General features: G+C 39.7%; 1 protein-coding gene across 2 annotated transcripts; it reads right to left on the reverse strand.

Moving 5' to 3' along the window:
• Nucleotides 1-15,989: 15,989 nt before the first annotated feature.
• LOC122651273 (peroxisome biogenesis protein 5) lies at nucleotides 15,990-54,673 on the reverse strand. 2 transcript variants are annotated; one of them, XM_043844599.1, is made up of 16 exons: nucleotides 54,443-54,673; nucleotides 50,677-50,811; nucleotides 50,510-50,600; nucleotides 50,417-50,458; nucleotides 49,794-49,987; nucleotides 49,005-49,259; nucleotides 45,761-45,883; nucleotides 45,226-45,396; nucleotides 44,737-44,930; nucleotides 25,922-26,168; nucleotides 22,112-22,196; nucleotides 21,248-21,357; nucleotides 20,835-21,059; nucleotides 19,244-19,309; nucleotides 16,252-16,346; nucleotides 15,990-16,158 (listed from the first exon to the last, which is right to left on the reverse strand). In XM_043844599.1, exons 1-16 carry the CDS (start codon nucleotides 54,560-54,562, stop codon nucleotides 16,080-16,082), a joined length of 2,232 nt encoding a protein of 743 aa, XP_043700534.1. In that variant the 5' UTR covers nucleotides 54,563-54,673; the 3' UTR covers nucleotides 15,990-16,079. The 2 variants fall into 2 exon arrangements, with proteins under 2 accessions (XP_043700534.1, XP_043700533.1); XM_043844598.1 differs by having other exon boundaries at nucleotides 50,417-50,600.
• Between the last annotated feature and the right edge of the window lie 17,416 nt (nucleotides 54,674-72,089).

The raw sequence follows: 72,089 nt of genomic DNA on the forward strand, positions 1-72,089 counted from the left end.
CATAATTAATCAACATTAATTAAAAGTGATTATGGGTTGGTGGCATTTTTATCAGAAGCAATTAAAAAACCCTCCCAATAAAAATAAAACTAATAACTTTGGATGCATTTATCATGCCATGGATGCCACACCTCGATCATCTCCTCCGCCCGATCACATCTTCAAAGTAGGTGATTTGCATCTCCATAAGCTTTGAGCGCCACATGTGGATCACCATCAACATGCCCTGGGAGTCCTAATTCCTCTAAAATTACAATGAAAACCTAAGAAAAATTCTATACACTTTCATTTCCATAATAATAAAGAAACCCTGCATGGAGAAACCAACCCACCATTTGGGCTGCCCATGGGGTGGAGTACATTTGTTTATAAAAAAGAAAGGGGGAGAGAGAGAAAGAGAGAGAGAAGCATCGCATCCACCCATAACCCCATGTATCACATACATAAACAATCCATCCATTTATTAGAATGTCATTCCCATAATCACATCATAATATAATTTCATGCATGGGCATTAAAGCAAGTAAACCATTAAAAAATAACATGGATTCCTTCAATTATTGAACCACCACATCACATGTGATAACATGTATCTAAGCCCATAAAATTAAAATCGCATTTTAATTATAAGTGGGTAACGGGGGGAATCCCTTCACCCATCTTCATCCTCCAAAAACAAAACAAAATAAATTAAAAAAAAATTCTGTTTTGAAAAAATTCCCTTTTTTTTTTTTTTTTTTTTTAATAAAACTGGAGGGAAATTCAAGGGGAGTGAATGCAATCAATTAGGGGAGGCCGCAAGCACTCCCTGCGCAGCCCAAGGACCCAAGGCCCATGGGCAGCAGCCCATGGCTGAGCCCGCAGGCCTGCTGCCCATAGGCTACTGCCCACGGATAGTAGCCTGTAGGTTGCAGCCCGCAGGCAGCAGCCCTAGCTTGTGCACATAGGCAGGAAAAGGGGGAGGGTGTGCGCATGTGCATGGCAGCGTGCGTCCCCCCCCATATACCATGATAAAAAAAAATTTAAATAAAAATTTAATAATATCATGCATGGATACATGTTACAATAATTGGAAATAACAAACAAACCAAATCCATCATCACATGGGTAGGTTGTTACACTAACAACCTTGTAACTACCCATGTGCACATGGGAAGGTTGTTACAACAATCATAATTTTAACCACCCATGTGCAACTTGCATCCCACTCATGATAATCATATTAAACCATTAATTATCTAATATTCATGGGTGGGAAAGGTGGCTCTGATACTACATTGTTGGTCAAACAACGGTCCAGGGATAAAACCATGGTTCCCTAGGGAAACCAATAACAAAATAATTAGGGTTTTGCACACCTTGGGTTATCCCATGGTGTCCCATGGGTGCCCCCTAATAAATTTTAGGGTTTCCCATGGTCGCCCATGGGAACCCTGGTGCATCCCTATTAGGGTTTCTCCTTCCCTATTGCATCTCATAAAATTAATTATCACAATAGGGATGGAGAAATTCATCTCTAGTCCATCACATGGCAAGAGGGATCCATCCCATACTCGAATGCGCAGTGGAAATTAATCCATTCGAGTTTCTTTCACATTCTATAAATGTTAATAATCAATAAACTGAAGGAATTAATAAAGAACTGCTAACATGGTAGGCCTCAAGTGTTGCTCCTCCAATAGACAGTGGTTCTTCCTCCAGTGAGCGCTCCAAGCAAACAGATCTGAACCTCCAATGGTGCTACCAAGGTTCTTCAAGCCAATCCCAGATTCTCTCAAACTCTTCAATACAGATCTAGGGTTTCTCAAACCCTAACTCTCAAACACAGATGAGAGAAGCAAGAAGAAGAAGAGAGATCACAAGAGGGAGAGAGAGAAAACCAAAAAAAACACAGGAGAGAGGGGGCCAGGCCAAAAACGTGGAGCACTACCCCCCTCCTGCGTTTTCTGATCCTTTTATCGATCTAGGGTTTTTAATTAAACCCTGGATGGATTACTTTAATCCCAGTGAGAGTTTGTCTCTCTCTCTCTCTCTCAGTTTGGCAGTTCTGTTTAAACTCAAAGTGCTTCTAAAAGGGGAAGAAGCAGAATCTAATAGGGAAAGTATTAATTAGCTACTTCATTTAATTATTAATGGATAATTACAATTAGCACCAATTCCATTAATTAAATAAAGAGCCAATTAAATTAGCAAATTCCAAATAACTCCCTATATGATAACTACTATCATATACAACCCCCCCCACTAATCAACACCATCATTATGGAATCTAGGGCACGCACACATGTACTGCCAAACCCCAATCCATAATACAAGTCCATATACGAGCGTCTGTGCATCTGATTAGGTCCCGCAAAACTCGATAGAATACTTTGTTCAAATAATTATAAATAATGTATCATTTTATGTAAAATAGATTTTTGCAAAACCATTTCCAAAACGGCACTGGATCCAGCTTCTGATCCGACCATGCACAGACAGTCTCTATCTTGGTGTTCCCCAATCGGGCAGTAGTGACCGTGTTGGATGACTCCTTCACTCACAAGGTGTTCACGCATTCCCAGAACACCGACTTTGACTCATTTAAGTCTCAGTCATTGATGAACTAAAGAATGCGATCACACTTTGCAGCGACAGGGTTCTCTCAGGTACAGGGTGTCGGTGACACATGTTTATCCCTTCCTACATCTGGCAGTAATACATGAGGGAATCAACAAAGTAGATTCTTCTCCAATGCACACATCAACCATGTGAGCACTCACATTCGTACCCTGACATCATATGTCTAGGCATACCCAATGCGACGACCATATGATAAGGGTGCCCAGCCTAAACCCTAGTCGTGACTACCATTTTAAGTAAAACTTATGGACACATAATGCTCAAAAATTTTATATCGCATGTGACAATATCAAACTAAAATGTATAAATGTTCAATACAAAGGTGAACCGGGTTGAACTGGACCGAACCGGGTTTGATGGACACATACTTGTCCAACAAGATGGACCTTGCATTATATAGAATTCAATGTGATTTACAAGAGAGTGGAGAATCCTATTGAAATGGAAATTCAAGAAATTATATCAAGATTATGGAAACTAGAATACTGGAAAACATGGTAACCGAATATCATGATTCCTTCTAGGTTGGGAATGTGATCTTCGGTTCATACACCCCCTTAAGTTGGAGAGTTGTGGCAGTGAAGTTTTAACTTGTCACAAATCCATTGAAAAGCGGTAGTACAAAATCCTTTGGTGAAAATGTCCGCGAGTTGATCTTTTGTTGAAATGAACTGAACTTGGAGTTCGCGCTTAGCAACCTTATCGTGAACAAAATGAAAGTTAATTTTCACGTGTTTGATATGAACGTGGAAGGCAGGATTTGCAGACATATAACACCAATATTATTGCCCCAGGGGATTGGTGCCTGGGGAAGTGAGATTCGTCATAAACTAACTTTGTAAATTATCTGCTAGAACTCTTGTTGAATTGGTACACCTTATCTAACATAGCATGCCTACAAAACAGAAGCTCAGATTGTACCTAAGAAAAAATGACATTTTATGTTAGTGTAAGGTTAGCCACCAGGACGTTCTTATTTGAACCACCTTGTTTTGTTTAGTCTTTTACATAAGAGCCATCGAACGATGAAGGATTTATGGAATGATTACGTCAATCACATCTTAAACGATGTGGGATATTGACCTCTCTAACGAGGGGAGTTGTTCCGAATTCAATACGGATCTCGATATCCCTTGATACTAGACAATGAAAGTCATACCATCAATTACTTGAGGAAGGTGGATCAAAGGTGAACAACGTATTGACACGTGAACTAACTTTGTCTATATATATCCATGGAAAGATCAAAATGGAAAAAAAAATCATAATAAATCAATCCTTTTGTGCCTTGAAATAAAGTCCCTCTTGCTTATGTAAGGCAAAATTCCGCATCAAGAAAATTTCCCACTACCTATGTGGACCTATCACGGCAATAGTTTAATCCAAGTTGATTATATCCCGTATCAATCCCCTACATACCTGCTAAACCTCAGGACCCCTCTCTTACCCAATTTGATGAGTCTGAACCCGATAGAGCACCCTTCTCATAGAGGCAACATGGACGCACCAAATAGTGATTGTCCAGATCCTCACGAAAGTCAGCGTATGGACCAGTTATAGGTAGAGATGGTCAAAATGAAACAAATGATGGCACAATTACTATAAGCAGTGTAAGCCCAAAAGAGGACTGCAACTGTGCCTACTTTCGGTGACCCTGAGCATGTCCCATCGACAACTCCTAGAGCAGCTCTAGCAACCTCTAGAGTCCCTGCCAGAATGGTCATAGAAGAAGACGAGGATGTCATGGCTAATGCCCATCAAGAATATCCGAAGACTGAAAGAGAGTGAAGGATGAAGGATAAAGTAGAGAAGCTAGAAGCCGTCGTTCGTAGCGGGAAAAGCCAAGACATTTTCGAAGATGATAGTATAAGATTTTTCTGGAATCCACAGTATCGCAAGACTTTAAATGGAAGCTCGACAAATTTGACGAAATCGGCGACTCCAAATCTCACTTAAAGATCTTTACGAGTGTTGCTCGTCCACACACAAAAATAGGCATGGTCAAATGTCATGAAAGCCTTCACCAAGCAGTATTCATACAATATTGAAGCAAATATCGCACAACGCAAGTTGGAAACATTGAACCAAGGGCCAAATGAAGGTTTCTCATGGTTCATAATGAGATTCCGTGAAAAGGCTGCCAAGATGTGGAATCGCCCCTCTGAGGCTAAATAAGTGGAAATGGTACTGGAGAATCTCTATGGGGAATATCATGAACTTCTTTACAACCAACATATTAAGACCTTCGAAGCGGCTATGATCACAAGAAAGTGTATTGAAGACAAGTTGCACAAGGAAGCACAAAGCCAAGGTACCTTTCATGATTCCTCTGGAACACAATCCGAGAGGAATGGGATGATGAACAAAGAAAAGAATCTAGAAGTAAATGTGGTGGAGACAAGCCAGTAGCCAAACAGGTGAGTAACGACTCTGACCTCTCCTTAGATTATAATCCAGTTAAGTCTTCTAATGCCCCAAGCATCCAAAAGGAACGTTTTAGATTTTGGGTGTGTGACTTTGATCGTACTGTTCATAAAGTTGAAAAAGGAGGGAATAATGAGCACCATTTCCTCTCAACCAGTTGATATGGCACATCTACCATCATGGTACAAACTGGACCTATATTGTTATTATCATATGACCAAAAGGGTCATCAGATCGATAAATACATACACCTGAAGCATGTCATTCAAGACCTGATCGATGCAGCGAAGATTGAGCTCATGACAAAGTAGCAGCCAAATGTAACCACTAACTCCCTTCTAGCTCATGGGGTTAACATGTTGCGATTATATCTTCAAGAGATTAATCCCACTACTTAACTCCCCCGAAGGTGTTAAACTACAATCATTAACTTGATGATCATTAGTCTTGTTGGCTGACCTAAAATAGATCTAGCACCCACCTCTGGTTAGAAAGGTAGTTTTTTGGGGTACAAATTACACAGTCTACTAACGAAGCAGCAATAGTACTTAACTCTTGTGTAGACGAGATTGTGTTGAAGACATCATTGGGTCCGCATCCCTAAGGTTTTTAGGTGTTTGGGTTTTTGTTTTGTCAAATTTCTTTTTGTAATCTCACTCGAAGTATTTTTTCCATTGGTTATCAATGAATATATCACTTTTTCATACATCCAATCTCTTTCCCGTTGTCTTCATCCAAATAGCATTTTGTGATGATTCTGTAATTGCTTATCCAAAAAAAAAAACACACACACACACACACACACACACATACACAAAAACTTGGTCGGTTTAGAATGACCACTTCGAAAAAATCATTTGTCCTTTTTCTGATGTTAAAGTCTTGATAGTCAAAGATCTTGAGTTTTCCATAAATTTGATTCCCTTTCAACGAGCTTGAAGGTTAGAGATTTATCTTATGAAACCCATTAAGGGAGGCCATCTTTGATCGCCAGTAATCCCAAATGTAAGATAGCATAATCTACTAGTATCCCTGTTGTGCCTTAGCCTTTTCTTTGAAAAGCTCATCTTGGCCCACCTGCAACCCATTATTCAAATGTCATCCTGCTTGTTGCATGTCCCACAAGATTCTAGGGTCTAACCAGGAGAAATATCCATATTGAAACCTAATGTCACAAGGGTAATAAGGTTCCCAAGAATGAAAAAGAAAAAAAAAATCCATTTCCAAAGCCTAACATGGGGCAATCTCAAAAGAGAAAGTTTAAGAAAAAATTGAGATGAATTAGATCAATTGCCCTAAGATCTCACAAGCATTTGGGAGCAATCATCAAAGTGACAATTAAGCCATGGAGGTAAAATTTCCAATCGTTTCAATTTTAGGATGGGATTATCAAAATTTTTTATCCAGTCTTCGTGGAGTAGAATTGCCAAAAGTCTTTAGTTGAAACAAGAGGGCAGAATTGCCAAATTTCTCAGTTAAACCTCTAGGGGAAAAATTATCAAATTTTTAGTGAATCTTTGAGAACACAATCACCAAATTCTCAGTTGAATATTGGGGGCAAAAGTGACAAGTCATGGTTGAACCCTAAGGGCATGTTTAAGCCTTTACCATCCTTTGGAATATAGTCCTAAGCCCCATTACAACCTAGTGAAGTCCTCCTGGGCTAAATGTTGATGAGATTCTCATCAACAACTTCAAGTTCACCCAGCTACGACAAAACTTAATTATCAAGGCTTTGACATTGAGTCATCTTCTCCTGAACTACGTTTGATCTGATCCCTATGTAGGGTACGTAGGCAACTTGATGAAGTAACAATCGAGTTCTGTTCATCCACATATACAATTTTCCATTTGTTTACATCATGTCTATCACATTTTTGCTTTCCCTGTTGCCTATCATTGTCTCTCTCTTCGTCGGTCTTTGATGTGATCTAGTGATGTAAAGAAAGAACAGACAGAAGCCCGTCTGAGATTTACAAATGAACATAATAGTTGTGAATGTCATTGGCATGAGTTTTACTCTTCTAACCACCAGCAGAATCAGTTTGCCACTGAGGCAATTTCTATACAAGATGAAGAGAATAAAGGAGAATGATATGGAAGATTTGTTGCCTCTGGGGCAATCTATTGAGATAGGGGCATGTGAAATTGAAGAGGCAAGGGATTGGTTCCTGATCAATGGAAAGTCTCGACTTTAGAGACTAAGTAGTCTTACAAAAAGGATGATACTGTCTAGGGGCAAATGCCATGGGTGTCCTTTCAGCATATCCATGAGGGAAAGAAAGAATGACTCATGTACTTATCTTGTTTATAGTCATTCTCCAAATTCGTTCACCCACCACTTCGTCAAGTTTACCCAACACTCATTCAATCTTGGCCTATTGAAGATGTCTATCAAGTCTACGTGTGTAACAAGAATGTAAATATTATGTTGTAGCTACTGAATTTTGTCACCCCCGGTGATGCTGACAATAGGACACGGACAGACATCGGTATCTCTCTCAAGAAGAACTCCTGCCCCTGCACCCAAGCCATATCATCCTCATATCGCTAAAAATGATTTGAAATACCCTTTTACCAAATGCTGAAGGAGGTACTGCGCACCTTCCTTGACCACGGTGGTCCTACTGGTCAAAAGGGAAAAAACCCTTCTCGAGGCATGTCCTAACTGCGGCGTTGCAACAAGTAACAAAACGCCGCGATGATGGAGGGCCATGGAGGGCCATCTGCGGTGCTGCAAATGACCAAATTAGCCCTATAAATGGGGGTGACCCCCACCCTCATTTTTCAAGCTAGAAATCCCTAAGGACGGGTCCTACCCCCATTTTGCTCCTTTTGAGCCTTGCCACATCCCTTTTAGCCACCATTTGTTAGCTTTGATCATCCTTCCTATGGGTAGATCCTTCAATTACCCTACCTAAAAGTCGTTTTGGTCCGAAGTCTCACTTTTCCCCAATCCTTGACCCATATTTACTCCATGTACAATCTTTGTTCTGTTCATATACAAGTAGCGAAACCCCATATACAGCCATTACTTTACCCGAAGTTTGAGTAACGAAATCCATCTCACATAGCCCTTAAACTGTCCGACAAAAGAGGGACAAACCGATCATCCGTTTCCACCTAAGCCATGGGAACACCTTATATTTCCCATCTTTTATATTTTCTTTACTTTGATTAATTTCGTTCGCAAGCATACATCTCTACTTTTCCCTTTATTTTGGACACAATGTAGATCATTAAAGTAAATTACTTTATTGTACATAGTAAATGAATTTTCTTATATTTCTTTCTTATGTTTGATGCATCATAATCTAGCCTTGCATGTTGGTATAAGATGTGTTATTATCGTAGAATCTTCTAAATCTAGCATGTAGTAGAAAGACTAGTCTAGTCGGACGAGATGAGGTGCTAATACATTCTCACGCTCATAACCTGACCACTTACCCAGAATCTCTAATCAGACCATATGGAATCATGTAGCCCTTCCCGTTTACCTTAGACGGGGCTACACCCATTGGGTCCTAAGCCCGAATCCTAGGTGGCGACTCCATTTATCTTAATTTATAAAGCATGCATGATTCCAAGCCCTTATATTGATACATCGAAATGCGATGCCATCCATAATCCTCATTGCCAAGGGGCCATGGAAACCCAACGGATCCTGTTCGCAAGGCAGAGAAACCTGCGTTCGGAGGCCGCGGTACCTACATATGCGTGTGTGGAATTGTGCATTACCAATTCAAGATGTGAGTAAACATAAGTTTTCAAAATAAAGGATTTTTAAAATAGAATGTTTTTTTTCTTCAAAAAACCAAGGATGAGTCACAATCACATAAAATGTTTAAATGACACCCAGATAGTCTCCACAGTGAGAGGTGATGCCATCACATATAATTGCATACTAACCATTTGTGGAGCAGGTATTGCGCAGTGTAGATTAAGAAAATGGAGAATCTCTGGGAAGCATCATCATTTGTCTATTGTTGATTAGGATTGTGTTTTCCTTTGCATAAAAAAAAAAAAAAAAAATCCATTTGCATGAGATTATGTTCCCTTTTGCATAGGATTGTGTTTCCCTTTGCACCTCAAAAAAAAATCATTTGCCTAATACTGTAAACCTTTTAAGCATTTTTTTTCGTCATACTATATGATTTTCTGCTTTAACACTTTTTAAGTTGGAGCTCTTGTTCTTCAGCCCTTTCTCAAGATGATGTAACTCTTAAGCACAATAAAAAAATAGTAACAACTTCTCAAGATGATGTAGACAATGAAGTTCACATAGCCCTTCAAGATTATCACAAATTATTTCGCGCACTTACTGTTTGCTCTGTATATATTGATTGATTGACATCAAATGACACCATCCTTTCATATACAAATGAACTAGCCATTAGAGTCAAGCTATGCTTCTCCTTATCCTCAATATCGGTGAAGCTGCTTAAGAGTTCTACTCAAGTGGTCATTAATGATAAGTAAATGACCTCTTAACTTCTTAACCACATAGCAATTATTACTGTTGCACGGAATATTGCATGAAAATCATGAAAGATCAGGCCGCAGGGACTCAAGACTGTCACTCTCGGACATGGACGGAAGCTAGTCATGGAAGAGCACAAGATCGTTCGTCTAGAAGACTTAGTCTCAATCACTATCGAACATGTATGGAAGATCGCACGGAGGATTGTGATGGTCATCCGCGGACACAAACCTTTAAACCTCAGTTGTTTGTAAGTTCTGACTTAGAATACTTTTAATCTATCAATTAAGATCGGTCGGTCATCTGTCCCTATTCACAGAAGATTGTGGACAACAGACTTTGACATCTTTCTAAGTCAAACCACCTAGTTTCTCATTTTTTTCATTTAGGTCCTTTATATCTACCAATAATAATCAAATTCTAATGACGTCCCTTGAAAGAATATTTTAATTTGATGTAGCTTTCACCTCCTTGATCTTTCAAGTCACAGAAGACCATTTTCACCAGTTCTTCATTCAATTAACATGTCTTGTTCTTCCTTCAACTATACGTCTTCAATAAATTGGATATTGCCAATCTCTTAGCATATTAGTACACATATTAATACACCCAAACACACATCACACAATGGTTTTTATATCCAAAACACACACACACACACACAATCAATCCTTGAACCTCGGTAGAGGTTCCGGGTAAGGAATCCTTGAACCATGGAGTGTTCTGTGTGCTCAATTCAAAGGACTGTGATTGATAGGTGTAAGGCTTGATTCCTGCCATTTGGAAAGTGATCGTTGATAGTAGAAGAAATCTTCGTCTGTATGACTCGTGTAGTGACCATGGAGTGTTCTGGCTGCTCAATTCAAAGGACTGTGATTGAAAGGTGTAAGGCTTGATTCCTGCCATTTGGAAAGTGATCGTTGATAGTAGAAGAAATCTTCGTCTGTATGACTCGTGTAGTGGATGTAGGATCAATTGGATCTAGACCACTCTAAATCGGTTGTGAACTCATTGTCTCTATCTCTAGCTCTCTCTTGCACTCTATACACTTTTCTTTGATAGTACCTATCCCAACAATCTTACAAACTGCATCATTCTCCATTAGAACAAACCCACCACTATATGATTGGTTTATATCAAACCAATTATTGTGCGGACACATGTAATACAAACAACCAAAATCTAAAATCCAAGAATCAAAGAGTTGATTCTAATAATGATATAGAGAGTCCATCTCCACCATCCCTTTCCGAGCTATCAGGCACTGGCTTCCTCAGATGCCTTATCTACACCCTTCTTCTTCAAGTCCCCCTTCCTCTTCAAATAGTCTCTCTTCAGATGGTCTTCCTTCTTACAATAGTAACTAGACAACTTTGTTTTCTACTTTTATTTTGATCGACCTCTACTGCCAAATCCCTTCTAAAATGATCTCCCTCTTTCCTGCTCCTTGACTTTTCCAAAGAGACCTTCCTTGAGGTTTCACATTGTTGGCCTTCTTTGTTGTTCCATTAGATATAAGTGTTGTTGTAACTTCATCCATCTCAAGGTTCTCCTTCTCTTAAAGAGTCATTATCAAGTAATCATATGATGCTACAAGCGATGCTAGCAACAATAGGGTTGTGTCTTCATCCTCAATCAAAACTCTCAGGCTTGCAAGTTGGCTTATGATACGATTGAACGTGTTGAGATGTGTTAACATATCTGTACCTTCTTCTATCTATAGAGTATACAACTGTTTCTTTATGAAAAACTTGTTCGCCAGGGACTTCGTTATGTAGATACTTTCAAGTTTTGCTCTACTTCCAGTGCAGATTTAAGATCTACCAAATATTGTACAGTGCCATCTGAAAGATTCAATCAGATGGTGCTCACCGCCTTCTCCTCCATCTCTTCTCAGTCTTCATCACTCAATTTTTTTTGGGTTCTTAGACTTTCCCAACAGAGTCTTCGCCAAACTCTGTTATATCAAAAGATCCTTTATCCTTCGCCGCCAAAGGGTGAAATTGTTCTTCGGTTCTTCCCTTTGGACTACTTGATCTCGTACTTGACGATTGATCCATTTCTTGTTATCATGATAGCAAACCCCAGAAAACGAAAAAAATCTAGAGGCTCTGTTACCAGTTTGTAGAAAATCAAGAACCTAAAATGATAAGAAAAGAATAGAAATCATGAACAATCACACAATGCACCACAAGAAGATTTACATGGTTTGCCAAAATTGCCTACGTCCACGGTGAGATGAAATTTGCTTCCTTATCAATGGAGAATAGAGTTATAGTTGCTCACCCTCAAACCTCTCAGATTGATTATAGAGGAAAAAAAATTCTCACTACAAATTTATAGTGAAACCCCATATAGGTAATTTATTGAAATACCCATACAGCCTTAAAAAAAAATCTCATCTCGTATTTTGTATGCATGTAAAGATGTGCTAAGCGGGAAGAACTGATGATGGTGGCCTCTATTCTATAGATCCTATTATTTTTTCCCTACAGATCGAGAAGATGCATTTCTTGGATGGTTGGAGGGAGAGAGTTTCTCTACCTCAACCCTTTGATTTATGTACATTTTTTCATCTCCTTGATGAGAGAGAGAGAGAGAGAGAGAGAGAGAGGTATACATATCGACTTTTTATAGATGATTTTTTTTAATGAAAACAATATGTAGATGTTAATAACAAGAGAAGGGCTGCGGATGGAAAGGAGGAATGACTACCGTCTAGTGCATGGTTTGTGGTATTGGTATTGGATTGCCTGTATTGGGTGATCCGTATTGATATCAATGGTGATTGGAACCCGATCAAATACCACCACCACCACCATCACCACCGGCTTCCCAGGCCTAGTTGCCCCCATCCTTGTCACCACATTTTACCACCGCCCTTCCCAAAGAAATATATTGAATCTATTATCATAATTTGAATTATCAAATGATTTTTTTATTTTTAAAATATTTCATATTGATACAACTAAAACAATTTTAATTTTTTTTTTTGGACTAATTTTTAAAATCAATCCAACATTATAATAGAAATCATATCAAATCTGGCGTAACACCATGGTCTAGCGATGAATAGGAGATAGGGAGAGAGAGAAGGGATAGCGCCACATACATTGTGGGACTAGTGAGACGTGACAACTGATTGATTGCTGTCTCCGTGTTTCTATTATTGTTTTGTTTATTTGTTTGTTTCACGTCACTTGCACGGTTGTATGTACACATGTCCCATTTCTTAATTCCATTCCTCCTTCGTAATAATAAAATAAATTTTAAAAAAATTCCTCCATGCTGATAATAAAAGAAAAAAAAGATCTATATAGGAGAAAACTGCAACAAAGATGAATCCTAGCTAATTGTTTCCAGGTTAGAGATATAAATGGATACCATAAAATCCGATGCATCCCTAATCGTTTAGGGACATCTGTATCCGATTAGGGACATTCGTGGACTTGGATCCTATCAATTCGGACAGCGTGTAGCACTTGTGTAGCTCCTAGGATTGACAGGGCACTTTTACCGCCTTATCCCTGTTCGGGTAGGGCGTTGGGCAGGGGGTAAGGCCGTAAAAGCATCCTGTCAATCCCAGGCGTTGCACATTGTTGCACCCTGCCTGGATTGACAGGATCTTTATCGTATTCGTTTAAAGATATCTAGAAAAAAAAATCCGAATACTCCAATAAAAATCTATTAAAAAAAAAATCCGAATACTTAATAATAAAAAATTAAATAAATAATGATCTTGAGGGTTTTTTAAAATTTAACAAGTTTGAGAAAAGTCCAGATTACACAAGGAAGAGATGTAAACGGATGATCGAAAATCCAAAATCATTTAAAAGTATCTGTATTTGACCAAGGTATATCCGAATCCATTCACATCCGATCCGTATCCAAATCCAATCCGACCGGGTTACATCCCTATTCTAAGTACATTTTTATGTATTAGGGGGAAAGCGGATTATTATAAATAAATTTTAATGTTTTTTTGTTTTTTTAATTGTTGTAAGGTGAGGAGCGAGCGAGCGAGCGAGGGAGGATTGCCATGATACGTTCCGACCCGCCCACCACCATACTCCCTAAACCCCTAACAAAGTCCCTGGAAGCCCGGGAATCCTCCTTCGCTAATCGCTACAGTGGAACTCTTCTTCTTTACCCAAGACCAACACACCGACACAACAAAAGACAAACACACGCACCCACACAAACACACTCAATATCTATTCTCCATGGCTGGGATCTCGTCATTTAAATTAAAAAAAATAAAATAAAAAAAATTCTATATACTATGGAAAGCACAAGTCAATTAATTCTCATAGAATATTTTCTAAGGAATGGTTTTTTGGAATTTGGATGACACTATCATAGGGGGAATTTTCTAGATCACATCCATCAATCGAGGTGTAGGAAACAATAACATATGTAAGAGGCCATGGAAAAGCATCTCCACATTGACAGCTTTTTTCTTTTTTATGAGAATCCTCATAGAATGTTATTTCCTCAGCCTATGTTTAGATGTCAAGAAAAGAAAAAGAGATAGACACATAAATTATTGCATCATCATGATTTTTATCTATTATAGTTTTTTTTTTTTTCTTTTCTTGGCATCCAAACATAGCCTCAGACCTATATCTTATATTACAATGAAGATTCCATATATATAGAATAGAAAAAATGATGTACATACCTTGCTCTCGTAGCTCAATTGGCATCAGCACCTCAAATTTATGAGATCATGAGTTCAACTCTCCTTCGGCCTTGTCTATTAAAAAAGAAAAAAAAAAATTTGAGGGTCATGAAATCCAATGAGTGGTCCCCAGTAATTCAATAAGTGGGATCCTCTTCATCAAGAGACATTCCTTGAAGGATCAACAGTTTAGCAAAATCCTATAAATTCCACATTTTGTGTGTAGCCCCTGCACCATAGTGGGGAGGCCAATGAGTTCACTTGGAGGAGCATCAATATGGATAGAATTTTAAATTTCATAAGGGGTGGGATGGTAATTTCGTGCGCTTCTATGTTTGAGCGCAAGAACCATACGACCAAGTAACATTTTATTTTTCCAAAATATAAATATAAATTTTAATAATCATATTAATGTATAAACTAATAACCAACATTCTGATCTTATATAATATATGACTTGTAGATCAGGCCTCATAGTTTTCACAACAGGCCTACGGGTAAAATGCCTTATTGTTGACAATGGAGACCTAGATAAAGTCTTGCCTCACATTGGGGAGGGAGTGTTTTGTTTCTAAAGATATTAATGGTTGTGTTCATTCCCTAACCCGAAAGATATCATCTATGGTACGTAAGACAAGACCATATTCCACTCCTTGGGTTCTAAACCTAGATGTTTGTAAAACCTAGTGTAATACGTCTTCTATCTAAATTGAATTTATTTTTAACCAAAAAAAAAAAAAAAATTTATTTCAATGATGTGTCTGGTTCATTTTGAACCCTCTTCTCACTCGCGTTGCTCACATTGAGGATCAACATCTATGACCGTTCACGAAGAGATGGTTCTAACGCACCCTCCAATTTGAGAAAGAGAGGGTGAGAGGTAATGGTGCACCCTCGCTCCCAAGCAGAAAACATCATCCCTTATTATATATGGTAAGGATGTTTTATAGGTTAATTTGCAAAAGTTTCTTTTCCCCCTTTTTTAAACCAATTTCAATTACATTCCTTTCGTTCCTTTTTCTCGCAACAGCCATAAGAAAATAAACCCTAGAAGCTGTAAAATCATCCATCAACTCAAGGAAAGGACGGGAGGGGAGGGGACCAACTCTACAAAATCCCCTATCAAAACCCTAACCACAATATGCAACTCAATAAGCTAAAGAGAGAATATTTAATAAGGGATGATGTTAGCCTTAATTCAAAAACACAAATGTTCTATATATCATTCACCGGCACTACATACATCAGAAAATTGAGAAACGTTAGTAAAATTGGTAGTATCTGGAAGAGAGCACATTTAACAAATGCATTGTAAATCTTACTCTTCCTGAAGTTTAATAGTTGTCAGACAGTAAATACATAATGCTTATCAACTTTATTTTGGCCACTTAACAATCTCCAGAGTTTCCATCAGACTTCGCCTTCAACACCAAATACACACCCACCCCTCTACCCCCCCAAACCCCCCCCACAAAAAAAAAAAAACCCTCCAACTCTTTCCTAATTTTCTTTTCAATTTCCTGTCTTCTAATATATATCAACACCTTCCCATCAACATCTCCACTGCCATCCTACTGGTCCACCTGAATTCAACACTTGGGCTGTACAGAGCTGAAGTTCAAGAAAATATCATTTGTACCCCAACCCAGATGCAACAAAAAACCATGTATGAATTTACAGTTCTTATGTGGTTGTACCAATGCTGGGAGGTGCTGCATAATATGATTACTCGCATTATTACAAAGACTGTATACCCAGGAACTTGTATTACATATATTTCTTGAATATGAAATTACCGAAGCAGGTCCCCGGAACCTGAACCTTATTCAATGCCAAGCATCATCTGATGCTCCATCCAAAGATAAAAGAATGTTAGAGGGGAAACTCCTTCTGAAGAACATCAAGATTTCTGGAGTCACAAGCTTCCAGCATGTCATCTCGAGAAGCACAGCTGCAGCAAAGAAGAAATGAAGAATAAATAAACCTGGACCATGATTTTTCATCCACATTCTCCAATAATGAACAATCAATTTCACCCATATACCTGAGTGAAATCCTCAAATATTGCCAGGCATTATCGGCCTTGGGATTCATAGAGAGTGCACGCACATAGTATCTAATAGACTCCCCATATAGACCCTGTCCAATAGCCAAGTGCATCAGAAACAAAATTGGGCTGGGATGAAGTTATCAAAGGGTAATGGAGAAAACATTATTTTGCAAATGTGATGGAAATGTCCCCCATGTTGGAAGAAAAATCAAACATGTTGCTTAGCATATCAGACAGGCATATGTCAAGTTACGGAAAATTACTTAAACCAACTTATGAGAATGGATGAAAAATATGAAGAAAAAAATTAAAAATAAAGGAACACTTAAACCTAATGGTCTAGGGTTTAAAGTAAACTTTGTCAAATATCCATTTTCCTCTTCATTTACTGGATTCAGTATCCTAGTCATCATGTATCAATGCAACACAGATTAGGTGTCATAATCATGGTGAAATCTACACAATGCATGCAGAAACCTTTCCCCCATATTGTAAATGCACTCTCTTTTCTCAAAGGGATGAGAACAGTTTGTTACAGCCTGCCACCAAGGCCCATGGGCCAAGCTTACTAGCCCATGGACAGACACCTGGGCTAAGGAGAATCCATAGTCTAGAACTTTCCACACTTGTGTAGGGAGTCTACACATTCTAGATAAACCTCTAGAAGCCAAGAAGGTTCTAGAGATATCTTGTATATATAGCTAAAGATGTAGAACGTTTCTGGAATCCTCCACAAAGGAGGTGGGAAGATTCTAGTCTCGAAAGCTAGAATGTTCCTAGCCATTGGATGGGGGACACATGTACAAATCGGAAGCATTCTTTGGGACCTTGGTTGCCCATAAATAGAAGTGACCTCATTTGGCCAAGGCACTGAGCAAGCAAGCAATTGAGTTATAGACAAGCTTTCAAGAGCAATCTATCTTTTATTCTCTTAAACTGTCAAAGTGCTCTTTCTAGCTAGTGTTAGAAGTCTAAGTGATAGTGAGAGTGCAAATAGCCGGCACAGTTTGCTTAGCAAGACTAAGAGCGTGACAAGTTGCTACTTGCTTGTATCTAAAGAAATTCCAGTGGTCAAGGAGCAGGGAACAACCCCCCCCCCCCTTTAACTTCATGATTTGTACTTACTGTATGTGGTTCGAAGCCTCCTGACCATGACACTTGGAGGTTTCATGGCTCCTCTCTAACCAATGGTCAAATTGCCAAATCTTCATAGAAAAGCTAAACTAACAAGGGGAGAAAATCTGATAGATACTGGGTCATTCCATTGATATGGATGGTTACAAAGAGGGGGGGGATATTTTTAAAATCCAATCTAACTTAACACAATGCTTGAATCAGACTTGAAACAGATCACGGACCAAGTGACAATTGACTAGTAAACCCAGCCCCACCAAGAAAATATTCCTGGCTCCACCCCTGCCTGTGGTATCATTTTCTCTTTAACCCCTTTCTTCAAATCCCCTTACTAGGCCACTTCTTTTTTTTTTTTTTTCTTTTTTTTTGGGTTGGGGGGGGGGGGGGGAGGGTTGTAATGAAGGGGGACATTCAGTTGATACTTCACAAGCATGACACATTCCCGTACCAAAGCGACAGAAACCCACATAAATGGAATAACTCAGTCATTGATATGTCTAATCTCTCGGCCAAAAGCGTAGTGCATAAGCAAGAATGCAATATTATCTCAACTCAACAAAGCCAGACCCCAACTAATCGAGGTGGGTGAATGGCGCTCTAGTGCAAAAGCAAGAGCACGGGCAGGAAGATTAAGTCTTAATTAATTTGGGGCAGGAACAAAAGGACTGAGTGCCAAAGTGAAGTATACAGTCTAAGGTCGAGAACATCCCATAGTCTATCCATGCATGTACATACATATTTTTTTAGTGCGTAGGAAATCAAAGATGAATAACAGGTAGAGCATCTCTAAGTCTGGTCCGGTATGATTTTTAGCTTGGAGATGTTTACCTAAATCAAATGTCACCTTCAAACACTCACATAAACCATGTATTGGCTTCTCCCAAAGTACATTCTTCAGCATTTGAGTTTGAAGTTCAAACACTATGGAGAGCACCGATCATGGAGAATAGATTCAAAATCTGGGAACGAGAGTGCTAACCCCATGGAAGCATTAGCCATTAGAGCATGTAGTGTTAAAACAGCAGAACCTTTAATGGCGTTCAGAAAAAAAATATATTGCCTAAAGGAAAAGGCATGCAGAATTTGTGTGTTTGTGTGTGTGTGTGTGTGTGTGAGAGAGAGAGAGAGAGAGAGAGAGAGAGAGGAATTATTTCAATTAACAAATTTCCGAAAATAGACATGGTGCTTGGTCGTTGTCACCAGAAGGGGTTCACAGTCATGCCACCACGTCACTACCTGTATTTATAAGTATTATGGCGAACTTGTAACCTTCTCTGCAGATCTAAGTTTTAATTTGCATGACTTTTAGGCCGAAGAAAAGACCTTGCAAAAAGAAAATTTTCTGGTAAATCAGTATATAAAAGTAAGATTTTACCTGAAAATTTTCTTCTACAAGGTTTTTGCCTGCAATAAATGGAGCCTTGACTAATTTCTAATCCATTCACTTCAAAACATCTTTCTGACAACTACATATCAGAACTAGTGAATTATTGTTGAACTTTTACCTCATTTTATTAGAATTCCAGAAATTATTTAAAGTTAAAAGAGAAAAGGTACCATCACAAGGCTATGTGAACTCTGTTTTTGCCACAACACACCCTCGCCAAATGGCAGACTTGGATGGGCATCATATCCTACCGAAGTTTCAGAATGAAACAAGTGCCAGGAAGCGGCTAAAAATTGATTTAAAGACTTTACTAAGTTAAAGAATACATTTCACTCAAATGAAATCAGATAGCATTTGTTATTTTCCGTGACTCATAAGTTTAAAGCATACATGAAACACCAATTTGAGTTCTTTATCCACTGAATGCCAAAACAATAACGGAAAAAGAGATGCATAGGAACAAACCTGGTTGGCAAAACTTATACCCATATTTGCCCATGCACGAACATAATTCGGCTTCAAATCTAGTGCCTGGGACACCACAGACAAAACAGAACAAAAACTAAGAATGCTGTGTAAGAGATCTCAGGCAAAACACTTAAAAATGGAAATATAGGATTCCAATGCATGTTTTGTCGCTAGATGTAAGTTGATCTGGGTCTGGGCAGAGCATACTCTGTGTAATGCTAAGGAGCACTCTCATCTTATATGCCAAACACAAGCAAGACAAAAGTCCATGAGATGTGAAGTACTTAACGAGTGATTGAGTTGATTATGGATTTGTGTTAGGGGTTTGATGCATAATTTAAGCCATGCCAACAGAAAAAGATGAAGAAAAGCCTATGGCTCCAGATTCTGCCCCAAGATCCAGATTCCTGATCACTTCAGGAAACAGATGACTGGTCCATCATGCGTCCTGTTTGGATTATTTTATTATTATCTATTTTCTAGTAATTAGCTGCAATAGGAGTTAATTAATTCAAATCCTTGTTTGAGTTGTTTTTCTTCAGTATAGGACTCCCCATCACAGTCTGAGATCAGGGAGTTTTAGTCAATATTTGATTCTTTTTTTTTTCCCATTGCTTTTGTGTCCAGGAATTAAGTAGTGTTTCCTTATTGGAGTCTGACTCAGTTACACAAGGGCACAATCCCCTCCCTCGATTTTCTAGAGAAATAAAGGCTTGTTGTTTGCTAGTTCTATGCATCCAAACCTTTACTCTGTGGATTCAGAGGTAGTACTCAGTGGATTCAGAGTGGAGATTGCTGTGAAGGTTAAAATTTTCAGATTTCAGGGATTTCATACCCTGCCGAAACCAAAATTTGGTCAAGTTCGGTGAAAATACAGAAATGGCCATTTCAGTGCCGAAAAAATGAAATTTGGCACTGAAACTTCAAAGGGTGCTCATTTAAGCATGATTACACATGTTTGAATCATTATATTGGGGGGGGGGGGGGGGAACCTAAAGTGGTAGTTTGGCTTTGGACCCTAGGTTACTAATAAATAGCATAGCCTATTGTATCCTTTCCCTTATATAACCTATTCTACATAAAATTTAGTTGTAGAACACACAACATTCAATAAAAATAATTGAAATAATGACCCATTTTTTCCAAAAATTTGTTTCAAGTAAATCAATTTTTAAATCAGAAAATTATAACTAATTTAAAAAATCAAAATCGATTCCATGAAATGGTAGATCGGCCTACATGTCTAACATTTCATAAAATGAAAACCAGCCAATATAAATTTACCTTTTTTTTTTTTTTTGTTTTGTAAAAATTCATTTCAAGAAAAGAGGTTTATCTTCAAATTCAAAATTTGCCCAAACGTTGCTCAAAACCACCAAAAGATTGCAGTAGATGCTCTTAAGTCGACCACCAAGCCTTGATCCAACAGCTAACCAAAGGATTTTGGCAAACATCCAGGTTTCCAAGTGTTTCTAGACCTTCCAAGCAAAATGGGAACAAGACTCGACAGAAGCCTATTGCCCAATTAAATTCCCTGATGTTTGATGCCGCCATACACCATAAAACACATGGGAATAGGAATAAGTACCTGTTGATAAGCCAAAATTGCGTCTGCACTCTGAACACTGTTAGCTTGTGTTGCACCAAGTTTGTTCCAGAGAGAATAATCACGTGGCTTGAGTTTCAATGCAGTCTGAAAGGAAGCAATAGCCCTGTCATATTCTCTCGTTAGGTTGTGGAGGACACCAAGTACAATATGGACATCAGCATCATCTGGTGACATCTGAGCAGCTTCACTGAATAACCTAACAACCTGCAGACCAGAAAAACTAAAGTTGCAGCATTTTGATGTTCTATTTTGGTTTTTTCCAACTCTACTATACAAGATAACCTAAGAAGTGGCTAAAAGTGCATCTGCTACAAATAATCCTTTTATATTGAGAACGACAACAAGAGAATAAAAATCCATATACTAGCATAACATATAAAGAGAAGTCTCACATCAGCATAATACAGAGAATCCGACTGCTCCGAGGGGGCGAGCATTCCATACTTAGGGTGATGTTGAAGCCATCTATATAGGAATTTCAGTGCTGCTGCCTGCTCCAACTCTGCAATTTGGGAATATAACTAATTGCTTTGCTTGCATTCATAAAACTCACATTTGAAAAAAATTCTTCCCCTAAAACTGTAAAATGCAAAAATTCTTTAAAAACGCGAAAGATGGTCAACATAGGAGCCCATGGAATTAGTATGATGTCAACAAGCAAATTTAGAGACATTATGATATTTATATACCCAGATTGATGATATCCATTATTTTGGTCCAACCATAGAGCATATTACTCAAAGGAATTAGAGCTCTTCCAAGGTGCTGTCGGATTACCATTCTATCATAAAGGGTAAATTTTGTAAGACATCTACAATGCCAGCAATGTTATATGGAGCGGAATGTTAAACAATAAATAAACAACATAAAAATAAAAAAATGAAGCTGAGACGATGATGTTGTGACGGATCAATGGCAACATTATGAAGGATAGAATTAAAAACAAATGCACCCAAAGGAATTTAGGAGCCCAGTAGAGACTAGAGACAAACGAGAGAGTCAATTGAGATGGCTCATCCATGAGAAACAACAAACGAAAGCACTAGTGAAAAGGAGCAATAAATGACCAGGGTTGAAGTGGTGACGAAAGACATGAGTCTAGCGAGTTAACAGCAGATATGGCCTTAATTAGTGCAATTGAGGAAAAGGACTTGTGTAGTTGATTCCATTAGCTGTTAGAGGTTTATTCAATTGTGTTGAGTGAAGTTGAGGTATAATACTGCACTTTGAAAAAGATGAAGAGATGGGTCACCTACCGTTAGTATGACTCACACCGAGAGCAAGAAGCACTTCCAAGTTTGTTGGGTCCACCTCCTGTGCACGCATCATGGATGCGATAGCCTGCAACAATGTAAAATATCTTAGGAGACTTTAGAATAACAGTTAAAACAGAGTTTGTACAGCCACAATCAAGCCCAACATAGAAAAATACACCACTGTCCATACTATTTAAGTGCTGGGGAGATACTATACAAGAAAACTCAAAATCTCAAGTATTCAAGTTTACTAAAGGAGAATCACTGAAATCACTACTTCATCCTGAAAAGACTCTTTCCCATTTTTGGCTAACCCCAAATTCTTTGTCCATCACACAAATTAAGTAATGAGCTTTTATTAAATTTTTTATTCTCCCACTTGCATTGAATAGCACATTCACTTATTACGCAACTTGAAGAGAGTTCAGACAAGTAACAGAACGACAATATTGAAAAATATGGAGGATTTAAGTGCTTTAACAATCCCATAAACTTAGGCTTTTTCCAAGGGGACAGCCACTAAGGGCGGTGTGAGAGTTGACGATTCATCATAGTTGTTAAGAAGTTGCCTAGGCGCCTCCTCGGTGACAAGGCATTTTTTCAAGACCTGGGCATGTGCAAGCCTTTTTGTCGGCACAAAAGGCACCCACCTTGGCACCTTGGCTGGGATTGTGACCTACACAAACACCTTTTAAGGAACTTTATACACACACGCACAAAATTGATGCCTTTTCTAACATTTTGTTTGGTTCGTGTACATTGTTTAAATACACTGTCAAGCATGTTTATGTAAGGCGGGAAAAAACAAAAGAGAAGGCTGAAGAGGTGAAAGTGCAGAACAGCCAACTGTGACTGAGGAACCGAATCCTTCTACTGCTTTTCTTCCAGTGACTGCACGGTCGCCTTGCCTTCTTTGCCTAGTTGACTGCCTAGGTGACAAGGCCCCTAGGTACCTGGCCATTGCTTTGGGTCACCTTGTCGCCGTGACAACAATGCAATTCACTCATCAATCAAGCAAAAGTAAAATATCGAAATGCATATTACCACCACTGTATCCTAAACATCTAAGAACATACTTCGGTTACAGATATGCAGACATGAGGTTGAATCATGTTTCAAGAGATCACTAATACAAGTAAAAACTACGAAAAATGTCAAGAAATATTAAAAGGAAAAAGTTTCAAAAGATTAATAATGCAAGTATACAACCACAAACAAGAGATTGAAGTTTTTATTTTAATAAAGAGGAATTTTTTAAGAATGGACCATAAAAATAAAGGAATCGAAATTGGTCACATTTGGTTCAGTTTTTACGACTACATTGGTTTAACCTTTTGTATTGAAAATAAAAATGATGCAGAAACTTCTTTACAAAATCATACATTTCCCAAAAATAAAACACATTTAATATTTTTGAAAATCCAAGCTTAGAAAGACATGAATGTCACAGATATAAAACGAAAAGCTTATTTCCCATACTTTTTGTAATTTCAAAAAAAAATCAGATAATTATAATTCCTAAAAGTCTAAAACTAAATATAAAATTATTCTTCTCATGCATCTGATAGATCAGCCAATAGCCATGGATCTATCAGATGTAATCAATAACAAGAAAAATTTCCATTTTCTAGATATTATTTTTAAAAAATGACCAACAAATTTATTGAAAAAACAAGAGAGATAGAATACAACATACGGTACAACAACAACAACAACGAAGGCTGAAGGCCAGCACATCAGAAGGGAACTCCATCACAGGATAACAACCCTTACACGGAAACTGTCCACCCACTCCACTCGTAGCCAAATCATTTGCAATCAGGTTTGCGGACCTCATTCTCCAAGAGAACAAGAAATTCCTTGCACCTCAAGAGCCCTAGGCCTCTCGATAAGAAACAGATAGCTCCAAGGTCCCACCACGAGGGACTGGAGCCAGCGCATAACAACTGAGGAATCTGTTTCCATTATCATCCTTGTCCAGCTATTAGTCAAAGCTATCTCCAAACCCTAGATGACTGCCTTCAATTCCCCTGTTATGGAGTCTCTGCTATCCAAGTAGAGCCTGGGAAGGCCATCATGACCACACTCATGGTTCCTAATCACACCTCCAATACCAACCACACCAGATTACCAATGGAGCTGCCATCTTTTTCAGTTTAAGGATATTTACAGAAAAATTCTTGACTTTTTAAAAAAATTACAATCCATACTGAATTTAACAAATATAGAGAGCACAAATAATACAACAATATTGGGGGAAACCACAAATAATTAAATAACCAAGTATTATTCCCATGGTCTGTAATAAAAAGATTGGGGAAAACATGTAAAATCCATGACACCTTATGTCAAACATAGAACTGCCACAAAAAATTAAAACAACTCTATTAGTCAAAATTATTAGAATTTTTGAGAAACTCAGCATTACACAACATCAACAGGAATATATAATAAATCATTACATTTTTTATTTTTTCCTTTACTATACAATCTTACAAGTTTCTTATCAATTAATTTTGACAACCACATCAACAACTTCTCAAAAGGATAAATCAGTTTGGGCTGGCCTTAAACCCTACATATACTACTGTCTCCCCCCCCCCCCTCTCTAGGAGGGGAGACCTTGTCTTATTCTTCTTATTCTTTCTGACCTTGTGGAAAATCTGAGGGCATCTGATATCAATAATATTAACCACTTCAATAAGCGAATAGAAATATCCGCATTTTAAGATCTGATTGAGATTAAAACGAACAGATTCCAAGTTGATTGAAAAGCCCAAAATCTAAAATAAGAATCAGAAATAAAATAAAATAACAGAAACAGATAAACAAATCTCAAAGAAGAAGGATGTCTATAAAATAGAATTGCAAAATCCAAAAGATTATAAGAAAATTGACTATTCACCACAAAGAACACACTGTAGAGGTTGACTAATCAACCCAAGTGAAAAGGATCCATTCCCTCAAAAAGGGAATTCCATCCCATAAAAAATCTGATTACAACAATATACATAAGTGCACAAATCAAACCATATGCAAGAACCTTTGTAAATAATAAATACATAAAATCCCACAAATCAAACCTCTCACTTAAAAGCTTATCCCATTTGACCCAATGCACAGTAGTGCAATAAGTCCATGTGCAAAAGTATATTGAGAGTAAATCATTCGATAAATCATAAGAATCTTTAATGAGTATCAGGAGTAATAAGTCGTTCCAAAGTTTAGTGCACAATAGGTTGCAGGAGAAATTACAAATTCCTGAAACTAGAATTATTTTTTCACATCAGCAAATTCATCTTGCAACATAGCACATTTTGGGTTGAGGAGAAAATCAAAATACCCTTGAATTTATTGGGAGTTTTGGATGTAAAGTATCAAAAAAAAAACAAAAAAGTATAACCAAGCGATCATGCATCATATTGACAAGCATATCTAAAATTAACACATCCAAGCAGTAATGCAAGTTTAATCATAAATACATTTTAATGCAGAAATAGATAGTCAGAAACCACAACCAAGTGGTATACATCATTGTTAGCTGACTGCAATATAAGATTTCTCATGCACAAGTATTCTGATTCCTAATATTGCTGAAGTGAAGTCAGAATATTCATGACTACTTTCTCCCTGACTCTGCGCAGATGTCTATGTGCATGTGCATGTAAAAAGAATGCATATTCAACAGGAAGACCCTTACTAGAATCATAAGGTAATAAGATATGGAGAAAAAATAAATAAGTCAATGGATAAGTAGGTGTAGGTCTGAAACTAGTTTATACAATGATATAATAAATTGCATATTATAACCTGTTGATCATCATCATTCTCCGCATGAGTTATTCCAAGTAACCTCCAACCTTCAGCATTATCAGGGTTCTTCAGAACTTCAGCCTCTAAAGCAAGAACAGCTTCACTCAGTAGCCCTTTACGAAACAGCTCCTGCCCCTCTTTCAAGGGATTGGGATGACCAACATAAGGGTTCAAATCAGAAAAGACGTATACCCCTCGTGATGTATCTGACCGTTGTGTGACAGCTATTTGCTCATTTAGGAACCTATTTATGGACGAGGGATATATATATATTCAAAAGAAAATACAACAAAAATAATGGTCAAATGGTGTATGCAAAGTATGCAAAACTCAGAGTTTAGACACTACACAATAAATTTAAAATTCTTTAAAAAAAGGCCATTATTTGAAAGATGAAATCGTGATGGTTTATGGGGTTAGTTGGAATCATTACAATCATATCAGGATGAATAATGAAAAAAGTATGCTGATAACAAAAAGAAGAAATATCATTCAATAAGCAAATTATATCAACCTGGGGAAGAAAGAAAATTTTGAATAAAAAAAATGACTTGTATTTTGTACCAAAAGAAAGCTGTCAGCCTGTTACATTTCACAAGTCAATATAAAAGAAAAAAGAGGAAGCTATGCACATAGCAATGTCTTTTCCCATGTGATTCCAATGTTCCATCTCTTTAATTTTGGGTCAATCATCCATATCATATTATTATCATTGTTTCTCATTGCCTGTAACTTCTTCCAATGCACTCATGCCATCTTTTTTTGCATTAAAGAGGTATCCTAAGGATTATCAAATGGTTCTATTTGTTTGCAGGTTTAGACAGTTAAAGAGGTAGTTTCACCATTAAATGGTGCAAGATTGACAAATAAATGGTGATTTCAATGATAGAAATTGGGAATCAGATTAGTAACAATGTGGGGGGAGAGAGAGAGAGAGAGGAAAAAGAATTTCACGTTCTTCCTTTCGGAAGGGAGGCTTGTCGACCCTTTGATTGCAGCTTTCTCCAGATCTCCGGAAAAAGCATTAAAAAAAGGCTCGTATTGTACAATCCCTCCGTCACCCCAGAATGAAAGGGGTGATCTCGTAGTTCGCCCAGCTCAATGAGGGTACTACCATGAAAAGGTTAAAACCTCGGGTACAAGGACGTACTTATCTGATAAAAAGACCTACCTGCCATATAACTATTGCATTGAAAGATATATCCATAGATGAAAAATATCTCAACAACAAGTATACAGATAGGATATATCATGATAAATATGTTATAGTGGGGTAGTATGGGTCAAAAAATAAATCCACTCGGTTTCAGACTTGGTACAACCCAAGATCATCATTCCCTTTGGTTTGCACAACCAAAATACATGTAGTAATAGTCTATTGCCATGAAGAATGTCGGGGTGGTTCAAACTCATACCTGGAAGGGTGTTCAGGAATAGGAGCGACTAGGATGATGTTGTGCACCAAGATGAACAGTTTTCATTTTTTAGTGACATTTCATGAATCTGAGTATAAATCCTTGCAATAGATGTACTTCGATGCTATGATTTACAAATTTTTACCTATACCCTTGGATTTATAGCAAAAAAAAAAAAAAGGGGTCTACAAACCATGATTTAACCAAAAAAATCAAGTTCTAGGAAAACCTACCTTTTCTGAGAACTTCTGCTTCAATCTCTGATTTCAGCCACTTGAATGATCGAAAGAAGTGTTTGTTGGTTGAATCTGAGTCGTATTTAATGCTTGAATATAAACTCCAAGTCAAAAAATTTGAAACAAAAAGAGGTTGAGAGCTAGGATTTGGAGTCTCGAGTGGGTATTTCCGCCTTCAAAACTCATTTTTGAGTTCTGGAATGTGCACACGAGGGTTTTAATGGCTGTATCGAGCTATAGCACAAAGTATCGACCATATCACATAGTATCGAGCCGTATTAGCTGATACATTAATGATAAGCACTGATACTTTATTTTTTTTTTCCCAAACCCTTTAAATCCACGCATCGGTGAGCATCATTACGTATCAATAGTATCAATCCGTATTGCCTGATACAGTGCGATACTTATCAATACAATATTTTTGAAAAAAAAAAAGATATGTATCACACCCGCATCATATCAATACCTTGCGATATCGGCCAAATATGATACGATAAGGTAAACCATGCTCGCTAGTGAATGACGAAATAGAGAGAAGAATTAGAGAACAATGGCTTCTGTCATTATGTCCACAGCCCACGTTATTTATAATAGACTACGGAACTTTTTAGAATAGGTACAAGTACAATAATACCCCAAAGGGATAAAATAAGACAAAAATACCCGTGTACCCCAAATTAAAACACTCCCTCTCAAGTTAATGCATAGATGTCAATCATACCCAACTTGGAAATAATCGAATGAAAAACTTTACTAGACAACCCTTTAGTGAACACATCTGCCAATTGCACTACTGAAGTAACAAAAGGAACACAAATGACCCATTGTTCTAGCTTCTCCTTGATAAAGTGACGATCGATCTCAATGTGCTTCATCCTATCATGCTGAACTGGGTTGTGTGCAATGATTATGGCTGATTACAAAAAAGTTGCATGGGGAGCTGAATGGGAACACAAAGGTCTTGTAGAAGGCCTTGAAGCCAGAGAAGTTCACAAATACCATGGGTCATAGCCCTGAACTCCACTTTTGCACTTGAACAGGCGACCACTGCTTGCTTCTAATTGTGCCAAGTGACAAGGTTTCCACCAACCAGAGTACAGTATCCAGTGGTGGAACGTTTATTGTCAGGAGAGCCAGCCAAATCAACATCAGTACAAGCTTCAATGCGGAGATGATCATGAGCAGAAAAAATAACTCCTTGACCAGGGGCAGGCTTCAGGTACCTCAAGATCCTATAAACAATTTCCAAATGACCAGAGTAGGGATCATGCATGTACTAGCTGACCATACTAACAACAAATGCAATATCTGGCCTAGTGTGAGACAGGTAAATCAACCTCCCAACCAATCTCTGATATCCCCCTTTATCTAAGGGTTCACCATCCTTTAAACTGAGGTGAAAATTTGCCTCTAAAGGGGTATCAGCCGGTCTACACCCCAACATCTCAGTGTCAGTCAAAAGATCAAGTGTATACTTCTGATGAGATTGGAAGATACCCTGATCTAGAGGTGTAAGTTTGGCCCTGATGGCCTGAGCCCGCACTGGCCCGCCCTGAACTCGAACAGGGCTTGGGTTGAGATACCTTAGCCCTTAGGGTGGGTAAGGGTTGGGAATTGAGACCTCTGACTTAGCCCGGCCCAACCCGACCCTATCTTCTTCTTCCTCCTCCTCTTCTTCTTTCATTCTTTCTTTCTTTCTTTCTTCTTCCTAGCCTAGACAGCCCATGCATCTCCCTTCCCCCCCCCCTCATGGTCAGGGCCTGACCCTGAGGGCAAATCAAGGTTGGATTTTTCTGGCCCTAAGTCAAGGCCCGGCCGGGCTTGGGCCTAGGTAAGGGGACTAAGGGTTGGGCTGGGGTTTCAAAAACCCAGCACAACCTAACCCTGTTGGAGCCCTACCCTGATCTGATCTTGCAACCTCAATTCCAAGGAAATATCAAAGCTTACCCAGATCTTTAATCTCAAACTCGGTACCCAGAAAAGTCTTCAACTGGGCTATCTCAATACTTTCATTTCCTGTAACCACGATGTCATCAACATACACAATAAGAACAGTAATCAACTCACCATTCTTCTTAACGAACAAAGTATGATCAGCATTACTATGTTTGTAACCGACAAACACCATGGCTTTATGAAAGCATCCAAACCATGCTCGTGGTGATTGCTTCAATTCATACAATGCCCATTTTAACTTGCAGACCTTGCCTTAGGTATCTAGACCGGAAAAACCATGAGGAACATCCATGTAAACCTCCTCTTCTAGTTCCCCATGAAGGAACGCATTCTTCACATCTAGTTGTTACAACTCCCATCCCAAGTTCACAGCACATGAGAGAATTACCCGAACAATGTTTAACTTGGCCACAGGAGCAAAAGTCTCCTTGTAGTCTATGTCGAATGTTTGGGTAAACCTCTTGACAACCAATCGGGCCTTGTATCTATCAAGCATGACATCCATCTTCTGCTTCACAGTGAACCATAGTTGTCACGTCGTCACGGTGATCCAAGTCGGTGGAGGGGTGTCTAATCGATATATCGACATGTCGCTCGCCATGGCATGGCGATCATGTCGACCATGTTTTATTTTTTATTTCCTCTATTTTTAATGTAATTTAGTATGCTATAATATATACCCTATAACATCAAAAATCAACATAAAAGTGTACTACTAATCTGTTGGTGTTGGTGTTGCTTTACCAAACAAAAACAATACAACAGCCGTGTGTATTACTGTATTTGGCTGTGTGTCACATGAAACAATTACCAATATCCCCCCTCTCTGTCTCTCGACTCTCTCCCTCTGTGTGTGTGTGTGGCTGTGTGCAAGGGAAGAAGAAAGAAAGAAAAAAAAAAAAAAACTGCTGTTGGTGACTTGGTGTTGCTTTACAAAACAAAAAAAAATACAACAGCCGTGTGTATTTGGCTGTGTCACATGAAAAAAACCCCTCTGTGACGGAATATTATCTATTAAAAAAAAAAAAAAAAAGGAGAAGAGGAGTTGCCGGAAGTGAAGAAGAACTGAAAAAGCAATGGGAGGAGAAGAAGAACTGAAGAGGAAGAAGAACTGAAGGAGTGAGAATTGTTGAAACCCACTCTGTCTCTCGCTGGAGTCACGACTGTGTGAATGAGAGAGAATAATAACTGAACTGAAGAAGAAGAACTGAAGGAGAGAGTTGCTGGAGGACTGGGAGGAAGAAGAAGAAGAAGAAGAACCACCAAATAAATAAAAAAAAACAATTACAGTAATTACTTACCTACTTGAAGAGGTTGCCGGAGCTGAGGAAGGAGGCCGACAGCCGTTCGAAGAAGTGAAGAAGAACTGAGTTTCTCTATCTCACGACTCTCTCCTCTGTTCTCTTTTTCAATTTCGATATCTCCAAAGAGACGAGAGTTAGGGTATAGTGTATTGTTTTAAGTTTTTTAATTTTTTATGTTAATGAGTATTGCAGGTGTAAGTGATACCTGTAATACACATTAAGATTATAGCATTATCTTTTAAAAAGTTAAAAAAAAATTAATAATTATTAAAAAGTTAAGTTTTATACGCTTGAACATGAATATCGGCCAATATGGCCATAAATCATGGTATGGCATCCATGTCGGCGCCATGGAGGCCATATTGGTCGATATGCTTATATATCCCATATCGTTGGTCGATATGCCAACTATTCCAGCGATATGTCGCCATGGCGGCGGCATGGCGACGCCATGACATGCCACTGCCATGACAACTATGCAGTGAACACCCATTTAAACCCCACTGGTTTCTTCCCTGGAGTTAAAGAGACTAAGTCAGTAAGTCCCAAGTCTCATTTTTTCCAAGTGCTCTCATCTCTTCTACTATAGCAGTCTTCCATTTGCATCTGCCAATGCTTCCTGCCAGTGCTTAGGAATAGAAATGGATGACGAGGAAACAAAAGCATGAAAAGAGGGAAAAAGAGATTTATAGGAGATAACATTGGAAATAGGGTGAAGAGTAAAAGTCCTAACTGGTTTACGGACAGCAATATGTAAATCAAGTGTGGGATCATAAGTAGGAGAAAACTTACCAGATGGAGACTGTGTAGGAGAACTCGGATCAGGAGGATACGATTGAAGTAAATCAATATATAAATCAAGTGTGGGATCATAAGTAGGAGGAGACTTATCAGATGGAGATTGTGTAGGAGAACTCGGATCAGAGGATACGATTGAAGTCGTACAGTGATAGTGGTGGTGGCTTCATCTTGTTGTCATCTACTTTTGTTGCGAACAAAGACCTTCAAAGGAACCGTAGGAACCATGGGCTTTTCTTGGGTAGCTGTGGGCTGCCCCTGGACCAAACTACCAAAGTCATGCCTTCCTCCTCTAGATCCAAAATTGTTTCTTCTGGAGTGGAAATTGGAGGCACAACAATAAGCACATCTTCTTGTGACGAGGACTCCCCCTGAAGAGGTGTTGTACTTGGGAAATATGCTTCAATCTCATAGAAGACCACGTCCATAGAGACAAACACCTGGTGAGAGGGAGGATCATAACATTTATACCCTTTTTGAGTGGCCGAGTAACCAAGGAAAATGCACCGGCTGCCACGAGGATCAAGTTTCTCATGCTAATGATGGTTCCGAGCAAAGCACATACACACAACCGAATACTTTCGGGGGCACAACAAAATTAATTGACCATGTAAGCAGCTCCAACGGGCAGCGAGAGCTCCAAGACACAAGAGGGTATCCGATTAATTAGGTAGGCAGCCCAGGAGGACAGCTTCGCTCCAATAAGGTGCAAGGACGTTCATTTGAAACATCAAGGAACGTGCAACCTCCAACAAATGATAATTTTTGCGTTCGGCAACACCGTTTGAGTAGGGGTGTCCACATATTCTCGCCCATTATCTGAACGAAGAATTTTGATCTTGGCATCAAACTAAGTCTAAACCATCTGGTGAAAGAGTTGAAAACAGCGGAAGACCTCATTCTTCTGGAACAACAGGTAGATCCAAGTAACCCGAGTATGACAATCAATAAACATAACAAACTATCGGTATCCAGTAATAGAAACACAACAGACAACATTAGACTGGATTAAATGAGAAGGTTCCAAACTAATATTATCAAATGGAGGATAAACCGAATGGGTTTGCTTTGCAAAAACGCAAACATCACAAAAAAAATTGTTTGGGTTACATTTTCTAAACAAATCAAGAAAATTTTTGGGCAAAGTCCCAAGAGGAAGATGACCCAGTCTATGGTGCCATCTATATAAATAGGCTAGAGCAACTTTAGAGGAGCCGAAAGGTGCTTGTGTCATCAAAACTGAGTCTTCAGATTCCAACAAGTATAAGCTGTTGACCACTTTACCACTGCCAATCGTTTTCTCTGTCATCAAGTCCTATAAGGCTATGACACACAATGGGATGGAAAAAAGGTTACTTTACAATTTATATCTCTACTAAGGCTACTAATGGAAAGAAGGTAAGTAGCAAAGTAGAGTAAATGTACAACACAGGATAAAGAGAGTAAAGGTGAGCATTTGACAGAACCCTTCCCAGAAATGGAGAGGAAACCGTCAGCAACTCGAACTTTACCCTTACCTGAACCAGGACAATACTAAAAAAAAAAAGAAGGACGAACCAGCCATATGGTCGGTGGCACTTGAGTCAATTATCCAAGGATTGGATGCAAGATAGACACCATGATCGCTATACGACGGCTATCTTCTGATTGAACCATAGCATATTAGAATATGCCTGCTCCAAAGTGGGAAACGGATCACGACTCAGGGCATGCACCTGAATCTGATCAAATTCAATGTTAAGACCTGCCAGGAACACGTACACGGAACTTGTCCTCCCCCTTGTGAAACTTCAAGGTATCGGTGGGACAAGAGGCAGAGAAAATCTTCGTAATAATCTAACTCTTGCCACATGCTCCGCAACTCAGAAAAATACTGGGGTAATGTCATCTCTTTTTGTTTTGTCTCAAGAATTTTTTTCTGGAGTTCATAGACAAGAGCATCATTACCCACTAAAGAGTAGGTATCTTGCATCCTTCGCAGCTTCCAGATCTTAGAAGGCAATCCAGCAAGAGATAACTCCGTGCAATATTTGGGAGTATAGAACTAAGAACATAGGTCATTACCAGATAATTGTCCGAATGCCATTTGTTTTAAGTAGGACCAGCTTCTTCAGGCTTCGTAGCATCGTCAGTGAGAAAACCAGAAAATCCACGGGATGCTATAGAAACAAAGCAAGAACGAGACCACATCAAATAATTGTTCCCATCCAATTTAACGGAGCAAACAGGGAAAGTAGGAAAGCCGCAATCACTCGAAGTGAAGTATCCAGAAAAGTAACATCAGTAGTCACGCCCAACATGGTGGCTGGTCAGAGATCAAAATAATTCCATCAAGAGGCCTTTCGAAAAAAGGCAAAGGAAACTTCAGCAAAATAACAGTTTATGTGAAGAGAAACATAGATCTCAAAAAAAGGACAAAGAGATCTGCTCAAACAAACATGGGGGCAATAAAAAAGAACCCTTGGTGGAAGGAATTACCACCAAGGAGTGGGAGGAGTAGTCGCTAGAAGGTGGCGGCGGTGAGAGGCGGAGCTGAGAGAAGGAGGTGGAGACAAGAGGAGGCGGAGGCAAAGCTGAGAGAGGGAGGCGGTAGTGCTGGAAAAGGAAGGAGGCGGCAGCGGTGGCGTTGGTGCTGGGTAGTGGCGCTGAAAGAGGGAGAACTTCTAGGGTTTGCTCATTAGGGTTTAGATCCCCATAATGATCTTCGCTCTGATACTATGACGAAATAGAGAGAAGAATTAGAGAATAATAGCTTGTGACAAAATGTCCACAGCCCACTTCATTTATAATAGACTACAGAACTTTCTAGAATAGGTACAAGTACAATAATACCCCTAAGGGATAAAATAATACAAAAATACCCTTGTACCCCAAATTACAACAGAAGGCTATGTTCTCGTCCGTTAGGATGGCTCGCCGATCTGAGCTTCAGCACCATTACTGCACATTTCTCTATTCATTGGGTAACACTCCCTGTTTGCTTGCATCTCTTCGCTGATATGACCGTTGGCATGGCTCGCTGATCTGATCGTTCTGCTCCGTTCAAGATCTGACCTTCAGCATCTTTCCTGTACATTCTTGATCTGAGCTTCTGCTCTGTTCAGATCTGTGTTTCAGCATCGTTGCAGCTTCTCAGTCATGTCCAATTAGCCGCAGTGACCCCTGTTCCAGTTTCAGAGAGGGCTCGCTGGTCTGCCTTTGCTGTTTCATGATTGTTTGAATGCCACTGAGTGCTCAGGATTCATAACGGATAAAAGTGAAAAATTGGAACTCCTCACTAAGTACTGAGAGAAACAACCAAAGAGCTTCAGAAGCTGAGACAAAATCTTTGATTGGTTTCAGATTTCATTCATCACTGGTATCTTCACATTTGTACTCGAATTGAACTATAAGTGCATTGTAGACCTAATCCTCTAATCTTCTCGCCACATTCATCAACCAAAATCCTCCAAATTTCTTGATTTTGAAGTCACTGCCACTACATTCAAGACGCAGAATGAGGCATGGCTGCATAAAACCTCTTCTTCGAGCTACAGCTTCCAGCAATGGAAATGGGTCGGAGGATTTCTTATGGTCCAGGGTTTCACACGCCATTCACCGTGGCTCTGAGAGGTTTTAGACAAATTTTGGAGGATTTGTGAAGAAAGAGACTGGGTTTGATTTAGAAGAAACCAATGTTGAGGTGTTTCACTTTTTGGAGAAGGTTTGATGCACAACCAAGAAGGATGAGTCCATATCAGTGTCGGTATCGAACGGTTTCGCTCACAAGATAGCGATACCATACCCATTTTTAACATTTTTACCCCCTGTCTGTACCATGTCAATGACCCGTATTAGATCGATATTAGTATCAAATACCCTTTGTTTGTATCGTGACAATGACCTATATCGGATTGGTATCAATGTCAGCCGATACTGATACGGATCGGCCAATACGGCCTATATTAAGTGGATACCTAAAACCATGAGTGAGAGTGTTGGAAGGTACTCTCTCAATCCTTTATTTCAAACCTTTTGATTGTTTCGGTAATGGTATTTTTGTAAATATATAAGTGAAAATGGAATTTTAGTAAATATAGATGAGTGTTGGAAGCAAGGTATTGGTATCAGGTATCATATCAGAAGGGTGATTTTAAGAGACATATCGTACCAGAGTGTTGTAAGATACGTTAAAGATATGTATGGAAATAGTCAAGAAACGTATAGAAATGCTTAGGATATGCAAAATTGTTGCAGAGTGTGGTTGAGAGAGCGAGATAAGTGAGCACCTTCGTCTACAACCATGGGTTTGCACTGAACCTTCTGACGGAGATGTGTGAGGGAACTTGGTCAGGCCCAACGTCACCAGATTCGCCATAAACTATATTGCATCAAAGAGCTTTGAGGCAAGAAGGCCAGACTCGAATCTATGTTTGCATCTGAGGAGTGGTTTGGATGGAAGGAGTCGAGTTTCCCTGGTGGTAGGGCAGCACAGGCAACCATTGCATCTGAGGAGTTTTGGGCCCAGTTGAATAAGGTGGTGAAAGTTTTAGGCCCAGTTGTCTCAGTCCTGAGGATGGTGGACTCTGCTTTCAAGCCCACCATGCCACAATTGTATGTTGTTGTCGACATGATGAAGGACCGCATCTACAATGCAAAGCCACGTGGGAGTAGGACTTTCCTGAAGATTATCAAGGACAGCTGAAAGCTTCAGCTTATGCATCCACTGCATAAGGCTGGTGAGTATTATTTTTTAAATGTATCTAATCACATTACATTTTATTATTTATAAAATATATTACTATACATTGACAATATCTATGTCAATTTTTAGCACACTATCTAAACCCCAAATATCAATATAGCCATAAACTTGGGATGAATCCGGACCTTCTAGAAGTAGTGAAGCAAGTGGGCAAAGTTGGTGCCAAGTAGTACACTACATGCTTTGTGCAACAATGAGGTGAGTTTTGTGAGTTTTGTAGCTCTTTATGAATATAATAAGTAATTACTCCGAATGTGTTCCTAGCATTAACAATTTTCCAAATGAGTGTATAATAAAAGTTCCAAGGATTGTTTGGAGAGTTTTGCAGCCCCGACCGCCACTGCTGGCCATGAAACTTCTGATGCTGGTACGCAATTCAGTACCTTATTCTCTTGCTTACATATCTATTAAAACTTGTGAAATGCAAATAATATTTGTTGTTGTTGTAATACAGCTGAATGGCGAGTGTTGTCATGGAACGGGTCTCGCCGAGATCTCCGAGATATCTCGATTTTTTGAATGTCCGAGATGACACAAAAGACGAGTTAAGGAAACAGCATCGACTCAAGATCTCGGTATTATGTCGGTATCTCGGCAAGATCTCGGTATTTTAAATTAATTGTATGCTTTCACTACTAAATTATGTGTAGAATGGGGCTATTAGTACATCATAGCCTACCAACTTGGGGTTTGAAGTCAAACTCCTATTTGGACTTTGATATTTCAAAATCTGAGAGTGTCATTGTGTTTAAATGGCCCAAAATAGGCTGTATACCAAGTTTCATGACCTAACTAGGTCAAAAACCCACTGAAACCTAGCTTTGAGTTCAACAAAAAAATGCACCAACTCCCCGAGATCTCGGCTCAACTCGGTTTTTTGCCTGGCCGGAACCAGGTCCGAAACTGAGACCTTGAACCATAGGTGTTGTATGGGGGTACATCAAAACATTTGAGGAAGATAGCAATCAAGGTCTTTCCTCAAACATGTTCCGCATCCGACTGTGAGCAAACTGGAGTACGTTTTTGCTCATCTTCTCAAAGAGGCGCAACTGATTAGGTTCCTAAAGTCACATTGACTTGGTGTATATGCACTACAATATGAGACTGAAGATGCAGCACATACGTTCCGATATAAAGAACGACACTAAACAAATCAAGCTCCCTGACATTTTCCAGATCGAGACAGATGATGAGGATCCCTTGGTGGAATGGGTGAGGGACAGAGGTGAGCCAGTAATGGATCAGCCTGGGGGTGTGCCTGACCCCCAAATAGCCAGTCAAATGGGTGTTGACGTGGATGACTACATGTAGGGATGCAAGTTTGGCCCTGTCGGCCTAAACCCGCCCTGGCCCGCCCTGAGCCAGAACAGAGCCTGGCTGAGATACCTAGCCCTGAGGGTGGGTCAATGCTGGAAATTTTTGGCCCTGAGTCATGGTCGGGTCGGACTGGTGTTGAGGCCTCAGGTTGAGCCAAGTCCGGCCTAGTCCGACCCTGTTTTAAGTTATAATATAAAATATATATTGATATATTGTATAGATTATAAACTTTAAATGTCATACATAATTTGATTATATAAAATATTATATATGAAGATAATAATTGATAATATATTTTATTATAGAGTTATTTTATGTAAAATTGATAATTTTCTCCCCGACCCAGCCCAACTCAGTCCAATCCATGCATCTCTCCCTTCCCCCCGCTCCATGATCAGGGCCAATCAGGTTTAGCCCCGCCCCACCTTGAGGGCGGGTCAGGGTTGGATTTTCCAAGCCCAGAGTTAAGTCGGGGCCAAGCCTGGGCCCAGCTAAGGGGACTCAGGGTTAGGATGGGGTTTTAAAAAGCCCGGCCCAACCCGACCCTGTTGCAGCCCTAACTACATGCTTCAGAGGGTCGGATACACTTACAGACACCCTGACCGTTCAAGCCTATACCTGGCAAGGATGATGAGGAGGACGACCCTGACTGGTCCACTTCCTCAGGTGGTCAGACTCACATACCGTCAAATTCTACTCATAAAGGTGATGGCGACGACAATGATGATGGTGGATTTCGAGAGCAATATGACCAGACGGAGTTGTAGGAGCCAAAGCCGGAGCCAATTCACTGGGGAGACCTAATTTGAGCATGCCACACAGGATACGGATCACAGTACACAGTACACGTCCACCCTCCTTACGTGCAAGCTACACGAAAGGGCCTCGTCACCGGTTCCAACCAAATGAGCAGGCTGATTGTATGGACATTGATAGCCTATCTAGCACTCTTGTAGGCATGAGTTTAGGGGATAGTAGAGGAAGTGGCCATCCTTTACCGAAGAGAGTGGTTGGTCGGAGTTCAGTGCATATGGTCATTCCACTAGCGTGGGGGAGCATGCATCTTCTTCATCCATTCCTAGTTTTGAATATGACGCCCACTCATGGGGACATAATGGATCGTCCTTTGTCGACAACTTCTTCTCCTACCCAACTCACCAGCCGTTCATGCTGCCAATACCATCTTTTGAAAGTGGCTCAGTGGCTGGTTCTTCACATTACAGTGACCTATACCCTAGGATAGGTTACCTCCAATATGTTGGTTGACGAAGCCATTTACAAGGCAGCTGTGGAGGACTACGTTCATTTCTTCTCGCAAACTATGATGTGGCATGCCTTTGTCATGCAGTTGGAGGAAAATGGACATTGGCTCCATTAAACCATGAGTGGACTCGATCCAGCACATCATAGTTCATATCAATAGACAGTCACAATACTATATTGTTGGGACCATGGTACAAAATCTTGGCGAAATATCGCCATATTTCGTATATCTCGAGTGGTCCGAGATGAGATAGCATACCGAAATGGAAAAATACCATATTTCGTCAATATCTCGTGATATATCGACGATATATCATGGACTCACGAGATATCGACGAAATATCAAAATCTAACTTAAAGTGTCACGTGAGCAGGCCCATATATTAACATATTTCGTAGGTTTCGGTCGATATTAGAAATTCCACCATTTTGCCTCTTCTTCCACTCTTCCAAGCTCTAATCCAAGACTCCAAGCATTGTTCAAGCACTTTGTTGATGGATTGTCGCCGGAAAACACATCGGAGGCTCATCTAAGCATCCTACAAGCCTTTTTTCACTGTTTAAGGTAAATCCTTTTCCTTTAAAATTATTTTTTTGAAAATACTATGTACTAGAGTTGTTGGATGGTGATGAAATTTATATATGTTAGACACCGGAGGCCGATTTATAACCTCACGGTGTCGAAATTTTTTTTACATATGTATTTTATATTTTATATATTCTGATTTTAAAAATTGATTTTCTTACAACTAAAATAGGAAAAAATTAGGGGTAATATAACTTAGATGGGGATCAATTAAATATATGTTAGACACCAATGGCCGATCTACGGCTTCACGGTGCCGAACTTATTTTTCTGCCCATAAATAATTTTTATTTTCAGAAATTAAGAAAAATATTTAAAAAATAAATAAATAAATAAGGAAAAATGAGTTTTAGGTTTGAAAAAATATGAAAGTAATTTCTACATGTTTTGAAATGCATTAGATATATATTATGTTTAATAATTTTCGATTTTGTTGTATTAGGTCAATATTTATATTAAAATTATATATAAAAAATTGTTTTTAATTATGAGAAAAATATAAGGGTTAAGGGAAAAATATTAAATAGCTATACAATTGTTTTAGTATTCTAAAAGTCTCAATTGAAGTGCTTCTACATTAAGTTTTTAATTATTTGTTTTACTTACATTGCAGTAAACAAGTATTATTATGGCGGATTGTGAAAGACAACGTGCGAAGGGCAAGCAAAAGGTAGGGGAAAGTAATAAAACAGAGAGGGCAGAGAGACCAGAGAGAACAGAGGCCAGTCAGCAAACATAGGGGTGACATTGCATGGTTACATGGCACTCCAATTGATGGGGATAAGAGAAAATCCCAATGTAACTATTATCACATGCAGTTTTTGGGAGGTGAGTCCAGTAGACTTAAACATCTGATTGGAGGATCTAAAGATGTTGTAGGTTGCCATATGGTACCTATGCAAAAAGCTAGGGAGATTGGTGAGAGTTTGAGGGGAAAGAAGAAGAGGAAGGCTGACAAGCAGAGAATAAGAGAACAACTCTATCTGGAGGTTCTAGATCTTTCAATCCTTTTAAAAGATCATAAAATGTGAAGGCAGCCCTAATACCTCTATTAGTACCAATACCACCATCAGCATCAGATCCTAAACTACATAGGAAGAAAGGAAGCAGTCAACCAAGAATCAAAGGAGCATGGAAGGGGATGAAGGGGTTAGTTAAAGAGTCAATAGCTAAGTGGATGCTATACCATACCATCCCAGCAAACACTGCACAAGGCCCCCATTATGATACCATGATTGATATAATTGCAGAGGCTGGCCCAGGGTTCAAGGGCCCCACCCCATATGAGGTAATGAATGTTTATCTACCTCAACAAAAGTCTGAGATTGATGAGTACATTGGGGAGATGAGGAGTATGTGGGAGACATATGGGGTGACTGTAATGGCAAATGGATGGACTAGACCTACAAGAAAGTCCATCATCAATTTTATGGTTTATTGTGATGGGAGGACAGTTTTCCTCAAATCTGTTGATGCATCCAAAGAGATAAAGGATGCAAAATACATTTACAGATTGTTAAAGGAAGTAATTGAAAAAGATGTGGGAATTGAGAACGTTGTCCAGATTGTAACGGACAAGAGAAGCAACTTCAAGCTGGCTGGTGAGAAGATGATGAACAACAGTAAATACCGGCTCTTCTGGACTCCTTGTGCAGCCCATTGCATTGATCTAGTGCTAAAGGATATGGGAAAGTTAAAGTTGGTGAAGACTGTGGTTGAAAGTACAAGACAAGTCACCAACTTTGTATACAATCACTCATTTGCACTCAATCCATTGAGGGAAAAAATGTGGGGGTGACTTGGTGAGGCCAGGCATCACAAGATTTGCCACCTACATTGCCCTGAAAAACATTGAGACAAAGAAGGCTGGGCTGAGAAGTATGTTTGCTTCTGAGGAGTAGTTTGGATGGAAGGGTTCCAATACTGCAAGTGGGAGGGAAGCACAAGCAACCATGTCATCTGAGGACATCTGGACAAAACTAAGCAAAGTGGTGAAAGTTTTGGAGCCAGTAGTTAAAGTTCTACATATAGCTGACTCCACTCTCAAGGGCCCTACCATGCCAGTCCTATATGTTGCAATGGACTTGATGAAAGATAGTGTCTACAGTGTGGCTCCTCGCAGTAGCAAACACTTCTTGGATATCATCAATGCTCGCTAGGAGAATAAACTTATGCATCCATTGCATAAGGCTGGTGAATAAATTTGTTTATGTCACTAATTCATAGTATTACTATTTACTATGAATTTGACAATATCTCATTTCTATATGTCAAATTTCAGCATACTACTTGAACCCCAAGTATCAATATAATAATAGGTTTGGGTTGGAAACTCAACTTATTGATGTTATGAAACAAGTAGTGAAGAAGTTGGAGCCAGATGGTCAGCTACAAGCTATTTGCAACAATGAGGTGAGTCTTAGAATTCATTTGGAATATAATTAGTAAGTAGTAATTAGTAATTACCAATTAGTAATAAGTAATTACTAATTTTTCGCATGGGTGTAGATAAAGATGTTTAGGGATGCATTAGGAAGTTTTGGAACCGATGCTGCAATATAAGGCAGAGCACGCGGTGATGCTGGTACTCAATTCAATATCTAATTCTTTTAAGTTTTAAATTACATATGTATTGAAAGTTGAAATTTGAAACAGCATTTGACACGTCTTTTTTTGTTGTAAACTTGTAATGCAGCTGAATGGTGGGTGTTGTATGGGGAATCGGCTGAGAATTTAAGGAGAATAGCAATCAAGGTCCTTACCCAAACATGTTCCGCATCTGGCTGTGAGAGGAACTGAAGTACTTTTGCGCTCATCCACTCCAAGAGGCGCAACATATTGGGGTCTGAACGTCTATCTGACATGGTGTATGTGCACTATAACTTGAACCTGAAACTGCAACACATACGCATGGGACATGAGGGACAAAGGGGCACTATTGACCTCGCCGACATCTTTCAAGTTGACTCAGACGATGAGGACCCTATTGTGGATTAGATGAGGGATAGAGGTGAGCCGGTATTGGATCAGGAGGGAGGTAGGCCTGACCCCGTGATAGCTTCCGAGATTGGTACTGATGTGGATGATTATATGGCTGACGAGGGTCAAATACATGCACGGGAAGCATCACCCATACCATTCCAACCCACTGGTGGCAATGTTGCTAATGATGATGATTGATCTAGGTCCTCAGGTGATGGTGGTGGTGGTGGTGGTGGTGAAGAATTTGATGGAATGCAAGAGCGTTATGTGGTAGGCGAGGATACAGTGCCTGTACAGCCAATCTGATTCATTGGAGAGACACAATTTGATTATGCCACATAGGATACGGACCACGGTGCACGTAACCCCGCACCCCCACCCTCACAAGCCCCTATACAACCATACAGCAGGAAGCGTAGGGGTCGACAAACACAGTTACAAGCTGATTATATGGACATTGTTGACTTATCTAGCTCTATTGGTGGCTTGAGTATGGGTGATAGGGAGGGAGGATCGATTGGGCATTGGCATGCCCCATCTTTTGACGCACATACCACTCCATCACAACCTCACGGTGGATATGGATATGGATATGGGCAGTTTAGTGGGGTAGGGGACTATAACTCCCAGTCCCAGTCTCAGGGACATATTGGATCATCTTTTGTGGATGACAACTTTGCATACCCTAGCTACCAACCTCACCAACCATACATGCAGCCAGTGCCAACGCCGCTTCCACCGACATCATATCATACTGGATCATCTTCTTCACAGGCTAGACCGATTGGTAACCCTAACCCATATCCTAGGATAGGTTACCTACAGTATGTTGATGACTCCATTTACATGACAGTTGTGGATGACTACACTTATTTCTTCTCCGAAACTATACAGTGGTCCACATATGTCTTTCAAACAGATTCAAACAGAAAACAATGGACGTCGACTCCAGCAGGCCATGAGTGGGGTTGATCCAGGAAGGCATAGCAACTATTATTAGCACTTGTAACTTGTGACTTTGTGAGTCTTGTGAGTCTTGTCTCTTGTAAGTTGTAACTTGTGATTTCACTGATTTGAGAACTTGTGAGTTGTGAGTTTATGACTTTGTGTATTGCCTATTAAAGTATTGACTATTGAGCTATTGACTATCGAGTCATTGACTATTATGGAATTTATAAGAATATGATTTATGAATTATGTCTTATGAGTTTTAATTAGTTTGTTTAAATTTCTTTTATGTCTTTAACTGCCTAATCAATATGTATTTAACTATTTATACATTAGGGTCAGCGACCGTATACTGTCAATCAAGGGTGCAAGCCCAAAACACCACTTTGAGTTCATTTTTTTGCAATATGAAGGTTTAAATGTGTTTATTTAGCTTAAATAAGGGTGTCCATGAAGTATCAGGCCTAGATATTGCCAAAAACCCACCGAGATGGACTCCCGAAATATTGCAGAAAAAATGCAATATTTCAGCGAAATTTCCCCATATTTCACATATTTCGGATATCTCCGTATGCCCGAGATACCGATATATCGTGAGAATTGAACCATGGTTGGGACTTGGCCACTTGGAAGACTTGGGACTTAGAACTTGGGTGTCTATACATTGTAAACTGCACTGTGTAGTTTGTACTTTAACTATTTCTTAAATAATTAATCAATATTATATTCCTTCATCCATGGTCACACAATTTACTTGTGTTACTTGCCTATTCTGTCTTCTAGCACTAAAACAAAGCACAGAAATAGGCAATATTACATAAGGTATGACATAATGTTCAACATTTACAGCCAACCAAGGGTGCATATCCAAAATACCACTTTGTGTGACTTTTTTTGCAATTTAAAGGTTTACATGTGTTTATTTAGCCTAAAACAAAGTTTCCATTTAGTATCAGAGCTTATTATAGTCGTTTGTCCACCGAGACAACCAATCAAAATATCTTGAGAAAATTTACACCATTTCAGTGAAAGATGAAACTTCGGTATTTCAGCCGTCTCGGTATGACCGAAATGGTGAAACAAAACGAGTTTTCAAACCTTGGCTTCAAGAAGCTTTCCAATCATGCAGACAAAAAGCTTTAAATATACACATAATTCAACAACCGCAGGAAAAAAAAAAAAAAACAGAACCAAACATAATATGCCTTACTGGTGAAACAAGGCACATAAAAAATCTGGTGAAGTATTGACACGACTTACTCATCATATGCATTTGCCCAATTATCAGCTGAGCTCCCCTCCAAAGCTCCTTCACGAACTTGCTGCCCAAATTCTTCTGCCCAATCCTGAACATGCAACTTGGAAAACTCGTTGACCCACGTATCATCAAGTGATCCATCTTGCTCCCGTTCGGTAGTAAACTCATTCACCCATCTATCAGCTCCAGGATGAGTCTGAATGAAAAGTAGAACAAGATACCAAAGATTTGTGAGTTAAACGAATAGCCCCTATCTGACCAAAGTCTCTCGAACTCCAATTTCCTAACACTCCTTCTGTTTAAGAACATGTGGGTCCATTCTATGAGAAAATTAAACAGAACAGAAGTTCACAAGACTTGAATGACTCAGACTCCAACAATCACCAGGGGGAAGGAGGAGAGCTTAGAGCGACAAACTTACAAGATACAAGATATGGATTAAAATAATCCAAGAAAAGGTGAACTAACTGCTTCACCAAGTATTTACTTGCCTGATCAGGCATAAACGGTGCAGTCCATGCGTTAGAAACCCCATTATAGTGCTCTTTATATTCCTCAACCCAATCACCTGAGGCAGACAACCCAGCTGGTTTTACCTGATTATCATCAATGATAAGTTCACCACGGCTCATCTTGGAGACAAACTGAAGGAACTTTGAATTCTGCATGCAACAAATGGGTGAAGCACAATTCAATTCAAAACAACAAAGAACTAAAACTCTAATGAAGAGAAGGGCTTAGTTGCACCCATAATAATGTAGAACTACTAAGCACGCCAAGGAATGTTTCAACTGTGGTCAATTCAGCCATCAATGGATCATATGCATCTCCAACGAGTTTTAGGTCAGCAACCCCTCAACGGGAACATGGAAAACCAATTGAATGCAACCCCCAATAAACAATGGGTGGAGGAAATGAAAGAAAAATCAGCCTATGCAAATTCCAAATCAAAAGAAAACTTTCATGATGAAGGATTCCATACTTCTATGTCCGAAAAATAAAACCAACTTTTGACAGCATATAAACCTGAAACTTTGGGTCCTCATTCTGAGCTAATGTATGTGCAAGCATACGGGTCTGCTGTATTGCTGCCATGCTTGATATGTTTCCACTTCTCATATTACCCATTGATGTGATTTGAGATTGTTCCTGTAAAGTAAAACAAGTATCATGAAAACACCTCATAATACTAGTGCTCATGTGGAAGTGTTGGGAGATATATGACAGTGAATCTTTTTATTTTCATGACAAATACAGTAATTCAATAAATTTACCTGTCTAAAACAGATACATAAATTCATCCAGTTCAATTTACAAAATTCATCAGAAAAAGAAAAGACATACACTACAACATGTTAAGCTATCATATCAAATACAAAGACTGCGGAAAATTATGTGATGGGGGATACATGCAGAGCAAGTATGTACCCTGTCGAAATTACATTTAATTCAATGAAGACAACGTGAAGAACAGTTAACAATGTTCCTATTGGACCTCACAGTTTTGGTTTGTACAATTGTACCTCTGCACATTCATATTGCTTCTGATAAAATCTTCACAATATATAATTCAAAAATGAAAAAGCTGACTCTTTAACCAGGCCCCAAGTGCCAGTCCAGAAGTCCATAGTGGAATGTGGATTGCAAGCCCAAAAAAGTTTAAGCTCGTCTTCAACAGATATAATAGTTGGAAGGTTTTAAGATTAACATTATGTTATCATCAGATTCCAGCCGAGAAACATTATCAAGATAAGAAGAAAACATCAACTGTCAGACCTACAGACATGACGGCTTGTGATTTCACCAAAATATTTGCCAATTATTGTCCAATTTTCACTTTTTGAGGATCAAAATATCATTGCGAAGTAATCATGAACTTACATAATTCCAGTGATATTTGCAAAATATTGATGATTTTCATGGATAAATAGATTTTTTTGGGGGCAATTTTATTCATTATTTTTTTCCCTGAAATATTGGTTCTGATATTTGTTTCCTGATATTCCATTGCCCAGCATCAATTCTGATGTGCTATTTGAAAGCAGAGTTAGGCACCATCATCAGAATTGATGATGAGGATGGATCCTCAACTTTTCGTGGTAGGACCACAGCGCACTTGTTTCCTGATATTCCAATGGGAGATGCTGTCTCTGAGATTTTTGAGATATAGCCAGGAAAGAATATGCCTTCCTTGCTGATGACGTTCAAAGAACTGGAGTGCACAGCACATGGGTTTGTCCCCTATCAGAATCTGAAAGATTGGGAGCTCAATCAAATGTTCCAGCTTCTTCAACTGTTGAAAGGAAAACAACTTATGAAGACCAAGATACAATGGTATGGAGCCTGTCTAGTACTTGAACCTTCCTGTCAAGGCAATACAAATTGTGTTGGGACGAAGAAAATACTTCCATGTTCCCCCCCCCCCCTCCCAACCACCCACAAACTGTTTGGGTCAAGGGTGTCGGTAAAAAAATACAATTCTTCTTAAGCTAAGGGTAGAATTTTCCATCGGTGATCATTTAATGTTTAGACATTTTTTATGGCCCAATTTCTGCCTTTACTGTTTTTCTGAATCCATAGCCACTTGCCCTTATACTGATCCACTTTCCGTTACACTTCAAGGTCTGGGATGGAACTATGGAAAAGATCAATGTAAATTGCACAATAGCCAAGATTCTTGCCTCGATTGCTTTTGAGCTGAAAAGGTCAACAGTTTGTGAGGCGAGGCAAAAAATTCTGGTTTTCTACACCAGCTGCTACTGCTTTGGGTTTTAGGCTTGAAAAGGAACAACAGAGCTTTTGAGAATGATGTGGTGCAAGCATAGAAGTGGCTACAAAGGCAAAGGAGTAGATAATATTTTGGGTTTCTTAGATCTATCTGTAAAGTCTTCAGTGGTTTGTCTATTTAGAATTGACTGGAAGTCCCCCCCCCCACGCATCTTCCAGCTGTCCAGTCATTAAAATATAGTTGGCCTTCTATCAATACAGCTTTTACACTACTCCAAAAAAATAGTTCAGAACCATGGAAATATCATCTTACATATGGATAAAAATAATTAAAATCTATAACTATTTAAAACTATGGTCACAATCTCAAAATTAAGGTTAATCTAGTAAACAAAAGGGTAACTAGTATAATACATAAGAAATACATTTATAGAAAATATTAGTAATATATTAGTATGAGTATACACAATGATGTATTACGTGTACTCTTTATGACAAAAATATATAATTAAAAGTGCAGAAGAATTTAAAAAAAAAAAAAATAGGTTAATGAACAAAATGCATATACATATGTTCAATGTTCATAGATGCTTTCTCTTCAGTTTTGAGCCTAAAACATCCAATCCTGCAAACACATTGTAATGACACTATGAGCCAAAACATTGGCTAGGCCTAGGCACCACCTTACTGACCAAGCCCCAAGGTATGCCATATAAGAGAGGAAAAGATGGGTAACCGGTTCATGATTTAAAAGACTTATTTCCTTTCCATAGGTTAAAATATTAAGTGGAGAGAGGGCTTATGTGTAAAGTAATATCTTAGTTTAATTTTAAATATAAAAAGGAGAATGGCTTATGTTTAAATAACAAATTTTTTCCTTACAAGTTGCAACTAAATTGATTTGAAGAAATAAATCCTGGTTAGGGTTTTGCCCAAGAAGAGCCAGATGAATTTCTTGTTTTTTCTCTTTATACTGCTGCTACTGCAATCTTCTTCTTCGGTAGTGGCTGCTACTGCTGGCTACTTTATTCTCCTTCCCCCTCCTCCTCTTCCCTACTCTTTTCCTCCGGCTCTTCCTCTTTTTCTCCTCCAGATGAATTTTTTTTCTCCTCTTTATGCCAAATGACAAAGTAGTAAGAAGTAAGAACAACAGTGCTGCTGCTATCATCTTTTTCGGTAGTGGCTGCTACTACTGCTACTTTATTCTTCTTCCTCCTCCTTCTCTTCCCTCCTCTTTTTCTCCCCCTCCCCCCCTCCCCCCTTCTCCAGTTTTCCCTCCCCATTTTCCTGGGGTGTTTTCCAGAATTATGGGTATGGCATCTTGACAATATGGAAATTTAGATGCCTTGGCCCCTGAGGGACACCTAGTAACCTTGACACCCATGCATGTGTAGTTTAACATTCACAAGATTTCCATACATAATTCCTAACTACTCTTTCCGTGAAATTTTTCACTCCATATTGAAACTCAAATTAAATAATATTGACCAAAGTTTCCAAGTTTTGGAAGACTGAAATTACCAATGAACTCAAAATTGCAAACCTGCTCAAATTCAGAGGCCCAACCATTAGCACCATGTTGTTGTTCAAAGGAGCGTGCCCAGGCTTCAGGATCACCATGTGCTGTTCTGTACTGGCCGTATTCAGAAACCCAGCCATCTACCGCATGAGGAGCACCAGGTCTTGTGGTGCGTTGGGACTCGTTCCAATACTCTTCCAACTCCTGGAATCTCACTGGTAGAGGACCCTTAGCCCGGAGATCATTATCAATATCTAAAGAATGAAGCAGAGCGTTTATCTGAGAAGTGAAACAGTCCAAATGAAGTCAAGAAGTGTTAAACTTATTCTGTAGGCCACCAGACGAACTACTGTTAAGGAAAATAGAAATGAACTACAAAGCAAGGACAAAGGAAACCTCAACATCTAAACCACAAACAGAGACATTACAGTAGACACTAACTCCAAAGGCCCAACCACAAACTCAGAGCACAAAAGAAACAAAAACAACACCACAATTCCCCCCACCCCCCACCTTGTAGTAACCAGTAATAAAAGGGAACCTAGCAACCCCACAGTGCAAGACATTAAGACCACCATCACAAAAAAAATAAAAGAAAAAAAGAAGAGGGCCTCCTTCAATCCCAACCTCTTAAAAGAAACAAATTGAGTAATCAAAAAAGTAAAACACCCACGAGAAAACAAGAAACAAATGTCTATGGCAACTTCTAAAGAAGGATTCCACTTCCAATGGAAAAAATAAGCAAAAAAATTTTAAGATTGATGATAATAAAAGTTCCCTGGGGATGACACTTAGTTAATCTTGCTGCCAAACCTGTGCATTGATAAAATCTTCACTCTTATCTGCAAAGAAGTGTCGTGCCATTATGCTGCTACGATCACGTATGCATTGTTTGTCACCTTCAGACAATCCCAAAACTGGAAGCGACACCGGATGAAAAGGAAGACCAGCACGGCCACTCTCCACAAAAGAGTGCAAAAAACTAGACAAGACCCTCTGTGGTGGCCCTGAAAAGTGAACAACAAAAATGTTACACCAAGGATCAACTTCCAACATTTCCAGAGATTCTATAGCAGGAGAATTTTGCAAAATTTCAATATACAGTTACAAATAGCAAGTTATACAAAGATTTAAAACAAGGTACAGTAGTTCAAGGGAAAAGTGGCTCAACTTTAATTGCTCAGAACTCACACAAGGGATTACTTCATGTCAGACGAAACCAAGAAACTCAATTGAGTAAACCAGGAAAAAACAATTTCTGTCACAAACACACATTTAACGGCAAGAAATAAAAAGAAAAGAAGCTCATTCTCCATCTCAGGCTTGCCCACTTTATGGCTGCAGGATACTCTCTTAAAATAAAATACTTTAGTAACTATGAAACTCAAGCAATTAGTTCCAAATCTCAATCTCAAGGCAAAACTTTGCATCCTTACCATCCCAGGTCGGTTGGAGCTGAGAACTAACACCAGGGCCATAAATCTGCTCAAATTCAGCCATTTGGGGATGACTTTCTCTTCCCAAAGCATGAGGAGGAACTGGAGCACGATGAACCTCATCCCAGGCATCTGCAAAACCTCCCTGATCTGCAGAACGGAAGCTGTGAAGGAATTCTGAGCCCTGAAGCAGTTGAATATGATTAAATAGTGTCAAGAGACCAACACAAAAGTTTTCAAATAAAGAAATGAGATCATACCTGAGTATCAGGGTGCCGGTATTGTTGATGATCATATTCAGATCCAGGGAGTGTTGCTACATGATCGTTACTCCCAGAGTAAAATGGAGTATCTGGACCTGTTATTGTAGTACCAGGGAGCTCCTTGACTCTTTCCTGTTAAGACAATAAACGATGTCAAAGTAATATAAATTGTATATACATATATACAATTGTAAATTGTCTATACATATATACAATTGCTGAGTCAAAGGTAAAATAAATAAGTAAGTTTGCTGGAGGCCATGGTAGTTGGAGGAGTAGGTTAGCAATTTTTTTCTCCCCCCCCCCCACCCAATTGGGATTGGGGGTGGTAAAAGAAAGGTACAACGGAAATGACAGAAGAAGAAAAAAAAAAAGGGCATTGGTAAGGATGCCTCGCTTACCAAGGCATCAGGCTCAGATGAGGTCCCAATAGAGAAGTAAAAGAAGCTTTAAGGAGGATGAAAGTATATGCTTGGTAAGCATGCCTCCACATGTCGTAGATATATACAAAGAATTAGGGTGTCTAAAATAAAAGAAGTTTTAAGGAGGATGAAAGTAGGCAAGGCACCAGGCCCAAATGAGGTCCCATAGAAATGTGGAAGAGCTTAGGAATCTATGATTTATCTTGACTACCAAGCTATTTAATACGATTATGAGCACAAAGAAACTGCCAGATGAATGGAGAAGATGCATTGTGGTTCTGATTAATGAAAATAAAGGTGATATTCAGAGCTACAATAACTATAGAGGCATAAACTAATGAGTCATACTATGAAATTATGGGAGGGTTTTTAAAATCCACCTAAAACAAGAAACTATTATTACTGAGAACCAATTTGGTTTTATGCCAATAAGATCTACGACAAAAACTATTTACTTACTTAGGAGGCTCATGAAAAGATTTAGAGATTGCAAGAAGAATCTCTACATGGTCTTTATTGACCTAGAAAAAGCTTATGACAGAGTCCCTAAAGAGTTAATCTGGCAAGTGCTAGAGAAGAGAAGTGTTTCAAGTAAATATGTGGACATAATTAAAGATATTCATGATGGTATAGTAACTAATGTAAGAACTATGGGGGGTCAAGGTAATGAATTCCTAATTACAATTGGGTTACATCAAGGATTAGCTTTAAGCCCTTATTTGTTAGCGCTTATCATGGATGATTTAACCAGAAACATCCAAGTTGAGGTTCATTGGTGTATGCCTTTTGTTGATGATATTGTTTTGGTAGATGAAACAAAAGCAGGGATTGACGCCAAGTTGGAGTTATGGAGATCAACTTTGGAATTAACAGGTTTTAAGATTAGTAAAACGAAGATGGAGTATATAGTGTGTAACTTTAGTTACACTCGGACGGATAATGAGGTGGTGAAAGTTGATAAGAGGGAGATCCTTCCTCACAACTTCTTCTATGGTCAAGAGGCTTTAAGATTAATAGAATGAGGACGGAGTATATGATGTGTAATTTTAGTGCGAATTGAAGAAAGAGAGATACCGAAAAGTGACTATTTTCAATATCTGGGGTCAATCATAAATAAAGAAGGTGACATAGAGGATGTTGTTTCATAGAGATTTGAAGTAGGATGGATGAAGTGGAGAGCCGTGTCCAGAGTGTTGTGTGACCGACGTATCCCTTTAAAGCTTAAAGGAAAGTTTTGGTGAACTGTTGTACGTCTGGCTATGACGTATGGGAGAGAATGTTGGGCAATTAAGAAATGTCATATTGAGAAGCTACACAATATCATTTAAGTAAATGTTTTTATATTTAGGGGCCCAGGCGACTGTCACCTCAATGCAGGGCACCTTGCACTGGTTTAATTGGTATCGAACCAGGTTCTTACACTTATTTATGCCAAATATCATTTAAGTAAATGAAATATTAGTATTTCATTTACTTGAGATATTATTCATAAATAAGCAAATACCCCCTATTTAAATCCAATAAAAATAGTTAAAAAATAAAATTCCAAAAGGATAAAAAGTCAATCCCCAAGTTCAAGAACAAAAACTGGATTTTTTACGGTAGCTGAAATTTTCAACTTTCTAATGCTGAGTTTTTTCTCAAATCTAAAAATTCCATAAATCTTAATATGGTAAAACGTTGATAAAAACCCAAAGTACAGTAAAATATTCATTTGCATTGATATTTAAAAAACTATTTTCAATCAAAGCGATTTTGATAGCATTCGCGCACATCAAATAAGGTTTGACCAGAACATAACTATGTAAATATAAATCAGATTTAAGTAATCTTGTTTGTTGGAAAGCTGGATTTGTGTTCTACCTAACACAAAAAGTCTCATGTAAAAATAAAATTATTTGATCAGTCAAACTTCATAGAGAACAAGAACATTACTCTAAATTGAGAACAGTTTAATTACTTATTGATAAGATCATATTTTCTAAGAACAGTATAAACCAAATGTATGTTTTGATTGTTTCAAACTTCCAATAGCTTGCTTCTTCAGTTCTGTTGTCTTCTAGCTCTATGTTAATTTTTTATAACTTTATGTGGCTTAATATTGATTTTTGATTACTTGATGTGACTTAATGTTTATTTTTTATGATTTAATGTTGCTTAATATTGATTTTTTATGACTTGATGTGGCTTATTGTTGATTTTTTATGATATACATATTGTAGCATACTAAATAATGTTAGAAAATAGGGTAAATGAAAAATAACACTTGGGCGCCTTGTCGCCTAAGCGCTTAGGCACCTCTCCACCGCCTTAGGTCGCCTTGCCACCTTGACAACTATGTAAGCTACAAGAAAATCGTTTGAGGTGGAATGGTCATTGTTCATCGGAGGCCTTTTGGATGTTCCAGTACGATGGAATGATTTGATTCAGATTTAAGGAACAAAAAGAGTCAGGGACAGACCTAAACTGTCTTTAGGAGAAGTGGTGAGGAAAGACATGCATAGCTTAGGCCTTGTATCAAGTACGGCCTTGAATAGAGCTGATTGGAGGGCAATGATCCATGTAGCCGACCCCATTTAGTTGGGATAAGGCTGAGTTGTTGTGGTTGGTTAGCATGCCTCACCTAAAATCCTTAAGACGAAGTTTAATGTTTTCCACTCCCAAACCCAATCGCAAGGAGCAAGGATATTGTACTGCAGTTTGTCATGGATTTAAAAAAAGTAATTGTTCGAGAAAAATGGAATGCATCTGATAATTGTCAATAAAGGAACCTTTCGAAAGCTGAAATACAGATAGCTATATTCAGTTTTTTTTTTTTTTTTTTTGTTTGAAAAATAATTAAACAAAAAAAAAAAAGGAGAAGAAAAATATCAATAAACCAATGAAGCAGAAGCAGATAGCGATAAGATAAGTCTGTGCTTCTAATCTATGATTGAAGGTTCCACAGAATTAGAGGGAAGACGCACCTGGGTCCTCAACCCAGAACCCCAGACGGGGCAAAACGAACTGGAGGAGAATATTTTTCATAGTCGAATTAAGTATTGAAGTGATTCAGATAAACATAGGCACCTGAGTCTGCGTCTAATAACTGCCGACACAGAGGAGCCCCAGTAGAAGAACTGCCACACTTTTGCACTTAAAACCCGAATCCAAAACAATAATTCAAAATGGAATTTGGGGAGAAATGATAGAAGACTTCGCTCTTTTTCCAAAAAAAAAATTCTCCTTTTTTTTTTTCTAATAAACTCCGGGCAAGGAGTAATTATTAAGGATTAAGAAATCAAGAGAAAAACGGCTTTTTTTTCCCTTCTTCTTTTTCTTCTTCTCTTCTTCTGCCTTACCTGACTCTTTGAAGCGGAGCCCAGCAGAGAATTCGCAAGTGCACCAAGAGGATTTGAAGAAGAAGAAGAGCCCGGAACGGCGCAAGCCGCGCCTCCCGTAACCATATCTCTCATCGCCATGTCCAACCGTGCTGCTACTTGATTCTTTCCCTTCCTTCCAACTTCAAAGAAATAGACACCTCTCTGTCTCTCCCGGTGTCTCGGCTCGGGGTTCTCGCCTTCACTGCTTATTTTTTATTCTCCGGTGTTGGGATGACTGAACATTAAACAACGAATTATATTGGCCCCTAGATTGAGGAATCCGAATCATGTGAATCGGCCGATTCAACCCTGATTTCCATTACTTCCCGATTCTGAAGCGGTTGCAGTGGATAGGGTAGAGGAAGAGTCGAAAGTGGTCTTAAGATTGGAATCGCCCGGATTCCTAACTGTTAATCCGATCCGGTACGAAATTGGACTCCGATTCCGATTTTTAGAGAGGATGAAGAACAACCGATACTGAATTATTCAATGCTTGGTTGTTTGCACCGCTGTAACTCTATCACAGATCATGATGCATATGATCGTTATCACTTTATCCGGGTTTAAAGTGTTCTGCTAACTCTTTTTGTTCTGTTAACTCTTTTGTTTTTGAAGTTGGGTCCAGTGAGAGTTGAACTCATGATCTCTTCTTTGTAAAGTGTTGATCTTTGCCAACGAGCAACCTCTTGGGGTGGATCCAGCTCCTTTCCTTAGAGAGTTAGAAGGCATCGCCCAATGAATGTCCAAGGAAGCATCCGACGATTGGGCTATGCTGTACACATCCAGCGTCGGATGCCTCATTGGGTTCTCCGCTCAGTGGAGAGGAGCTTGATCCCCTTGGGGTCCAAAAAAATTTGTGTTCTTTGCATGCAATTTTTGTGAACCTCCCATAAAACATATAAAAGGTTTTTTGTTTTTTTTTTGGAACATGTTTTATGGACAGACACACTCATATGGAATATATGAACAGAAATCAAGTTCTACCTTCTACCAACAAAAACAAAAAAGCAAGTTCTACCACATGCAAATGGGATAGGAGACACATGTCAAGTTTCAACCTAAATAAATTGGTTATTAGGCAAAACCAAGCATTAAAAAATCTATGACTACAAAGATACTGTATTTAAAAATATGTAAATACATAGAAGTGTTAATAATTAAATTTAAGTTGAGATGGCTCATCCAGTTGCAAGGGAAGGAAAGGGAAGTGAAATTAAATCAATACTAACATTAATATTTTGTAATCATTACATGACATAAATTTTTTATCAACTCCAAAACATTCCAAACCAAGTTACTTAGTTTTACTTTACTTGTTAACCAAATGTATTTGATTTGAAAAGGAAAATATAAATTACATCTGAAAAATATAATTACCAATTATGATAATAGTTTTAAGTTTAAGAATCATGTACATATATGTCCTTTTTTAAATCAAATTTACTTCTCTTCCTTTTACTTACAACTAGAAAGAGTCGATGTGACCAATCCAAATCATTCCATGTATGTCTAGCAATCGAAATTGCCACATCAACCTTCCATTGGCTTCGTTTCCCAGGAAATCTGTGCAACAGAAAATCTTGTAGGACTTCCATTCCACTATTCTGATCAAGAAAGAATCTCCTCCAAATGACCAAGCTATAATGAGAATAAAATGTTGGAAAGAGATGTAGAATAACCTTTCCACCTATGTGAATCAAAGAAGCAAACAAGCTAAAAATGGAAACCAAACAAGCAACCACAAACCAAAAGGAACATAAGATTTAACGTGAAAAACCCTTCAATGTGAAGGAAAAAATCACGGGGTAACTCCGAGAATAATCCACTAAATCAAGTGAAAGGATTACAATAATTCATCTCTCAAGTTTATGCCCAAACTTGAGATCCACCACAATATTAAAAAAAGAAATAACAAGCATTTGAAAATATTACAAGGTTACCTCACACTTTAAAGAAAATGCTACCAAATCACCTCTAAAAACCACCAACAATTTCTCCCAAACCTTGAAGAACCCAACTGAGAAAGCAAGCTACAACTTCGGTTACCCGGCTAAACAAAAACATGAGATGTTGCAAAAACGGTCTCAAGAATTACCCAAATGTGAGAGCTAAACTTCCACAAAAATTTTGTACTTCTTCTTCTCCAAGAGCTCCAAGAACAAAAAACATTTGTCTTTTTCTTCTCAAAAAAGGTGAAACAACTTTTTCTCTCCTTAGCAAAAGTCCACTCATTCTCTCTCTTCCTTTTTCTTACAAAGAAAGAAACCCACATCTCACTTTACGTAGGAGACCTTTCAAATTCAAAAAACCACTAAGAATGAGAAAGTGGATACCAACTCACATTTGGTCTTTTTGACTTCTCAAATAGGTTTTGACCCAACTTGGTCCAAACACCCAAAAAACTCCACATGGGGTTGGACCAATATAGCCCAACACCCAACAAACTCCCCCTCCAGTCCCATGAGGAGGACTCCCCCATACTGTAGGCTCACATGGAATTCATGCCTGCCAAATCCCTGCATAGTTCATGCTTCTCCTTTGGCACTGTCTTGGTCATCATATCTGATGGATTCTTATCAGTATGGATTTTATTGATCTTCATCAAACCACTTTCAAGGACATCTCTAATCCAACGATACCGGACCTCAATGTGCTTGGTCCTTGAGTGGAATGTAGCATTCTTGCTCAAAGCAATGGCACTTTGACTGTCACACCTAACAACATACTTCTTTTGTTCCAAATCCAACTCCATAAGAAAACATTTTAACCATAGCATCTCCTTATAAGCTTCTGTGGCAGCAATGTATTCTGCCTCTGTAGTTGATAGAGCAATACACTTTTACAATTTTGATTGCCAAGAGATGGCTCCCCCTGCAAAAGTAAACAAATAACCCGAAGTAGACTTCCTTCTGTCAATATCTCCTGCTATATCTGAATCTGTATAGCCTTCCACCATGGATGATGAATTTCCAAAGCATAAACAAATTTTAGATGTGCCTCTTAGATACCTTAGAATCCATTTTACAGCTTCCCAATGTTGCTTACCTGGATTTGCTAAGTACCTACTAACAACACTCATGGCATGTGCTATGTCGGGGCTTGTACATACCATAGCATGCATCAAACTCCCTACAGCCGAAGCTTAGGGGATCTTCTCCATTTCCTTCTTTTCTTCATTGCTAGTTGGAGACAACTTAGCGCTCAACTTGAAATGGCTAGCTAATTGTGTACTCACGGGCTTTGCATTCTTGATGTTGAATCTTGCAAGTACTTTCTCAATGTACTTTTCTTATGATAGCCATAACTTTTTGTTCTTCCTATCACGCTTGATTGTCATGCCCAAAATCTGTTTTGCTGCCCCTAGGTCCTTCATGTCAAAGACCTTGTTTAATTCTTTCTTCAACTTGTCAATTAAGTTAGCATCTTGACCAATAATGAGCATATCGTCAACATACAATAAGAGAATAATAAAAGAAGAATCTGAATATTTTCTGAGATAAACACAATGGTCAGTAGTGGTTCTAGTAAAACCATTACTCATCATAAATGAGTCAAATTTAATGTACCATTGTCGTGGTCCTTGCTTCAAACCATACAAGCTCTTCTTCAACTTGCATACCATGTGCTCCTTGCCCTTTACAACAAATCCTTCTGGTTGCTCTATGCAAATTTATTTCTTTAAATCTCCATGCAAGAAGGCAGTTTTCACATCCAACTGCTCAATCTCCAAGTCTTGACAAGCGGTTAGACCAAGGATAGTACGAATAGAAGTCATCTTCACCACAGAAGAAAAAATTTCATCAAAATCAATACCCTTTTTTTGCCCAAATCCTTTGACAACGAGCCTTGTCTTGTACCTCATTTTCTTTTAGTCATTTTTATTTTTCAGCTTGAAAACCCACTTGTTCTTCAAAACCTTTCTCCCTTTTGGTAGTTCAACCAACTCATAGGTCTTATTCTTATACAAAAAATCAAGTTCTTCTTGCATAGCTTTCTTCCATTCAACCTTTTGTTGATGAACCATGTGTCACACCCCTATCCCGACAAGGGATAGAATACAATATCAGGGTATGATTGAGATGACACGCGTCATCCCACCTCACCGTCAGGATCTCGATGCGATGGCCAACTCACGGTCATAAACCAATATTACAATACAATAATATTAGAGTGCGAAAGACAAAGGAATATTACATTAGAGATAGTAGGAGTTTGCGGAGCGTAAAAGAAATAACTATAAGATGTTCATTGGCTAATGATAATAAGTAACATAGTTACAAAATTCCTATGACCATCAAGTAGCTACCAAAAAGGTAAAACATAAAAGTTTGTACAAAACACAATGCTCAAAAAATAATAAAACGGGAACGATCCCAAGTAACTGATATAGCCCGTAGGCACAATCATCATGGGCAACCATCGCCATAATCCTTAGTCACTGTCTCTAGCTCCACGTAATCATACGCATCGAAATCTAAAAAGAATGTGTACAGGGGGTTAGCTCCACCGAGCTAGTGAGAGAGAAAAGGGGATGCACAATCACACAATCACAAATAGTCCATGGTGCATGCTATTATTAATTCATTTACCACCTAACACACAATGCTAAGTCAATGGGTATATGCTCTTGATAACTCGGGAAGACATTGTGGATCCTTCCATTCTCACCACAATGCAACCTCAATTATTACTATGGAGCCGCGCGGTCGTAGTCATCACCACCCGCAGGCGAGACCCGATAACCATTACTACCCCCCTGGCCTGGCCTCTCTAACTCTCCACGAGCGGCGGAGTGCTCGGCTACCCAACACCTAAACCCCTGTTGGTAAGGGTCGTAGCATAGGAAGCGAGCCTAACCACGGATATACTACATGAATCCTATCGTGTTGAGAGGTACATCCGGGTGTGTCAACGTCCCATTCCATCTAACACCGGAGTACCCGGCACAACCACGGCGCATACAGGCAAGAATGAGATGCAATATACAATTCCACGTAATATGGGGTTCGGTGCAGTACTTCCACGACACCGTAACCCAACACAAATCCATATCATCCAAATCATCATCATCGAATAAGAATAAATGCAAATATGCAATCATGCTTGAATGATAATGTCACAATATAATTCATAAATGCATGAATAAGCAATAGTAAACAAGCTCAAGCAGTCACCCAAACCCACTCACCAATTACTTCAAATGGAGTTTGTATAAGCGCAACGATTCGCTCAAAATCACCCCATTGCACATATGTTGGCGCCTATGGAAGTGAATAAGAGTGTGAGAGAGTGTAGGGGAGGCCTCATAGAGAAACCCCACCGTTTACATAAGTTATAAGCCTTAAAAGCTGCATCGGAGGCAACGTCGGACTCAGCGAGCTGCCTCAGGCCTTGCCTCCGACCTTCCTGCGAGCTCGGGACACATCGGAGGCAAACATCGGACTCACGTGATCTTGCCTCCGATGCAACCCAAGTGTGATTTCAAGGTCTTTAAAAGCCCGGGGTTGTCCCATTTGGTTCTCTAAGCCTCGAGGGACTAGGGAGGGGTGTCTTGGAGTCTATTTGGGTCTTAGAAACACCCAACATTCAAAGATTTAAGGGGGTTTAAAGGATCAAAAGCTCAAAAATCCAGATTTGGGGTTTTCTTTGGTGGTTGAAGCTTTAGAATCAAATAGATTGAGCAAGAGGTCAAAATAGAGGTCTTTATAGGATTGTAATGAAAATGGGATAGCATCCTACAAGGGGAAACTACACATGGCTCGAGCTAACCCTTTGGGTTTCCAAAAAGAAATCCCCATCTTGGGGCTGCAACCAACGAACCACCCAAGCTCAAGCGAGCAAGGGGAAGAGAGAAAAATGGGGGAAAAGGGCACTTGGCTTACCGGTTTGAGGTACACACGAGGTGCCCTCTTTAAAGCTCAAACCAGTACCGTTTCCTTCTTCTTCTTCCCTTCCTTCTCCTCCTTCTCCTCCCTCTCTTCAAAGCTCTCCTCTCCTTTCACGATTAGGTTAGGAAAGAGAAAGAAAAAAGAAAGACTAAGGAATAGTCTTACCCCTCTCTCTCATATAGACTTCACATTTATTGGCCTATTTGGATAAGGCCTCATAAGTGTAACCTAGGAGTCTATTTGGGTAGGGTCAAACATGGCGGGGCACCAATAGCACCTTAGCCAGGGTCTCGCCCACAAGGGTCCTTGTCGTGACATTGGATGCGGGGTCGGAGGCAGCCGAGTAACCTTGCCTCCGTGCGAGTAGGAAGGTGGTTCCCAACATAAGAGGTCAGGGCCTTTGGACCACACTTCGAGGGCTTTGAGAGGGCGGTAAGCACACAACAAATTTGGTCAACTACTTACCCTGACATGTCAAGGTGCAACCTCAAGTGATCCCGACTAGTTTCCACGGGCAACCTCGTACTATGGTCAATATAGGTTGGGTTTGACCACGGTGAGAACAACTCACCGGCCACACGTGGCGTGATAACTACACGTCACGGGAAAGAATTAATAATTAATTATACTCCCGGGGTGCGGGTATAACACCATGGCTTCTTCAAAATTTTCTAGTTCACCACTTTCAGTTACTGTCACATACTATGATGATGGATATTTTGTTGATGCTTTTCTTTCTCTTTGTGATCTTCTTGGCATAGGTGGTTCTTCTTGAGATAACTACTCCCCCTGCTCAACATTACCATGTGCATCATCATTTTCATGCACATCATCAACTATTTGAGGAGCCTCATCACCCTCAACTTGATTTTCTTCAACTTGACATTGCTGTCCATCATCACCATAAATAGGTAAAGGGAGTTGTTCTTCTGGCAATTCATCTACAACCCTCCTTGACACTTCCTCCTTGTCAAAATCAGCAAGTGTTTGATTTTCTTGAAAAATCACATCCCTACTTTTGATAATCTTTTTATCAACTGGATCCCATAATCTGTAATCAAGTTGTTCATCCGCATACCCTATGAAAATACATTGTTTTGTATTATCATCAAGCTTGGACCTCTCATCTTTTGGAACATGCACAAAAGCCTTGCAACCAAATACTTTCAAGTGACTATAAGAAACATCTTTCCCCCTCCACACAGTTTGAGGAACATTTTCATTAAAAAAAGCAAATGGAGATAAATTGATTAAGTATGTAGCTGTCCTTAAAGCTTCTCCCCAAAATGGTTTAGGTAATTTTGCCGTTGAAAGCATGCACCTAATTCTTTCCATAATGGTGCGGTTCATCATTTTCGCTATACCATTAAGCTGTGAAGACTTGCGAATTGTTTGCTCATGTCGAATACCATGAGCTTTGAAATATTTTTCAAAGGGACCACGCTCATCATACTTACCACTATTATTTGTGCGAATGCATTTGAGAGATTTTCCTATTTCTCTTTCAACCATGACATGAAATTGTTGAAAGAACCCAAATACTTGGTCTTTAGTTTTCATGGTACAACTCCAAACTTTTCTAGATACATCATCACTAAAAGTGACAAAATACAATGCACCACCAAGAGTTTTTACCTTCATAGGACCACATACATCAGAGTGAATTAAATCAAGAATCTCAGTTTTTTGTTTAGTTAAAGCATGTGGAAAAAAAAATTCTATGATGCTTTCCAACTAAACAATCATCACAAGGGGACAAAGACGTACCTTTGATATTTGGAAGATAATTTTTCTTCACCAAAATCTCCATACCTTTCTCACTTATGTGGTCAAGCCGTCGATGCCACAAATCAAAATGAGATTCTCCAATGTCAGTGTTCACTTCGCCATTTGATAGTTGAGTTTCGATCTTATAAAGAGAGCAACATTTCTTACCTTTTGCCACAATAAGAGAGCCATTTTTCAGCTTCCACATTCCATTGTCAAATTGTGACTCATATCCTTCATCATCAAGCTTCCCAGATGAAATGAGATTTAATCTGAGATCTGGAACATGTCTTACATCCTTGAGAACCAACTTATAGCCAACATTGGTAGTAATGCAAACATTACCCATTTCAATAATTTTTTATTTTCCATCATTTTCCATCTTTACTGAACCAAAGTCTCCTAACTTGTAAAAAATAAAGAAATCTTTATGTGAAGTAGCATGAAAGGATGCTCCTGAATCAATGACTCAATTTGAATCATTACATGTTGCATTTACACAACTATCAACACACATAGAAAAAAGTAGAACTCCATCAGAAGCAACTGCGGTGATTTCGTGTTCTTTGTTGCCATCACCACTCTTTTCTCCCTTTTGATTTTTCTTCAACTTCCAACAATCATTTTTCATGTGTCCTGGCTTCTTACAATAATAATAAGTCACACCTTTTCTTGATTTAGATCTTCCTCTTGATTTGCTTCGACTATGATTTTCTTTATGCTTTGATCTTCCTCTTTCCTCAGTAACCAAAGCATGTGGGTGTGAAGAATCTGTAGATTTTCTTCTCACTTCTTCATTCAACAAATTACCTATAACTTGACTCATGGTAACAATACCATCGGGTACCAAGTTGCTAAGGAATACAACAAGAGTCTTCCAACTATCCGGTAATGAGCTTAGCAACAACAATGCTTGTAACTCATCATCTAACACCATCTTCATGGTTGCCAACTGATTAATAATGCTTTGCATTTCATTCAAGTGCTCTGCAATCGACCCATTTTCTTTGAATTTCAAGTTCACAAGTTTTTTAATTAAAAATACCTTGTTTCCAGCTATTTTTCTTTCATACAAATCATGCAATTTCTTCCACAGAGAACTTGCACTAGTTTCATTTGATACATGATGGAACACAACATCATCCAACCATTGCCGAATACAAGCAATTGATTTTCTATCCATTTTCTTCCACTCATCATCTGACATACTTTTTGGTTTCTTCTCTATTCCATCAATTGGCGAATAAAGGTCTCTTGACTAGAGAAGGTCTTTCATTTTGACTTTTCAAATCAATCAATTATTTTCATTCAAACTAACCATCCTTGAAGAAGTCTTTGCATCCATCTTTGATTCACACACACAACAAAATCAACCAAGCTTTGATACCACTTGTTGGAAAGAGATGCAGAATAACCTTCCCACCTATGTGAATCAAAGAAGCAAACAAACGAAAAATGAAAACCAAACAAGCAACCACAAACCAAAAGGAACACAAGATCTAACGTGGAAAACCCTTCAATGTGAAGAAAAAAACCACGGGACAACTCCAAGAATAATCCACTAAATCAAATAAAAGGATTACAATAATTCACCTCTCAAATTTATGCCCAAACTTGAGATCCACCACAATATTGAAAAAAGAAATAACAAGCACTTGGAAAGATTACAAGGTTACCTCACACTTTAAAGGAAATGCTACCAAATCACCTCTAAAAGTCACCAACAATTTCTCCCAAACCTTGGAGAACCCAACCGAGAAAGCAAGCTACAACTTCGGTTACTCGGCTAAACAAGAGCATGAGATGTAGCAAAAATGGTATCACGAATGACCCAAATGTGAGAGCTAAACCTCCACAAAAATTTTGCACTTCTTCTCCTCCAAGAGCTCCAAGAACAAAAAACCTTTTTGTCTTCTTCTTTTCAAAAAAGGTGAAACAACTTTTTCTCTCCTTAAGAAAAGTCCACTCATTCTCTCTCTTCCTTTTTCTTGCAAAGAAAGAAACCCACATCTCACTTTAGGTAGGAGACCTTTCAAATTCAAAAAACCACTAAGAATGAGAAAGTGGATGCCAACTCACATTTGGCATTTTTGACTTCTCAAATGGGTTTTGACTCAATTTGGTCTAAGCACCCAAAAAGCTCCACATGGGATTGGACCAATATAGCCTAACACCCAACATAAAAAAATGATGCTTCCAATTAGAGAGGTTGGCGAACTACTACGATCTATAGATTTCTATCTATATCAAATCCTAACGAGAATGAAAGCGAATGAACGACATCTATCAAAAGTGAATCCGAGCATGACAATAATAAGTGTGCCCGTATAATCTGTCCATAAAAATTTAACCTTTTATTTTTTTTAAGTGTCTAAGGGACTCCAGGGTTCAATCGTTTAGATGACCCCCACACTAGATTTTTATGGAATCAATGTTTCTAAAAATCAATGTTTTAAGAAGTGTCTAAGCCGAATAATCTATAATTGGTTGAAAGATTCCGTTTTCAAGGTCATCAACCATGTTGGTACACTATGGATGTCGACTCTTTTCTTGTTTTCTAATCAATATATTTTCTTTTTATCATAAAAAAAAATTGTTTTTGAAAGACAATAAAATAGGGGAAGTATGTAGTGCAGCTGACCTTGGGGTCCTTCTAGATTGCTTCTTCTTTTTTTTTTTTTTCCTTTTTTGTGCAAACTCTCACAGAGGTTGAGATACTTAAAACACTTAAAAAAGAAAATGGGAAACTACACCTAGGGTTCCAACATTGTGGTAGTGGTGGAGGGTCGAGAGTTCATAATAATGGGCCTTTTTGCTTCAAGTGTTTTGCTTCTTTTTTTCATTTTTTAGAAGATTCTTCATTTTTTTTGTTTTTTTTTGCTGAGAAGTGTTCTTTCACTCAATTCCTTTCAAAAAATGTAAAAACAGACTGAACAACACATACAAGTTATGTTTCAAATCTGTTCCAAAAAATAGAAAAACAACATAAGTGGTTTTTTTAGCATTATCACTAACTCCTTACTCAATGAGCATAGATGTCACTTTCTGACATGGTGTCTCTGTGCTTGGGTTTAGTTTAGTTTTAAGTCTTCCAGTTTATGGCATTTTGCATTATTATGCATTTCTCTTCTAATCTCTTTTTTTTTTTTTTTTTTTTTTCCCTGTTCATTATTTTCCTTTTGGGTATGTAACTTCAATCCTATAATCAACGGAAATTTTCAATGAATATATTGAAGTTTTTAAATTGAGCAATGAAATCTTTGCCTTCATCTTATCTATATTTTTGTTTCTTTGCTACTTGGCACATATTCAATTATGTAAGCTTAAACAGTTATCTCCTTGTATTGCACACCCTTCAATGTTTTATATGGTATATTTGTTGGATATGTGTTTCCATCAAACCTGTTTTAATTAATAAAGTGTTTATTTTATTTCACGCATGACATTTTTTTTTTATTGGGCTTGTAAGTTGTTCCATGGGTTTTACCCAAAATGGTTCTCAGCTAGGGACATGACAAAACATCCCGTTCATATGGTCTTCACGTTCCTAGGAATGCATTTTCGATACATAAATGTGAGTACAAATATTATGTGTGTATAGTAAAGAATATGGTAAGAATCTCGCATGTGATACTACCCATTGTATGAGGACGAGATTCGTACCCGTCAGTTGACCTTTGACCTGAGAGATCCTATTCATTGCAATGCTATGTCACTTATTTTGGTAAATCAATGGTTGACGTCCTACAGACTATATATCAGAACACTGGACACGTGGTCCTCATTGTTATAAAAGAGATGCTCAACATGGAATCCATTACCGTTAATTCGAGAATCTCAAGGAGAGAAAGTTTGTGACCGATCAGACAAAAATCTTGTACCAGTCTCATTTTTGTATATTGTTTACAAAAAATTTTTATGATATAAAATTTAATATGCTATTTTTTTAAATTTATTTCAAATGCTTTTTTGCATCCGATCACGATCACAAAATCTCTGAAATGGATGATGAATTGGGGATTAATAGTATTCAATTACATGCCCTATAGTTCATTATGAGATATTGGATTAGTAGAAGATTTTATTTGAGAAAAAGTTTAATTGTATAAGACAATTATTGGAAATATTAATTGGTTAATTATCTTTTTTAATATGGCAAGTGGGATTAATATCCTTGACTTTTTGTTGCTGGCATATTGAAAGAAATAGCAATCCTTTTTAGATTCTAACTTTTCCCATTTTAGAAGCAAAAGTGTTACACAAAATAGAAAGTAGAGAATCTCATCAAATTAGTAAGTGTGGCGTCAAGAAATCACCGAACGGTCTTACGAGTGTCGTCACCTGCAAAAGGACCAAGGGGTCAACAAAGAGAACCGGTGTGGTTTCGGCCTAGGGCTCTCCGATGCCAAAATTAGATCTCCTGAGCAAACAGATGAATGTAGAATTCAATATGAGTTCAGATGTCCCCTCTGAGGGTGGTGTCCTACTTATTTAAGGGAGCGTGGTACCTTTCCTTTTATAGTGGAGTATGATGATATGGAGAGTCCCACTTAGGAATGGAAAAACTTGGTTGAAGGCTTGAAACCTCACCTTGTGGAGCCCTCACGTGGAGCTTTTCTACATTGGGAAGGTAAGCCATTAAACCCACATCTCTTCATCTATTTTTGAGTTTTGAGGTTTGCAGGAAATGGGAGAGATTAGGCCAGGGGTTCTCTTGGAACCCAAGGAATCGATGGAACCTCACAAACCTAGACTATGGTGGAGTTATTTCACTCCATTACAACCTCTAAGCCTAAGCAATCTCTTTCCATTTGAGAAATTTAAAGGTTTCTACCCTATTATGTCCTAATTTAGGTTCTCTTTGTTTTTCCTCTTAAATCCTTTGGGATTACATGGACCTAATGAGGTCTTAGAACCACTAATGGACTAGGAGGAAGCTTTCTTGAAACACCCTACTTTTAAACCCTTGGAAAATGAATCCCTAGTGAAAACCTTTCAATTTCGACCGTTACTGCGGTATGTGGTTTTACATGGTTTGATCACTCAACCCCCCCCCCCCCCCCCGCCCCTCCCCCACACCAACCACCCTTGGCAATGGGTCTCGGGACGGTGGGTGTCGGTCCGGACCGATCATATATATTTAAAAATTATGTTATTATGTTGTATCCCGCGCGTGTGCTAGGGCACTAACCGGAAAGTTGACCCTGCCCCCGGGCGATGGACTTGCTGTGATGTGGCAGGTTTTACACCCTTACCTCCCCCCCCCCCAGGGGCCGCACACCGGATTCGTGGAGGTGGGAGGCCCGATCATGGTAGTTCCACGAGTCGTGTGGCTTCGATCGGCTAACGTGACAATTGTTCATGTGCTTGAACCCGCTGTTCCTGGGTGACATGACTTCGACTTAGTTTGATGAGGTGGAAAATTTATTAACATATGCCCATCATTGTCTTTGGTGGTGTGCATACCAGTAGCACCGTGTGAGATCATGATCTGGGTTATAGAGGAACATGCAGTCCTTGTGCGATTGTCCTACGGTGTACATCTAGACTTGTTCCCCTTTTGTTTATTTTAGGGCAGCCCATGTATCCATTCTTGATACCCTTGTGAAGATGATGGTAAAAAATGATCGTTTTCTAGGTGTGATCGACCCCCCCCCCCCCCCCCCCCCCAAAACTATTGATCTTTGGATGTAATATTTTCCCCCCCTGCACTGAATATTTTTATTATGCGTCCCCTGGGCCCCTTAGGATGACCCGCGCCGCCCCCCCTTATAATGTTTTTTCTTTAAACGTGACACACGCATTGTGCTCGGGTGGGTAACGTGACTTCTAGCGTGGCCCAGTCTTGGTGGTGGCATAAGGTGGTGACCCTTATGTTCATGTACATCACGTGGTCTCCCCCCTGGGTGTGAGCCACGTGGGTGGGACCCCGGTTGGTTCTCCTTGGTTACGGAGCGGGTTGCTTTGTGACACATGGCGATTCTTGGCAGTTCGATGAATCTAGGATGTATCATTTGCCCCCACTCTCTTAAGATAGGATGTCCAAGAAAGTAGACGCCTTTATATAGTGAGGGGTCCGCTGTGAATGAACTTCCTTTGTGGGGCTTGCCTGTAAATCTGTTAGTGAGGTAGGAGAGGTTGGAGGTTCAAACCTCTCCTCCTACACTTTTCCTTCTTCTTTTTTTGCTTTGTTTTTTGTAGATATATGTCCCTCTTCTTCACTTTCTCTTTTTTCATTTCTCATTTTTCCTCATCATTTCTCTTTCTTCTTTTTGTCTCCCACTTTTTGCTTCTTTTTTTTTTTTGATGCAGAGCCGCACCTAGGTGAGGCCGCTCTTGCGGGTGTGGCCGTGCCTATGGGTGTGAGGCCGCGCCTGGGGTGGCCGCGCCTACGGGCATGAGGCCGTGCCTGGGGTGGCCGTGCATACGGGTGTGGCTACGCTTATGGGTGTGAGGCCACGCCCATGGGTGCGATGGACCCTCATGCTTCTCCACTCTCCTTCTTCTTGTCTGTGATGGATCTGCTATTTATACTTTGCAGGTGGTCTTCATTTCATTTTTCTTGCTAGCTTCTTATCTTTGAGGGAGATTGCTTTCTCGAGTAAGTAGTCTATTCTTCTCTTGTCGTTCATGTCGTCTCCTACAGACCCTGGCCCTACTTCGGTCGGGGTTGGATCTTCAGAGGAGCGTTCCCCAGGATCACCTTCTTCTGTGCATACTCCATCCTTTGTACCTTCCCCCAGTGCTAGTGATGAGGGTGTGGGACCTTTTAGTGTCTTTGGTCCTGGTAGGGATCGTAGGCCTTCCGGGGCGGCGTCCTCAGTCGTCGGTCCTGCTGATATGTTGGGTCATGTTGCTAGTATCTTGTCCCCTTCCGACTTGGTCTCCCTTCGTGAGGAGTTCCACATTCCCACTGAGGTCATATTACGTATTCCCGGACCTAATGAGTATGCCTTTTCTCACCGTACAGACGAAATTTATCTCTACCGTACCTTTTTCCTCCAGGGCCTTCGCCTTCCTATCCCTCGCTTTATCGAGTTGGTGCTAGAGCGTTGGCACCTCACCCCTGGGCAGGTGTTGCCCAATTCTTGGAGGGTGATCCTGGGTTTCTATGTATTTTTTGCCCGCATGGGGCGTGCTGCCACTGTTCCTCTGTTCTCCCACTTTTATCTGCTAAAGAAGGGGGATCGTGGATGTTATTACTTTGCTCGCCGCGTGCTCAAGGGGCCCTATGCCTCTTTGGAGCTTCTCACAGGGATCACTAGCAACAGGAAGTATTGGAGGGATCGCTTCTTTTTTTCCATGGTCCCCCAATGCCCAGTACGGACTGTTTGGGAAGTCATTGACCTCAAGAGGGTCAATCGGGGGCTTGAGCTGAGTGATTTTGAGGGTGACTCCCTCAAGCAGTTCCTGGGTTGCGATTCATTCCACGTCCAGGAGTTGGACTCGGAGGCCTTCCTGTCCTTTTGGAAGCTAAGTCCTGGTAAGAGCACTGTCTTTTGTACTTGATTGGCATGCTTGTATTTTAATATGCATGTCATCTGACTGGTTGGGCGGTCTTAGCTTGATGTTGTCATACAGTGGATACGCGTCCGGATTTCAGTTTGCTCCGTGGTAATCTACGGAGAAGGCCGCTTCTCAGGGTGGTTCATCTGCTGGAGTAACAGATGTTGGTGGTTCTTCCGCGCCTGTGGCTGTTGGGGCAAAGCGGAAGGGTGGTCCAGGACATGCACACGTGACGAGCTCTGGTGTGCATGTCCTCCTTCCCCGTACTTCTCCTGATGATGATGATGTTTCAGGCCATGTGCCTCCGCCTCCTACTGTCGCCCCCTCCGGGTCTTCTGCATTGCCCCCCTCCAAGGGGAAAGGGGTGAGTTCCTCCGGTGGTACTGCCATTGATCTTCCTGCTATGGATGAGTCACTGGTGATCACCTTGGGCGTGCCAAAGGGTTCGACCTTGGCTGGGTTCGGTATATCACGGGAATGGGTGGATAAGGGGAGGCTTCCTACCACGAGAGTAGCCTTGCAGAGGCTTAATGACGCGTGTCTGGCCCCGACTCTCTACCATGATATGGCTTCGGCGAGTTATTCCTTTTGGTTTCGTCATGTTCACTGCTCCTCTTATACTTAGAGTGTTTACCACTTGTCATACTGATTGTAGGTCCATCACTGTCTTGCTGAGGCGGTGCTTCGACTGGAGGGTCACACTTCTCGTGGGGTGCAGATACACCACACCCTGCGTAATGTGGAGAGGGAGCTCTAGGGACATATCGATGCTCGTGAGAGGGCCGATGCCCGCGTGCAGAGGGCATCAGAGGAGCTCACAGTGGCGTTCGGGAAGCTCCTGGAGGCATCTGAGGAGCTTTGAGTGACCTCTACCGGTGCAGCCGAGAGTTCAACCAGGGTTCTTATCTTGGAGGAGGAGCTTTATGCGTTGAGGGGGAGTCATGAGGCGGAGCTGGCATCTGCAGGCGAGCGAGATGTGGCTGAGTTCAAAGAGTCCCCGGCGTTCTCGGTGTTGTATCAGGTGCAGCTTCAGCCGACGTATGAGGGAGGGATCCGGGACTTAGCTGCTTGTGTCCTGGAGGTGACCCCCGATTATGACTTCTCTATCCTAGGGTTCTCTGAGTTTACTATGGTGCTTCTTAGTGTTGCAGTGGTGGCGAGCGTCCCAGTGCCAGAGGTGGACACTGCCCTGCCTGAGGGGGGTGCTGCTGTGTGCCTTCTTGAGGTGGACCTGATGTCTCCTGCCAGGTTGGAGGTGACCCACCCCTCTGTGGTCCCTTGACCCTATGGCCGTATCGAACTTATAGACGTCTTGAACCTTTTCTTTTTGAACTTGAGTTGTAACAATTATGACTTCTCTATGTGATCGCTGTTGCTTTTCTTTGATTGCACTGTCTCTTGGTGGTTGATTGCGCATTGGTGCCCTATGAACCTTGACAGTCATGGGACTTTGGTAGTGGCGTTGTGCCTTAGTGGTCATCGAACCTTGGTGGCATTGCTCCTTGGTGGTCGTCGTTCCTTGGTGGCCTTGTGCACTGGGTGGTCATCGGACCTTGGTGGCATTGCGCCTTGGTGGTCATCGGACCTTGGTGGCATTACGCCTTGGTGGTCACCTTGAACCTTGGGCGAACCTTGGGTGGCCAATGGGCCTTGGTAGTCATCGGACCTTGCGCCTTGGTGATCTGCGAACCTTGCGCCGAGGTGGCCAACTGGCCTTGGTGGCATTATGCCTTGGTGGTCAATGGACCTTGCGCTTTGGTGGTCAGCGGACCTTTGTTCATTGGACCTTGCGCCGGGGTGGCCAACGGGCCTTGGTGGCATTATGCCTTGGTGGTCAATGGACCTTGCGCTTTGGTGGTCAGCGGACCTTTGGTCATCGGACCTTGCGCCGGGTGGCCTACGGGCCTTGGTGGCATTATGCCTTGGTGGTCAACGGACCTTGCGCTTTGGTGGTCAGCGGACCTTTGGTCATCGAACCTTGCACCGGGTGGCCTACGGGCCTTGGTGGTCAATGGACCTTGCGCTTTGGTAGTCAGCGGACCTTTGGTCATCGGACCTTACGTCGGGTGGCCTACGGGCCTTGGTGGTATCATGCCTTGGTGGTCAATGGACCTTGCGCTTTGGTGGTCAGCGGACCTTACACCGGGGTGGCCTACGGGCCTTAGTAGCATTATGCCTTGGTGGTCAACGGACCTTGCGCTTTGGTGGTTAGTGGACCTTTGGTCATCGAACCTTGGTGGCATTATGCCTTGGTGGTCATCGGACCTTACGCGTTGATGGTCAGCAGACCTTGCTCCGGGGTGGCCTACGAGCCTTGGTGCTTTGGTGGTAGTCGATCAGCAGGTAGGAGTAGATAAACGTATCCTAATCACCAAATATCTTCTATAAATCTCAGAATAAAGTTTCAAATTGCCCTTGAAAATTAAAACCATGGTTGACTGCCTACTCTGCTACTACTACTATTA

Source organism: Telopea speciosissima, chromosome 2, assembly GCF_018873765.1.
Source record: "Telopea speciosissima isolate NSW1024214 ecotype Mountain lineage chromosome 2, Tspe_v1, whole genome shotgun sequence".
NCBI lineage: Eukaryota > Viridiplantae > Streptophyta > Magnoliopsida > Proteales > Proteaceae > Telopea > Telopea speciosissima.

What these genes read in the sequence shown, in the direction of transcription:
- LOC122651273 (XM_043844598.1), bottom strand. Translation starts at nt 54,562, where the DNA reads ATGGCGATGAGAGATATGGTTACGGGAGGCGCGGCTTGCGCCGTTCCG. An exon ending in GCTCCAACCGACCTGGGATG is followed by an intron (nt 49,988 to 50,416) that starts GTAAGGATGCAA and finishes TTCACTTTTCAG; the next exon opens with GGCCACCACAGAGGGTCTTG. An exon ending in AAGATTTTATCAATGCACAG is followed by an intron (nt 49,260 to 49,793) that starts GTTTGGCAGCAA and finishes TTCACTTCTCAG; the next exon opens with ATAAACGCTCTGCTTCATTC.